The sequence below is a fragment of the Micropterus salmoides genome, unplaced genomic scaffold (assembly GCF_014851395.1).
Source record: "Micropterus salmoides isolate LMB-PRFRI ecotype aquatic unplaced genomic scaffold, ASM1485139v1 Ms_hic_scaffold_17, whole genome shotgun sequence".
NCBI classification, from domain to species: Eukaryota; Metazoa; Chordata; class Actinopteri; order Centrarchiformes; family Centrarchidae; genus Micropterus; species Micropterus salmoides.
In genome coordinates, this window is record NW_024040817.1 from 128,072 (window position 1) to 189,019 (window position 60,948).

The 60,948-nt window shown below is 42.3% G+C and overlaps 1 pseudogene and 4 gene segments (V, D, J or C); 1 reads left to right on the forward strand and 4 right to left on the reverse strand.

Moving 5' to 3' along the window:
• Positions 1-2,921: 2,921 nt before the first annotated feature.
• Positions 2,922-3,514, reverse strand: LOC119907475. The segment is given in 2 exon segments: positions 2,922-3,245; positions 3,462-3,514. Coding segments are annotated over 2 exon segments (363 nt in total).
• An 18,802-nt stretch (positions 3,515-22,316) lies between these two features.
• On the reverse strand, positions 22,317-22,806 carry LOC119908011 (annotated as a pseudogene).
• Positions 22,807-36,270: 13,464 nt separating this feature from the next.
• On the reverse strand, positions 36,271-36,777 carry LOC119906704. The segment is given in 2 exon segments: positions 36,271-36,618; positions 36,726-36,777. Coding segments are annotated over 2 exon segments (375 nt in total).
• Positions 36,778-39,087: 2,310 nt separating this feature from the next.
• Positions 39,088-42,410, forward strand: LOC119907615. The segment is given in 3 exon segments: positions 39,088-39,093; positions 41,072-41,123; positions 41,956-42,410. Coding segments are annotated over 3 exon segments (387 nt in total).
• Positions 42,411-55,393: 12,983 nt separating this feature from the next.
• On the reverse strand, positions 55,394-58,462 carry LOC119907617. The segment is given in 2 exon segments: positions 55,394-55,725; positions 58,410-58,462. Coding segments are annotated over 2 exon segments (384 nt in total).
• Positions 58,463-60,948: the final 2,486 nt, after the last annotated feature.

Genomic DNA, 60,948 nt, shown 5'->3' on the forward strand with positions numbered 1-60,948 from the left:
TTGGTTCTGGAATAGATGAAAAGGCTTGAATGCATTGGGAGAGAGAGCTTTACTCTCATTGTGATCGCATTCCCAGATAAGTTATTCTGTCTATTCGAATTGCAATTAGAGACAGACAGACTAACCTTGCGTGAGGCCATTGTGGGCGAACCGCTTTAGCAACACAATGGTCATCTCAGCATGCTGTGTGTGATGGACTTCAGAACGGAAACCGACCAGCCGCGTGGGAAATATAAAATTTTAAAAACAGACGTTTGCCAAATCACCAACAGAGAAATGTGTAGTCTTTGATGTAAAGCTGTGAAACCTGCACTGCTCACGGGTGCACTAATGCATTTACCACCACTGTGTTGCTCTGTTGGTTGGCCTTCATCACAATCTTTTTGAAAATGTGGGTGCGTACAGGTCACTCCAGCCTGTAGCAGTGAACTAAAAGAAAACATGTTTAATATTTCCAAGCGCTTCTTTTTTTAGTAAATATTATTTCACACATCAAATCAAATCAAACTTTGTGTTAACTATAGCTATAGACTCTCATTCAATTTGCACCTCAGACATGAGGTCACTACGGTGGCCTGTAGGTTTCAGGCCTAATACAAACACCACAACACAAATACAATTAAAGCTGCAAGCAGCGTTGGGCGGGCCCTCGCACGTGTAGCGCGTTGGTGTGTGAGGCGGCCGTGTTGCATATTCTGGATCTCTGCCGGTGCAGCTGTGAATTTGCTACGCGCTTCTGACGCTGCATGAAGGTGTTTTACGTCACTTCCTGTGTCCCCTTTGTGGCACTACATAGCACTTGGCGCTATGAATATAATTAATATTGGCGTGTGGATGTCTTCGGGGTGGAACATTTATCAAGCACGTAAAGTTTTGTTCAGATGTGAGCATGTACACTGAAGTTACAACAACTTCCTGTGTCATGGCGAAGAGTTGATCTTTGACGCCACGCCACGGACACGCCCATCGACGAAAACTATGAATAGGGGGTGCTGCAGCACCTCCGCACCCCTTTGTATAAGTATAAAGTCATCTCCATGGTAACCTGAGACTCCTTGCTTTTTGTTTATGATGCTAATCTGCACAGACAGCTGTTTAATTCACACAAATATCCCGCTGTATATTATTTGACCAGAACAGAAGTATTACTTATTTATCAAACGGGCAAGAAGTTCTTCTTCCACGTAGGCCTACATTTACTAATTTGGCAGACACTATTATGCGGGAAAAAGTCACCTGAAGAAGAAAGTTCTTTCTAAAATTTGAACCCAGACCTCTTGAATGTGGAACAACTACATAGTCGCTGTACTACTGTGTAGCCGTGTTCTGCAGACAGTAATCCACTGTTACTAAGCGTCTCTTTCGTTGTCAACTTCGGTTGTAGGTGGCGGTTGTATTCGTGTTGTGGCTTTTTGTATTCGTGTTGTGGCTTTTGTGTTCGTGTTGTGGCTTTTGTATTAGGCCTGAAACCTACAGGCCACCATAGGTCACAGTTTAATGTTTTAACCAGTGTATTCAGATTCCAACTTATGGGCCTGTTGTCAGTCAGCCAACTCCGGGCGGACTTGCATCCCCAAATCCATCCGTTTCCAAATCACTTTGCTTCGCCATGTGTATATGTCCCCCTTGGTACTGCTAAGATCAGAGAAGGAGAAAAAGAAACAAAACAACAGCGCAGCGCTCCTTGTCCAGATGTTGAAATAATTCTCTCTCTCTTTTTTCCCCTGTCCCTGTTCCATAAATAATTAAAAATTGTTGCATCCTGTCCATCAGAACTGTGTACTGTGCAGTGTAATGAGTCTATGTGTATGTATCCAAAGGTCTCTTAGTGTGTGTGTGTGTGTGTGTGTGTGTGTGACATGGGAGTCACTCATTCAGTGCTCTGATAACTGAAATAAGTGTTTAACAACTATGTCATCAAAATTCATTATTATGATACCTTATATGCAATACCTGCCGCTCTGTTGGGCTGTTTTCAACATATCATGTAGCAATATTATCCCCTGCTGGGGTTAAATTTACAGCTACTTTGGCAGTTTGCTAAACTCTTTGTGGTTATCATTCATCACCAATGTAGGCTGTTCAAGCTCATCAGCATTTACTAATAAATTAATATAGTATTACTTTGTTTTTTTACCTTCAATGTGCTTAAGATTTTATTTTTCTGTGAGAAATTGTGACTCACCCAGTGTGTGTGTGTCCCAGTTGTTTCCTGTCACTAGTGTCCGTCCCGCCCCCTCCAGCTCAGTCCATTTGGATCTGTTTTGTATCTGTCCAGACAATCTCTGTGTACCAATGTCCATTTTTGTCCACCGGTCTCCCCTACTGTCCGTTTTCTGTACCGTGGTTAGTACAGAGTTCTTCAGCCCCTTTTGATGGCTATTTTATCACTTTGTCCTCTTTGTATAAATCTTCAGCTTGCATGCCCTATCAAATTTCAAAATATATATCAAAAAAATATCCAATTTCCATCACACCTATTTCATCAGTGTTTTATTTGCATGAAGACAATATACTTAGTCCTGTCAATACATCTACCAAAGTTTAAACAAAAAATATTTTAGGCTTTATGATGAGAAGACTCATTAGCAAAAAAACAACAACACAGAATATATCAAATTAACAAAATATAAATGTGATTTCACATTTTACAAATCAACATGGAGGTGCATTGAATTTAAATAAAATACTCACCTAAAACAAAGGAAAACTTACAAAATGACATTTCTTATTATTGTAACCTCTCAGTGTGTTTCAGTAAAATGTAACTTTACAACTTTTAAATGCATGAGTTTCATTCTAATTAAAGTACATTTACATGCATTACATTACAGTGTGGTTATGTTTTTGAAATATCTAGTGTCATGGTTTCTGTGCAGCTGGTGATTCAGATCAGTTCCTCTCCAGCTGAGGGAGTTTTTGTACGACGTTGTATCACTGTGTGAATGGGAAGCTGTGACCACCCTGGTGACAGTAATAAACTCCTGCATCTTCAGTCTGGACTCCACTGATGGTCAAAGTGAAGTCAGTTCCAGACTGACTCCCACTGAAACGATCTGAAACTCCAGACTGACGGGTTGTAGCATAACGAATCAAAAGTTGAGGAGATTCTCCAGGTTTCTGAAGGTACCAGTGAAGGTAGTTACTCATACTTGAACTGGCTTTACATCTGAGAGAGACAGTCTGTCCTGGAACAACAGACTGAGCTCCAGGAGACTGAGTCAGGATGATTTCTCCTGATGAATCTGGAAAACATGAAAAAGAGGAGAAGGGTTATTGAGACAAATCCAGTTTCGAGAAAGATGATCAACATCCAAACAGAAGAGTCTCGTTTCTTTAACATGGAGAACAGATGGAAGAAGGTAAATGCTGCTTGTTTCAGTGTTTCTCCATCACAGCAGAACATCATTGTGGTGAACCTGGTTGCATCCTGAAGCAAAGTTTTCAGAAGAGAGTCTCACCCTGAACAAGGAGCCCCAGGGTGGCCAGCAGTAGAATCAGTGACATCATCATTGTGCTGCTGGCGTGTCAGTGGCTCTGAAAGGCCTGGACAGCCACTGATCAACACTGGCCTCTTAACGGCTGGGAGCAGAGAGGCAGGACACATATGCAAACACACAGAGTCAGTGAGCTGTAGCTGTCCTCAACATATCATGGTGTTTCCCCCTCAGTGCTGAGAGCGTTGATCTACATATTTACATATTTACATGTAGACGATACTGAAAACTTCCTCTACATGTAATATGGTAATATGGTGTTTTAGACCATGATTAGTGACATTAATATCAATGTAGGTTTGACATCTTTAGGTGTCTGTAATGTGGAGATTTCATCAAGTAAAGTAGTGTTGGGTGTTTGAGGGGATGCTGATGCCGACGATCTCAGAGAGCTTCCTCGAGAAACTCCAACCAGAAAACATGGAAGTCATCATCAGTTACATTACTGTTTTTATGACATGATCTTCCTCAGCAGATGGAGTTCACCCAGCTGTCATGGAATATTTTAACTTTGAAGCCGTTCACTAACAGGACCGCACCAAGTTAAAGGTGGTTCATGTGATCATGTTTACGAGGAGGGGTCAAGAGGGAAGGGATGAAAGGACTCGTGGGAAGGTGGATGGGAGAGGGTCGTATAGTGCTACTGAGAACCGAGACCGGGGTCGAGACTCAGGGTGGGGACTCGTCTCTGTAGAGGCTCGCTTGTGGAGCAGCTGATGGATCGTCCCCCCGTGGTTCCTAGAAGACTGAAGGAGCTAGATGAGGCCGTATGGAGCCTTTCTGAAGGGATGGGGGGGGGTTAGAGAACTGAGACAGTGAGAGAGAGTTTGGGTGATCTTATGTATGTGGGGGTGATTGGATTATCACACTTACTATCACACTTTCACACTGAACCTTCAGGTATGAATGCATCAAAAGAACAAAATGTCACTTAATTTTTTATCTTTAGTACTAAAACCTGTCTGTTGTCATGGTTTCTGAGCTCAGCAGATGAGAATTGTAATTTACCGAATGTTTACTGTGTGTTGGATGCTGCTTTTTTATTGTTGATCAAAAAGGCACAGACAAAAAAAAGTTTACAAAAACGTCACATCTGCTCTCTCTCCGTCTCTCTCTCTCTCTCTTTCTCTGGTTCTGTCTCTCTCTCCTTTTAAACATTTTAACATTAATTTGTTCTTGCTTGTTGTGTTATTGGTGGTTTTAGTAGTTCAAAACAATAGAAATCAAAAAAATTTACTTTTGGATTATGTTCATAAAATTGACAGGTTATGATTTCTTCTTTTTTGCCATGCATCTACTATTACCAGTCATTTGAATAAGATACGAAGACACAATAATAACAAGACTGTCTTGTTACTTCTTCATCCTTAAATGACTGGGGCAACACTAACCATAATAATAAAGCATTGTAATATAAAAACACCCATTTATCTTGTATTACAGGAGATTCCTCTTGATGAAGATCCACATGTTGTTTAGACTTAATTTGTACAAAGAAATGATGGTATGTTTTATTTCTCTGAAACACAAACAGTCAAAATTGAAATCTGAAGGAAGAGGCGTAGGACACCAGAGAGGAGGAAGAGCAGTATGGAGAGGAGTAAGAGGTGAAGGAAGAGGAACAGTAGGAGTTGGAGGAGGCGATGGGATAAGAGGAAGATAAGGAGCAAGAAGATTTCAGAAAGATTGAATGGTTTTGAGTGGAGAGCTTCATTTTGACCTGAAAATAGGATGTTTGGGGAATAGGGTGAGAAGTTGTGGATTTGTGTTTAGAGTTTCGAGAAAAAGAGGCATAATTTCAAATAATGTGTTTAAGCAATCGAGAAAACAATTCCACCTCAGGGATAAATAAATTGTTTTGAAAATGAAGATGGAAGATTGATTTTGGGATTTTATATAGTTGATCTATTTATATTTAAATTATACACTTGTATGTATAGTTCTATAGTGAAACTTTTTTTAAGTGACATTATTTTGTATATTGAAAAACAGTAATGTTTAGACCATCTTTGGTTATGAAAGTTTCACAATTGCTAAGACACATTTCTTGAAAACTTCAACCATATTCTCAAAACTTTAAACACAAAAAACAATCTTTAAACTACATTCACAAAACAAAATCAAACACTTGGCTCAAAACCATTTGATCTATGCTCAAAAGCCAACAATGCTTTCACAACATAAACACACACAGTAAAACACTACAGAGCATTCTTTAGACATTGAGAACACAGCGTCCAGGGCAAGTAGGTCCAGAAAATGTTTTTTGTTGCGTAGAGGAAATAAATTTTCCAATTTAAAAAGTATAGTAATCACAACTTAGTACAGTCAATATATAGTATACTCTAAGTACTACAGTACAGTACGCCCAAAGAAAAAAGAAAACTATAAATGAAAAGCACATTACACTTAAAAATGTCAGTACAGTAAGAGACTTCATCCACATCTCCATGCAACCTTGTCCCTCGCCAAGCAAAGGAGGAAAACCCTCTGAAGCGCTGGATGCAGCCTGACTGTAACAACAGTTTAAATGAGTTTCGGTCATAGACCTTCCACCATCAGGCAGAGAAACATTATTCTGTTGGACTGAAGTAAGGTCTGTAGGTTGAAGGTAATCATTTATGACTCACTGGTTGCTGGTTTACGTTGAACCACTTGCTTAGCGGGACACCACAGTGAAAGCTCACATCTTCCCATAGACAGGATGTACTGCCAGCTGATGATCCTGCTGCTGCTTTAGCGAGTGGGAATGTGTTTAGAGTTTTGCAAAAAGAGTGGATGAGATATGCAAACAAATAACTACCTGAACTTGTTTAAGGTTTTGCCTAAAGAGTGACTGATTCGACAAATGAGTATAGGCCACTGAGCATTGGTTTCAGAGAATGGGGTTTAGTATTCTGCATCTGTTTACGCAGCCCCACTAGGCCCACTTAGTCAAAAAAATGAATTCCAAATACCTCAAGATAGTGTCTTGTGGCCTCAAAATACTTACTCGTAGCCTCAAGATATTATCTCATGGCCTCAAGATATTACAGTTTTTCTCGATTGCTTAAACACATTTCTTGAAATTATGCCTCTTTTTCTCGAAACTCTAAACACAAATCCACAACTTCTCAACCAGTTCCCAGAACATCCTATTTTCAGGTCAAAATGAAGCTCTCCACTCAAAACCAAATCTTGCTGAAAAAACAAACTTTGCCCTCAGACATGACACACATCTCCTCCGGAACACACACTACAACACAGTTTTACACACTGGTGAGATAAATTCAAAACAATAGTACAAAAACTGGTTATAAGTAATGTTGCTTGTGGTTCTCCCCCTCAAAAACCTTTTCACATGATGAACACAAAATAAATAACAAATGTGAACATTTGCACACTTGCACACATTTTTTATTCCTTGTGCTGTACAATAAAACACACCAACCTACAAATGATTCTGCCCCAGCATCCTGTCTTTGGTCTGGGACAGGCCAGAGATTCTTGTTCTCCACCTCCTCCTCCTTACTCCTTCTCCCTCTAATTCCTCCACCTCCTTCTCCACCTCCTCCTGCTCTGCCTCCTCCACCTCCAAATCTTCCTCCTATCCCATCTCCTCTTCCAACTCCTACTGTTACTCTTCCTTCACCTCTTACTCCTCTCCATACTGCTCTTCCTCCTCCTCCTCCTCCTCCTCCTCTTCCTCCTCTCTGGTGTCCTCTACCTCTTCATTCAGATTTCTCTGGATCTGTTTGTGTTTCCACCTGGGTAGCTGTATTGTAATTGATCTTAACCTGTGCTGATTGAGTGAACAATATCGAATATCATTGCTTTCTAAATGATTTTCTCCACAAAACAGAGAGTGCACAGTGCACTGCTCCAGCAGTTACTATGTTGAGGCCATGAGACACTATTGTGAGGCAACGAAGTGATTAAATTTTTTTTGATCAATTGGGCCTAGGGGGGCGCCGTACTTCTTCTCTGAAAATGTCAAATGTAGCGTTTTTCACAACATGCTTGGATCCCGATCATTGCCTATATTTTTTATTGAAGTTGTTTTGATACATGTTCATTGGTGGTTTAAGCAACAGTAAAATGTTCAATCTATTTGATGAACAACAGCTGCAGCACTCAGTTCAGTTTCTGTTCAGTCTGACTGAGGGAGGTTTTTGTACGACGCTTTTTCACTGTGAGAACACAGACTGTCTGTTGATAGCATGACCACTATTACAGTAGTAAACTGCTGCATCTTCAGTCTGGACTCCACTGACGGTCAGAGTGAAGTCAGAGTTTGATCCACTGCCTGAAAAATGATCTGGAATCCCTGATGCTCGAGTGCTAGCAGTGTAAATGAGGAGTTTGGGAGTTTCTCCATCTCTCTGTTGGTACCAGGCTAAATAGTTCCCACTATAAACATTGTGACTGGTCCTACATCTGATGGAGACGGAGCCTCCCAGAGCAGAGCTCACTGCTCCAGGCTGAGTCACTGTGACCTGGCCTCTGGACTCTGAGGATACAGAGACAAAAACATAAAGCAGCGTCATGATTTCAGAGGGACGGATGTTCATATAGGAGAGGAGTTTGATTCTCTGGACTTTACCTGTGAAGCAGCAGCAGAGGAGAGTCCAGATGAGGACGCAGATCAAAGTCATGTTTTTGATGAGGAGGATTTCTGTGGCTTCTGTTGTCATGAAGGACAGCTGTCAGTCATCCAGTGTTCAACTCTCAGGACTATAAACTCTCCCAGAGCACTGGAGCATGGTGCTGCTGATGCAAAGTGGCTCTCTATGGAAATGCTCTGACTGACTCCAACAGGGACTTGGATTACTCTGATGATGCTGTTTATCAGTGGATCAATCAGTTTATCAGAGTATTCATCTGAAATGGTTTAAAATCTTTTTTACATGATTTTGGTTTCATGCTACAAGATATATTTTGTTTCAAAATATCTTCTGCCTAAATTGCCAAAGAACAAATATAGGAATTGAATTTAACATTAATATATCTAACTAAAACATCCATTCTGGAAATTTGTGTGACTGTCTTAATTTTACATTTCAGCTGATAAATATTACAATCAGAGACTATTTTTGGTGAGTTTGTTTGTGTCAAAGTCAGAGAGCCGTGTCTCTCTACAGTGAGAGGTTTTTGTACGGCGGCTCAATGAGTTTGTATCACTGTGGGAAACGTTCGGTGGAGGAACCAGACTGGATGTTGGAAGTAAGTCAACCATTTAACAAACTTTTATTAAGTTGTTGTTTTTTTCTTTTATATTCAGCATGCAAAAAAACCTTTTCAATGTCCATATTAATGTATAATGTTTAATCGAATATTTTGCACTAGGAAACAAGTTCCCTTCACCAAAAAAACTCAACTCATTGCAATGAATATATACATATTAGCAAAAGGGAAAATGATTTCTATCTTTAATGGTTAAGTTGTATCTTGAGAGGTTGTAGCTTTAGTTCTGCCTGAAAAAGTCTACAGTGAGGGTTTTTTGTAGTGCAGCTCAATGTGTTTTTCTCACTGTGGTTGACTTTTATTGATATTTTAAATTCAGCTTTTGAATGTTTGATGGAGATAAATATATTTAGTTTGTTTCAGTGATTGGGTTTTATTTCTCCTCATTTACCAGCAACTTTACTAAACATTTCTTTACACATTACTCACACTGAAATTCAAACAGCTTGAAGAGGAGAACAGATAAACAATAGCAATGATAACTTTAGTTATGATTAAATATAACCCCGCGACCCTGTACGCAGGATAAGCGGTTGATGATGGATGGATGATTGAATACAATTCACTTTCTCCACGTAATGATTGAAATCTGGATGAAGAACATTTGATTATTGTCAATTAGTTTGATATATTTCAGGTTATTCTGTATGATGATTCTCTGTGCTGATTTGCATGAGAGGCTTCTTAAAGGGAAGTGAAACAATGTGTGAGTGAGTGACTGGTGGAGCAGAAAAAAACATCTGACAGAAACTCCTTAAAGGAGAAAATCAGCTCTCACACAGTAAAGGTGTCCTCTAAGCTGATTGGTGTCTCCTAGGTGATGTCCGTCCCACCTGACGGTGCTGCCCCCCTCCAGTGAGGAGCTGCAGCAGGGGAAGGCCACGCTCATGTGCCTGGCCAACAAGGGCTTCCCTCAGACTGGAGTCTGGCCTGGAAGGTGGACGGCAGCAGCAGCAGCAGCAGCTGGGAGGAGAGCAGGAGCCCCGGGATGCTGGAGAAGGACGGCCGCTACAGCTGGAGCAGCACCCTGAGGCTCCCTGCAGACCAGTGGAGGAAGGTGGGCTCTGTGACCTGTGAGGCCACCCAGGGCTCCAGGCTCCGCTCTCAGAGACGCTGAGGAGAGACCAATGTTCCCAGTCCTGACCTCACTGGGACTCTGCTACTGGTTTTACTCTGCTCTCTGAACTCTGTAACTCTCTCTGTGTCTGTGTCTCTTTCTTTCCTTCAGTCATTCTCTAATCACATGTTTCATGGTTAAAGTTTGTTTACTGGATTTAATTTGGATTATTTCTACACAATAAAGACCAGTTCATCAAATTAGTTGTTTTCATTCATGTTATTGTGAAGGTAACAGATCAGGAGCGGAGTTGGCGGAATTTCAAATTACATTTAAATAATCTTTACATGGAAATAAATATTCTATTTTAAAAACTAAACAAATATATATTATTATTTATTACCTCTAACTTATCCACTTTTCAACTCATCTACAGTAGACATATATTTCATATACATACATATGGTGTTTCACCCTCAGTGCCGAGAACGCTGCCCTACATATTTACATATTTACATGGAGAGAACATTGAGAAGTCTGGTAGTAAACTGATCCAGTGATTTGTGACAGTTTGTTTTGTGAAGTTTGATCTTTTTTACACCCGATTCACTGCGACTCTGCTACTGGTTTTACTCTGCTACTGCTCTCAGTCTGTCTGGTTCTCAGTTTCTCTCATGAGATGTTTCAATATGGACCTCAGGTGGTTAACGTGCTTGTGTTGATCGTTGATTGATTTTTATCATGTAGACTGGATTATAACAGAAACTTCCTTTCTTTGACATATAAGTTAGCAACATTGGTGAGTTTCACAGTAACAAGTTTATTTTTACCATATTACTTTTTGATGGTTTTTGTTCTTTGCTATTACTAATGTCATCCTTGGATAACATACACATACCTAGAAATTATTAAAAGTATATTTTTAAAAAAGGAAGGTATTATCTGCATAAAGTCATTCATGAGTCTGATTTGATATATTGCACCAAATAATATTTAAATGAGACAGTATCACTTCGCCAAATGACAACGACCGTTTCTGTCTCTTGGTGTCAGCACAATTAACACATTGTGATTTTTCACTGCTTGTAGTTTACACCCATCCCATTTACCAAATCAGCTGTATCCCTGCACATTATAAACATATAACTGTTGTTGTTGTTGTTGTTTTAAATTAAAACATTTAATCCGAAGAGACTGGATTATTCTTAGAGTCAGATCACCAGGATTTTATACTTTTATGTGAACATTTACACAGAAATAATGCTCAGTGCCCTACTCTGTACTGAAACGTTCTCTGTTATATAGTAGTTTATCATGTATGAGCGGGGCTGGGAGGATTACTTTAAAATGTAATCCGGTACAATTACTAATTACTTGTTTAAAAATGTAATCAGTAACGTAATCCAAGTACCAAAAATAAAAGTAGTTACTTTTGCATTATTTCAATGCCAAATAGGCAAATGAAAACAAGAGATGTATCAATGATGTGTTTTCTGCTCAGTGTATTTTTAAAGAAACATAGAATAACAAAATTTCCTATTCCCAAAATCCATATTTAAATGTTTTTATATGATATGCTTTGCACTATGTCACCACTATGGCAGTATCTCGCCCATCAATGAAAAAAACATTGTTCCCCTTCGAGGGAACTCGAACTGCGTCGGTTACGACACTATGGGAACGCCTCTAGGCGAAGCAGGTCTGAACGTGAATGAAATCACTCCAATCCTATTGGCTTGTTGCTAGAACGGTAAGGTGTGACGGAATAACCGGAGGAGTATAAAGCACACCTGTACACACTCATCATTAGCTTTTTTTTATTCAGCAGGCGCTCTGTATGTTGTTTGAAGAAAGCTCCAGTCCTACAAGCAGTGTGTCTTACCAGAAGAAGAAGTCTACCAGCATGTCCGGCAACCAGATGTACAGAAGGTGTGTTTTTTCTTGCCCTCGGTACATCACGGATGGAGATTCTCATGAGATGTGTGTCTCATGTTTGGGGATGGAGCACGCCCGGGCAGCTCTCGAGGGGGCTGCCTGCGCCCGTTGCGAAGCCCTTTCCGTGCGGGTACTGAGGTACAGCATGGCTCTCTTTTCCGAGGATGGCCCGGATGTGTTTCCCCATGGTGCGGGCCCTGCGGCCGCCGAGGCGGCCCGGCGGCTTCACTCATGGGTTCACAGCGTGATCTGTCGGAGGATTTCGGGACGGCTGAGGCTTTTTCCCGACCTTCATCCGCTGGCTCCGACGCTTCCTTTCCTCGTTCGGGAGCCTGTTCTCGGCTTCTCCCGCTGCGGTTTGGATCCGGAGACGCTGCAGCAATCCGACTCCGAGGAGGCGGACGTGCTCAGCGCAGTGGACGATGACTTCCGGGTGTCGTCATCTAGCGACGCCCGACTATGACGTGCTGCTGGAGGTGGTGACTAGAGCCGTGGCTAAGCTCAACATCAACTGGCCACAGGAGGAGCAGACACCACAGGCTAGTGGTAGCTTGATGAAAGGTTTCTTAAGCACCACACGCCACCTCCACGCCGGTCTCTGCCATTCTTTCCTGATTTACATGATGAACTGAGTAATCATGGGGCAGACCCTTCTCTACATGGCTTTCCACACCCCGATCACTGAACTACAGTAATGTGATGGGGGTTAGGGACCGTGGTTATGGGAGGATGCCTCGGGTGGAGGATGAGCTTGCGAGCTATCTCTCCCCTCGACTTGCGTCCTCCCTGGAGAAGCCGGCGTTACCATCCAAACCATGTCGCACCACATCCACGCTCGTGGGGAAGGCGTACATGGCAGGTGCGAGCTTGCACACCATGGGAGTGCTTCAAGCCCGCCAAGCCGACCTGCTACAGGAGATGGTTCAGAGGGGGGGTCCCTCTAGGAAGATCTGGCGGAGCTTCGCAGAACCACGGAGCGTTAGACGCAGGGCGAAGCGTTCCGCCGGTACCTCCCTCGCCGGTCTGGATCCAAGGCAGCTGAGGCTGCCAGGCGTAGGTCCCTTCCCTCTACGAGCTCCTACGGAGAGGAGAGGAAGTAGAGTGTCGCTTCTCGGGGGCCCCCCGAGGAGCTGGGGCAGCGAGACGGCGCTCTCACCCTCAGCCATCTGAGAGACGCAATCTGAGGACCGTCATCCAGTCCCGACGGAGCTCAGGGAAGACCGGGGTTGGGGAGTTTTTCTCCCCTCCCGCACCCCCCCACCCCCCCCCCACCCCCCCGGAGGCCGACCGAGGTCCCCTCCGCCGTGGCAACAGGTGATGTTATCCCGCCGTTCACGTTCAGGACGCACCTGCCACCATCGAGTCCGCGCCGTACTGCCTGCCCCGAGGGTTGCAGGCGGACGGCATCCCGACTCACTCACCGTGGATCTTCGGCGGCTCTCCCCTGCCGTTCTGGGGCTTCAGGGGTCCACCAGAAGATCACACGAGACACCGACCACCAGCCCCGAGGGGCTGGTTCCGTTGGCAGACTTTGCAGAGGCTTGGCGGAGCCTGACGAACATTTCTCCGTGGGTCCTGCGCACTGCCATAGATGGGTATCGACTACAGTTCAAAACCCGCCCTCCAAATTCAACAGAAGAGAGGGGGTGGTTTGGACTGTGGTCCGCCCGGAGCAAGGTCCGGTGTTGGGACAGGAAGTTCGTACTCTGCTGAGGAAAGGGGCCGTGGAACGTGTCTCCCCCCCAGACAGAGACGCCGGTTCTACAGCCGGTACTTCATAGTCCCCAAGAAGGACGGAGGGCTGCGTGCCCTATTTTGGATCTGCGGGTTCTAACTGGTCTCTGAGGAGATTCAGGTTCAAGATGCTCATCATCCCCGCCATCGTTACGATAGATCTAAAGGACGCCTATTTCCAGGTCTCCATCCGTCCTTCTCACAGGAAGTTCCTGAGGTTTGCCTTCGGGGGTGTGGCTTACCAGTATCGGGTTCTTCCATTCGGCCTGGCACTTTCCCCTCGCACATTCACCAAGTGTATGGATGCAGCACTGGCCCCGCTGAGGCTCCGGGGCATCCGGATTTCAACTTCATCGACGACTGGCTCATCCTAGCCCAGTCTCGAGAGTTGGCGGTTCGGCATCGAGATGTCGTTCTGGCTCGTCTGCGGCGTTTAGGGCTGAGGCTCAACGCAAAGAAGAGCGTGCTGGCGCCCACCCAACGGGCTACGTTCCTAGGGGTTGCATGGATTCGACAACGATGCGGGCACAATTGTCTCCGGCACGTGTTGACACCATATTGGCTGCCGTGAAAGGGGTGAAGTTAGGCCACGCCATCACTATGAAACACTTTCAACGAGTGTTGGGTCTCCTGGCGGCTGCGTCCAGCGTAATACCATCTGGACTGCTGCACATGAGACCCCTGCAGTGGTGGCTAAGGAACAAGGGTTTTTCCCCGAGGGGAAATCCTCTCCGTCTGATTTGGGTTACGCGCAAGTGTCTTCGTTCCCTATCAGTTTGGAAGGAAACTTGGTTCCTGTCCCAGGGGCCCGTGCTGGGAGGGTCTTGTCGCCGGCTGGTTATTTCGACAGACGCCTCCCTCACGGGCTGGGGCGCGGTCATGGACGGCCGCTTTGCAAGGGGATCCTGGCAGGTGCATCAATCCGAGTGGCATATCAACTGTCTCGAGATATTGGCGGTGTTCCAGGCTCTAAGGAGTTTCCTGCCCGATCTCCAAGGCCACCACGTCCTGGTTCGTTCCCAGAGAACAACACAGCGGTGGTGGCCTATCTGAATCACCAGGGCGGTCTGCGCTCGCGCCCTCTGGACAGACTGGCGCGTCAGATCTCCTGTGGTCCCAGCAGAGGTTACTATCGCTCAGGGCGATGTATCTCCCGGGACGCAGAATCAGGGAGCAGACCTGCTGTTGAGGCAGGGGCTGAGGCCCGGGGAATGGAGACTTCACCCCGAAGTGGTGGAGCTCTTGTGCGAAGAGTTCGGCCCCATAGACGTGGATCTGTTTGCGTCTCAAGAGACTACGCACTGCCCGCTATGGTTTCTCTCGTTCCTCCAGCCCCGTTGGGTCTGGACGCCATGGTACATTCGTGGCCAAGGCTACGTCTGTACGCTTTTCCCCCAGTCGCTCTGCTCCCGGGGTTCTGGAGCGGGTCCGCCAGGACTATGTCGGCCTACTGCTCGTAGCCCCGTTCTGGCCAACCCGGGTGTGGTTCTCGGACATCATGTCGCTCCTGGACGGCCCGCCGTGGCGGGTCCCTCTGAGGAGAGACCTGCTGTCCCAGGCGCAGGGCCGGGTTCTTCACCCTTGCCCCGCCATATGGCGACTGTGGGTCTGGCCCCTGAGGGGGCACAGTACCTAGAGGCGGGTCTAACAGCCGGAGCAGTCGAGACCCTCCTGAGCTCCAGGGCCCCGTCCACACGGAGGATGTACGGCCTGAAGTGGAGTGTTTTCTCCACTTGGTGTAGGGAGCGGTCGGTGGACCCTGTTACCTGCCCGGTGGTTCAGGTACTTGAGTTCCTCCAGGACCGGTTCTCTGCTGGTCTTTCCCCTTCCACCCTCAAGGTGTACGTGGCAGCTATTTCATCTTTCCACACCCCTCTGAGGGAGGGGTCCTTGGGGAAACTTCCCTTGGTTGTACGTTTCCTCCGTGGTGCCCGGAGGATGAGACCTGCGACTCGGTCCAAGGTTCCCACTTGGGATCTGGCAGTGGTTCTTGGGGCGTTGGCTGAGGCCCCCTTCAGACCCCTGGAGTCAGCTGAGGCTAAGCACTTGACCCTCAAGATGGCCTTTCTCCTTGCTATCACCTCTCTGAGGAGGGTGGGGGATCTCCAAGCGCTTTCGGTTTCCCCGCAAAGCCTGGAGTTTGCCCCGGGGAATATTAGGGCTATCCTGCACCCTCGTTCAGGATACATCCCTAAAGTGCCTTCTTGTGCGGCAGGGTCCACAGTGCTGCAGGCATTTCATCCTCCACCTCATGTGACGGCGGAGGACGGGAGACTTCATCTGCTCTGCCCTGTCAGAGCACTGAGTATTTACACTCTGAGGTCCTCCCGTTGGAGGAAGGCTGACCAGCTGCTTGTTTTTTGGGTCTCCCAGGGCCGCTCCCTGCATCCAAACATACTATTAGCAACTGGATTGTTCAGACTATTTCCCTGGCCTATCAGGTGCGCGGTTTGCCTTCACCTGTGGCTGTGAGGGCTCATTCTACCAGAGGCATGGCGGCCTCTCGAGCCCTCCTTTCCGGGGCCTCTTGCAGGATGTTGTTTAGCGGCTGGCTGGGCCACTCCGCACACATTCATTCAGTTTTACAGTCTTGACCTTCCTTCGGCACCTGGCACTCGTGCGCTCTCCTCTTAGTCGTGCCACTTTATTGCACACAGGGGCAGGCGGGGTTTTCGGCACGGTTTAGTGGGTATCTCGTTCCCATAGTGTCGTAACCGACGCAGTTCGAGTTCCCTCGAAGGGGAACGTTTCGGGTTACGTATGTAACCCTGGTTCCCCGAGAAGGGGAACGAGACACTGCGTCGGCCCGCCGCACCTCTCTCCCCGCCTGAAGCGCCTGCTTCATAGTTAAGCTAATGATGAGTGTGTACAGGTGTGCTTTATACTCCTCCGGTTATTCCGTCACACCTTCTAGCAACAAGCCAATAGGATTGGAGTGATTTCATTCACGTTCAGACCTGCTTCGCCTAGAGGCGTTCCCATAGTGTCGTAACCGACGCAGTGTCTCGTTCCCCTTCTCGGGGAACCAGGGTTACATACGTAACCCGAGACGTTTTGTAGGTATTCTTGATGATATTTAAGTTTGTCATTTGGGAAAACATTTTACAATTTTGATTACTCACTCTGCACTTGTATTAATTTAGCATGAAAACAATATAAAGCTGTGTATATGCATAGTGTTTATGGGGCCGGGCCCCACTCATTACTGTACAAAAACACAGCTTTCTTATCTTATTTGATAGAGAAATATTAGAAATATGGAGAAATATTTTCTAGTTTTCTCTCTGATGTCCCCCGGCTGCTCTGCCTCAACTCTGTGTCTGAGTTTCCTGATGGACAGATAGCTTTACTTGTTGTTGAAGTTTAACAAGCTAACTAGCTGCTGTTATTAGCTCAGTTAGCTGTGCAACTACTAGTAAAATAAGTTTACTCTGCCCATACTGGGAGATCTGATCACCAGGGTAGTGTTAGTGTTTACCATAGACTGTAATGTTATAAAGGTGTTTAAGTTACACGGGTGCGGTGCCTGAATGGGAACCGTAACCGGGCGAGCGGGCAACAAAACCTCGCTCAGCAGCCTCCCAGTGAACACAGCGTGAACAGGACCGAACACAGCCTCAACGACCAACAGGGAATCCAGTAACTTATTGAGATGATTTACACATTTACTTTTTGTTAAACTGTTAACTGTAGCCTATCTGCCTGTATCTGGTTGGTTACTTCGGTCGGTTAGCCGTGCTGCTAGCGGCCATATAAGCTTACTCAGCCCCGGGTTGCCAAGAGCCAAACCCAGCAAGAAAACTACACTCGTACTGTATCCCCAGTGGTCAAATTGGCCTCTGTTGGTCTCGGAGGCTGTGCTCGGTTCTGGTCCAGCTGCGTGTTCACTCACTGGGAGCTGGAACCAGAATCTGCATGATGGGGCGGAGGCGTAAACACACATTCACCGCAACTGGCGACTGTAAACGCCAATCAATGTCTGCGACATGTCCCACCCTTGCTTTGGCTTTTTACCAGACTGTATATAAAAAATATATATATATATATATATATATAGCAATAGCAAATAGCACAGCGTTTTGATTTGTGGAAAGGAATCCCTATGAGTAATCCCCATCATTACAAAATGTACCTGTAATCTGATTACATCTTTATTTTCTGTACTGTAAGGAATATAGTTACATTTTTTTGTATCCTGATTACGTAACGCCGTTACATGTAATCCGTTACTCCCCAACCCTGTGTATGAGTTGACAGTCTTAAGGGGTTTTTTTCAAAGCAAATTATTAAGCATTTTTACCAAAATTAAGTTATTGATTATGTGGTAATGTTTATTAGTCTATGTGTTAGCTGATAGCTGAAGTAAAACAGTGTTAGTTCTGACTTATATTGTGCACAAACTGCATAAAATAAGTGTAAAGACAATAATACCCAAAAGACAATACTACAAAAACAATACAAGATAAAAGCAAGAAAACACTGAAAAGACAAAAATACACGTTTAAGATCAATATAAAATTAGTAAAATAGAATAAAATAAAAGGGAATAAAATAAAAAATAAAATAAAGTCAAATAAGATCGGGAAAAGCTCTCCTATAAAAGTATGTTTTAAGAAGGGACTTAAAAGAGTTCACTGACTCAGCCGACCTGATTTCCTCGAGCAGGCTGTTCCAGAACCTCGGGGCCCTGACAGCAAACGCTCTGTCCCCTTTAGTTTTCAGTCGAGACTCTGGCACAGACAACAGACCTCTGCCCGAGGATCTCAAGGTACGTGCTGGTGCGTATGGGACTAAAAGGTCAGAAATATAACAAGGCGAGAGGCCATGAAGAGCTTTAAAAGTGATCAATAGAATTTTAAAGTCAATTCTAAAACCTACTGGGAGCCAGTGTAATGAAGCTAAAACAGGGGTATTTAAATATATGTATTTTCATGCTGAAAGTGTTGCTGTCGTCTAACATGTTATAGTTTCTCTGCAGCTGTTGATTCAGATCAGTTCCTCTCCAGCTGAGGGAGGTTTTTGTACAACGTTGTATCACTGTGTGAACGGGAAGCCGTTACAGTGCTGAAATAATAATCTCCTGCATCTTTAGTCTGAACTCCTCTGATGGTCAGAGTGAAGTCAGTCCTAGATCCACTTCCAGTAAAACGATCTGAAACTCCAGACTGACGACTTGTAGAATAATAAATCAGGAGTTTGGGAAATTCTCCAGGTTTCTGAAGGTACCGGTCCACCTCATTGCTAACACTTGAACTGGCTTTACATCTGAGAGAGACAGTCTGTCCTGGAACAACAGACTGAGCTCCAGGAGACTGAGTCAGGATGATTCTCCTGATGAATCTGGAAAACATGAAAAAGAGGAGAAGGGTTATTGAGACAAATCCAGTTTCGAGAAAGATGATCAACATCCAAACAGAAGAGTCTCATTTCTTTAACATGGAGAACAGATGGAAGAAGGTAAATGCTGCTTGTTTCAGTGTTTCTCCATCACAGCAGAACATCATTGTGGTGAACCAAATTTGTTTGTATTTTTACTGTTTGTGTCACTGTTTATACAAAATATTGACTCTCTGCTGGTCTACGATCGCCAAACGCTGCTTGATCTCCGATTCTCTGTGGGAACAGTGATCAAATATGATCAGGGTGGACAGAAAACTTTTCTCCCTCCTTTGCAGTCAGAGATACCTGCTCACCTCCTGTACAATCTGCCGTCACTTCCCTGAGAAGTCACTCCAAGTGGCGGGGAAAACGCAGCGGACAGCTGGTGACGCTTAAAGCATATCTGGCGTTCTATCCTGGATCTGATCGGACTCCCCAAGGCTTCTTGGCAGAGTGCGGATCAATTTATTGTCGCAGTGTTTCCTGGCGAGTCCTGGAGCCTGCTGACACCTGACTGGTACCTGTTGTCAGCACGGATGTGGAGGCCCAGCTTCCTCAACAACCTCAACCTCGCAGAGGTGGCGTCAACCACAGATATCTTCGGCTGCTGACTCGAGTACCTCAGACGGCCAGTCCGGCAACACAGTCCGGCAACACAGCCGCTCCTATCAGAGCTGCCTTGGTCAATGTTAGATCGCTAGCGAATAAGACCTTCATCCTGAATGACTTCTTTACCTCTCATGATTTGGATTTCTTATTCGTGACTGAAACCTGGCTAAATGTTGGTGAGTCAAACTTTTACCGGCTGATTGCTCTTATTTTAACTTTTCGAGGACTACTGGTCGAGGAGGTGGACTTGCTTCTGTCTGACTGACACCCATGTGAAAGAATTGCTTCGAGTGGCAACAACGGAATACAAGCCAGATTTAAAGAGGATTGTTCAAGGCAAGGAATGCTGTAAGTCCCACTAAGCAACATGCATAGTAAAAGAAAAACGCTATTGTAAATTATTATATTTTGTTTGTGGACTTGGTTGTGTGGACTTGGTTGAGAGTTTGTGTGTGTGACACAGTGCACACACATGTCCATTGTTTAAAATGACTGGCCTGTGGTCTTAGTACTGTAGGAGTCAATTTCTGTCATTATCATGTTGGTGTGTGACATTTACAATAAATCTGGCTGAGCAGAGGTCTGTGTGTGTGTGTGTGAGAGAGGAAGGGTTGGGGAGGCTCTTAGTCTCTGACTGGTTGGCCACCCTGTATTAAAGCCTGGCCTCCCTCTCTCGACTACAACTGGTTCAAAATGCTGCCACTCGTCTCCTTACAGGAACACGTAAGCAGATCACATCACCCCTGTTCTTGCCTCTCTTCACTGGCTTCCAGTTAATTTAAGGATTGATTTTAAGATTCTATTGTTTGTTTTTAAAGCCCTTCAGGGACTAGCTCCAGTCTATATCACTGATCTGTTGAAGCCACATGCTCCTTCAAGGTCATAAAGGTCTGCAAACCAGTCTCTTCTTGCTGTCCCTAAAACACGGCTCAAGAGCAGGGGGATCGAGCTTTCAGCCCCAAGACTGTGGAATGAATTGCCTCTACATAAAGGACTGGCCCCAAGCCTTACAGTTTTAAAATCGCTACTTAAAACACATTTTTATTCCTTGGCTTTTAATCTGGCATGAGAACTGTATGTTGTATTTGTCTGGTGTTGTATTTTGTCTATTTATTGTTTCATGTCAATGTACAGTGCTTTGGTCAACCTGGTTGTTTTAAATGTGCTTTAGAAATAAAGTTTGATTGATTGATTGATCATCATTGTGCTGCCGGTGTCAGTGGCTCTGAAAGGCCTGGACAGCCACTGATCAACACTGGCCTATTAACGGCTGGGAGCAGAGAGGCAGGACACATATGCAAACACACAGAGTCTGTGAGCTGTAGCTGTCCTCAACATATCATGGTGTTTCCCCCTCAGTGCTGAGAGCGTTGATCTACATATTTACATATTTACATGTAGACGATATTGAAAACTCTGGTGGTAAAAGATCCATTGCTGTTTTGGTTTGTCTACCTAGTTTGGGAAAAGGTTTTTTTTCACAATGATTAGTGACATTAATATTCATCTTTAGGTGTCTTTAATGTTGAGATTTCATCATGTAAAGCAGTGTTGGGTGTTCATGATCATGCAATGTAATTGAAAGCTCAACAACAGTTCGTGGATGGATGTGCAAAGATTATTTAACTGTAGTGTACTGCAACAATTTTTATTTAACATCTAATTTGACTTGGAACATCGAAAAGGGAGTCTTCATCATTACCTCTTCTTGCATGGAGTCATATATAGCGTTGGAATCACGGGCAGGAAACCTATCGCGAGAAATGCATAATGCTGTACTGCAAGCTACCTCACTAATCTCAGTATGGATATCATGACAGAGATTGCAAAGAGACCAAAGAAGAAATTATTGGAGGAAGAAGGGATGAGAAGAAGAAAGTGTGACAGAGCACGAGACAGACAAGAGTAAATATCAGACTGGCTTTTTTTTTGTTGGCGTGAGCTAAGGAGCTAAAGCTCTCGCTGTAATTGATGTTACTTTGTTTGCTCTGTCCTATGTTGTCGCTGTTGCTTGATGTTCGGCTGTGTTAGCAAAGCTGTTGACATTAATGATGTAATGTAATCAGAGCAAATACATGAACAGGCGTCCGTATACAACAGTGTCATGTAAGTGAATAGTACTCCTAAAACTGGGAGCCAATTTTGATTATAAATCTGATGCTGATCTGTGTCTTCATATTTTGTTTTATTTGGAAAAAGTTGAAGTTACTGTGCGCGTGCCGTTTACTCACGGAGCGCTGTCTCATCAGACAGGTACTACGTTATGATATTAAGAATGTTTCTTAGACCGAAATCTTCCCCCCAATAGTAATCAGCATGCAGTGTGTAGCTATCCACTTTTTAATTTGATGGCTTGTCTTTCTTTTGTTTGTCTACTTCTTCCACACGCTGCATCCAGTCTGCTGAAGTCTCCCTCCACTGCTTATTTGGGTGGGTGATTTGCAGGCTGATCAACATCCCGCCCCTCCTGTGACCCATGGTTTGACTGTACGTCTACGTTCAGAGCCAGTGAAGGACAGACTTTTTAAAAACTGCTTTACATGCGATAAAATAATTGTCAGCGATAATTGATTGATGCATTAACGCTGATTGTGAGTCCTCAGTGAAGTGTATCAGGGATTATAATGTGATATAAATGTATAGAGAAGAGACGTGCTGGAAAATGTAATTTGACTAAATATATTTTTGATGATCAAGAGTTTCTTGATCATTAAAAAATTATCTTATTCTATTATTATGCATCACAAAAACAAAGCTAATTCATGTGTGTCTGTGTGTGTGTCCTCAGTGAAGTGTATCAGTCTCTGCAGTAGCTTCCAGCTGCAGCACTCAGTTCAGTTTCTGTTCAGTCTGACTGAGGGAGGTTTTTGTACGATGCTTTTTCACTGTGTGAACACATACTGACTGTTGATAACATGAAAACTCTGACAGTAGTAAACTGCTGCATCTTCAGTCTGGACTCCACTGATGGTCAGAGTGAAGTCAGAGTTGATCCACTGCCTGTAAAACGACCTGGAATCCCTGATGCTCGAGTGCTAGCATAGTAAATGAGGAGTTTAGGAGTTTCTCCATCTCTCTGTTGGTACCAGGCTAAATGGTGGTAGTTGCCTGCAAAATAAACATTCTGACTGGTCCTACATCTGATGGAGACGGAGCCTCCCAGAGCAGAGCTCACTGCTCCAGGCTGAGTCACTGTGACCTGGCCTCTGGACTCTGAGGATACAGAGACAAAAACATAAAGCAGCGTCATGGTTTTGTGGGCTTCATTTCAGAGGGACGGATGTTCATAGAGGAGAGGAGTTTGATTCTCTGGACTTTACCTGTGAAGCAGCAGCAGAGGAGAGTCCAGATGAGGACGCAGATCAAAGTCATGTTTTTGATGAGGAGGATTTCTGTGGCTTCTGTTGTCATGAAGGACAGCTGTCAGTCATCCAGTGTTCAACTCTCAGGACTATAAACTCTCCCAGAGCACTGGAGCATGGTGCTGCTGATGCAAAGTGGCTCTCTATGGAAATGCTCTGACTGACTCCAGCAGGGACTTGGATTACTCTGATGATTCTGTCTAGCAATGGATCAATACTCACATTTTGTGTCTGATATTTAAAATGTGATGTGTTCACAGGGACATGTTGTTTTTTGTTTTTTGTTTTATCAGTTTGTTTGAAAATGTCACGTTCTGCCGGTTGGCCATCCTTGGTGTTGCACTTTTGTGTTTAGTTAGTGTTATTTTGGTCTGTTGGGTTTTGGGGGTCTGTCTTGTCTTTCGTCTAGTGTTCAGTAACTCTTGTCATGTCTGTTACCCCAGTGATCCCTCTGCATGTCTGTCTCTGTTTTCCCCTGCGCTCGCTCTCTCTCTCTCTCTCTCTCTCTCTCTCTCTCTCTCTCCCTACCTGTGCCTCGTTAGCCTCATGTCTTTCACCTGTGTTGCTCCCGCCCTGCTCGTTAGTCCCTGTGTATATATACCTGGTGTTTCTGTCTTGTCTTTGCCTGGTCATTGTTCATGTTACCCCCCAGTCTGTTGTGTGTGTACTCTCTGCCTGTAACCAGCCTTTCTTGTCTTGTCTCCCTGTACTTTTGAATTTTGGATTTCTGTTGTTCAGCCACTCACCTGTAAGTGTGCTCGCTTTTGGTTATATTAAAACCCTTCGTTGAACTATACCTGCTCCGCTCTGTGTCCTGCGTTTGGGTCCTCCAACCGGCCTCCACACCACGATCGTGACAGAAAAAGTAGTTCAGTAGTTAACATTGTCATTTGAATATTTCATTGATTCTTAGGTACATGAAATGGAAAAACATACCATCTTCATGTAGGAGGTTTTTGCTTGAGACAGGAAATATTTAAGACAGTTAAAACAATAAAGCCTTACAGTCTTCACTATATGTGAAATATTTAAAGAATAAAGTAAATACATAAGAGGAAAACTGGGCCTATTACTACTTTTTATCTTTAGTCCTGAAAACCATCTGTTGTCATGGTTCAGCAGTGATGCCTATCGGTTGCCATGGTTACTGAGTTCAGAGAGGGAAATGAAACCAGTTTCATCCAATCTGAGGAAGATCGACACCCTAGCAGCCTCCTCTCCTGAGTCGAGTCGTCCCAGAACACTGAGGAAAATGACACTGAGGAATGAGCTGCATGACGTGCTGACGTATTGCGGTAAGCGTGTCGACTCATTTCCGTTTCCGGTGCTTGTGTGTTGGTACCGTGTTGTGCTGCTCTCGCTAAATAACAGTTACATTTGTTTGATTACAGCGGCCAACTGTTCGCTAAACACTTATTCTTTACAGTAATTTTGCCTAAGCACTCACAGTTCTTTCCATCTTTTAGTGACTGCTGTTCAATCTCATAGTTGTTCTAAAGTTTTGGTAACTGACGCTACAGTACTTTAGCTTAGCCGTTAGCGACTTTAGCTTAGCAGCTAGCGATGGCTTCTCCTTCTCCCTCTCTCTCTCCTACTTTCTCCTGCTCGGTGTGTCAGATGTTTAGTTACTCCTCTGCCTCCTTTAGCGGTAATGGTACATGTAATAAGTGTAGTTTATTTATAGACATGGAGGCGAGGCTCAGTGAGTTAGAAGTCCGGCTCCGCACCCTGGTAGATCAGTCTTTAGCTACTGTAGCTAGCCAGTCCCCGGTAGTCGGTGCGGAACGGCCTGAGTTAGCCTCTGGTAGCCGTCCTCCGGCATCCCCTGTGCAGCCAGGAAAGGGGGGCTGGGTGACTGTCCGAAGGAGGAATAGTAAGCATTCAAAGTCCACGGGGCATCATCAACCTGTTCACGTTTCTAACAGATTTTCCCCACTCAGCGACACACCCGCTGAGAAACCAACTCTGATCATTGGCAGCTCCATTTTGAGAAACGTGAATTTAGCGAAGCCAGCGGCCATAGTTAAGTGCATCCCTGGGGCCAGAGCGGGCGACATTGAGTCTTATTTGAAACTGCTGGCTAAGGATAAACGTAAATACAGTAAGATTGTTATTCACGTCGGCGGTAATGACTCCCGGTTACGCCAATCGGAGGTCACTAAGATTAATGTTGAGTCGGTGTGTACATATGCAAAAACAATGTCGGACACCGTAGTTTTCTCTGGACCCCTGCCAAATCTGACCAGTGATGACATGTATAGCCGCATGTCGTCATTCCGCCGCTGGTTGTCGAGGTGGTGTCCAGCAAACGATGTGGGCTTTGTTGATCATTGGCAGACTTTCTGGGGAAGACCTGGTCTGATCCGGAGAGACGGCATCCATCCCACTTGGGAAGGAGCAGCTCTCATTTCTAGAAATCTGGCCAAGTTTATTAGTGGACCAAATCCATGACAACCCAGAGTTGAGACCAGGAGGCAGAGTCGCAGTTTAACACACTTCTCTGCCCTTCTTTTTCAGCAGTTACCCACCCAAAACCCTACGCAGAGTCGCAGTCTAACACACTTCTCTGCTCCTCCATTTCAGGAGTTACTTAGTGAAAATCCTATAGTGACGGTGTCTGTCCCCCGACCATCGAAATTATTTAAAAAGGTAAACAGAAGAGGAGCTGTGCATAAAAACCTTATAAAAATTAAAACCACAAGAGCAATAGTGCAAACAAATAGGAGAGTTAAATGTGGACTCTTAAACATCAGATCTCTCTCTTCTAAAGGTGTACTAGTAAATGAACTAATATCAGATTATGATATCGATTTATTTGGTCTTACTGAAACCTGGCTGGGTGATGGAGAATATGTTAGCCTAAATGAATCCACCCCTCCCAGTCATATTAATACTCACATTCCTCGAGGCACAGGCCGAGGAGGTGGAGTTGCAGCTATCTTCGACTCTAGCCTATTAATCAGCTCTAAACCTAAACTAAACTATAACTCATTTGAAAGTCTTGTTCTTAGTCTTTCGCACCCAAGTTGGAAATCACTGCAACCAATTCTTTTTGTTATAGTGTACCGAACACCTGGCCCGTATTCTGAATTCTTATCTGAATTTGCAGAGTTTTTGTCAACTTTAGTCCTTAAAACGGACAAAGTTATTATTGTAGGGGATTTTAATATTCATGTAGATGTTGAGAATGACAGCTTCAGTACTGCGTTTATCTCTTTGTTAGATTCCATCGGCTTCTCTCAGAGTGTTCATGAACCGACTCACTGTTTTAACCACACCCTTGACCTTGTTTTGGTGTATGGTATTGAAATTGAACATTTAGTGGTGTTCCCACAGAATCCCTCTTTATCCGACCACTGTTTGATAACTTTTGAGTTTGTATTGCTGAACTACTCGCCATTGGGCAAAAATTTCTATACAAGATGTCTGTCTGATAGTGCTATAGCTAAATTTAAGGATGCGATTCCATCAGCTCTAAATACATTATCTAGTCACAAAGTAACGGAGGACTCCTATGCTAATTTCAGTCCCTCCCAAATCGATCATCTTGTTGATAGTGCTGCTGGCTCGCTGCGAATGACACTCGACTCTGTAGCCCCTCTAAAAAAGAAAATAATAAAACAAAGACGGTTAGCTCCATGGTATAATACTGAAACTCGCAAATTAAAGCAAATATCACGGAAACTTGAGAGGAATTGGCGTTCCACCAAAGTGGAAAATTCTCGTTTAATTTGGCAAGATAGTCTTAAAACTTATAGGAAGGCCCTCCGTAATGCCAGAGCAGCGTACTACTCGTCATTAATAGAGGAAAATAGGAACAACCCCAGGTTTCTTTTCAGCACTGTAGCCAGGCTGACAGAGAGTCACAGCTCTATTGAGCCAAGTATTCCCATAGCTCTCAGTAGTTACGACTTCATGAGCTTCTTTAATGATAAAATTCTAGCTATTAGAGACAAAATTCACCAAGACCTGCCCTCAACTGGCACCAACTTATCTCTAAACTCAGGAACCTTAGAAACAGCTGTAGAACCAGATACATGTTTAGACTGTTTTGCTTCCCTCAATCTTTACCAACTAACTTCAATAATTTCTTCATCTAAACCATCAACCTGCCTCTTAGACCCCATCCCGACTAGGCTGCTTAAAGATGTTTTACCCTTAGTCAGCACTTCTATACTAGATATGATCAATCTATCTTTATCAACAGGCTATGTACCACAGTACTTTAAAGTAGCTGTAATTAAACCTCTTCTGAAAAAGCCCAAACTTGATCCGGATGTTTTATCAAACTATAGACCTATATCTAACCTTCCATTTCTCTCTAAGGTTCTGGAGAAAGCAGTTGCTAAACAGCTGTGTGACTTTCTACAGAGCAATAGTTTATTTGAGGATTTTCAGTCAGGATTTAGAGCTCATCATAGCACAGAGACAGCACTGGTGAAAATTACTAATGACCTCCTTATTGCATCAGACAAAGGACTTGTCTCTGTACTGGTTTTATTAGATCTTAGTGCTGCATTTGATACCATTGACCATCAGATCCTATTGCAGAGACTGGAATATTTCATTGGCATTAAAGGAACCGCTCTAAGCTGGTTTAAGTCCTATTTATCAGATCGATTTCAGTTTGTACATGTTAACGATGAGTCCTCCATGCACGCCAAAGTTACTCATGGAGTTCCTCAAGGATCTGTCCTTGGACCAATCCTCTTCACTTTATATATGCTTCCTTTAGGCAATATTATCAGGAAACATTCCATAAGCTTTCATTGTTATGCAGATGATACTCAGTTATATCTATCGATCAAGCCAGATGAAACTCATCAGTTAGCTAAACTTCAAATGTGCCTTCAGGATGTTAAAACCTGGATGAGCTGTAATTTTCTTATGTTAAACTCAGATAAAACTGAAGTTATTGTTCTGGGGCCTAAGCACCTCCGTGACGCATTATCTAAAGATATAGTTTCCCTGGATGGCATCGCCTTGGCCTCCAGCACCACTGTGAGGAATCTTGGAGTTATCTTTGATCAGGACATGTCGTTTAAGTCCCACATTAAGCAAATTTCAAGGACCGCCTTTTTTCACCTACGTAATATTGCGAAAATCAGGAACATCCTGTCTAAAAATGATGCAGAAAAACTAGTCCATGCATTTGTTACTTCTAGGCTGGATTACTGCAATTCCTTATTATCAGGCTGCTCGAAAAAGTCCATTAAGACTCTTCAGCTGATCCAGAATGCTGCAGCACGTGTTCTGACAGGAACCAGGAAAAGAGATCACATTTCTCCTGTTTTAGCTTCTTTGCATTGGCTTCCAGTAAAATCCAGAATAGAATTTAAAATCATTCTTCTTACCTACAAAGCTCTTAATGGTCAGGCACCATCTTATCTTAAAGAGCTCATAGTACCTTACTACCCCACCAGAGCACTGCGCTCCCAGAATGCAGGGTTACTTGTGGTTCCTAGAGTCTCCAAAAGTAGACTAGGAGCCAGAGCGTTCAGCTATCAAGCTCCTCTCCTGTGGAACCAGGTTCCAGTTTGGGTTCAGGAGGCAGACACCATCTCCACATTTAAGAGTAGGCTTAAGACTTTCCTCTTTGATAAAGCTTATAGTTAGGGCTGGCTCAGGTAGTCCTGAACCATCCCTTAGTTATGCTGCTATAGGCCTAGACTGCCGGGGGATTTCCCATGATGCACTGAGCTCCTCTCTCCTCTACTTTCTCTCCCTCTGTATGCAACCTTATCCCATTATTGCATGTTACTAACACAACTTCTCCCCTTTCTGGTAGTCTTGTGCTTTCTCGTCCCTCTCCTCTCTCCCCTATCACTTCCTGCAGGTTTTCTGGCTCTGGAGCTGTGGAGTCTGGATCTGTGGCTGCGGGTCACCTGCTGCCCCCGTGTTCCTGCTCGACACCCTCTACTGCAACGACTATTGTTGCTAGTCTTATTGTTATTATAATCATTAACATTACGATGGTTACCATTAACACTATATAAATATCTGTACCATTTTTCATTTAGTTTATAGCAACATTACCTTCGCTGTCTGTACCTCTGTGTGTATATTGTGTAGGCTGCCTCCCTCCCCTCTCTCTCTCCTTACATCCCTCTCTCTCTCTCTCTCTCTCTTTCTCTCTCTCTCTCTCTTTCACTCTCTTCTCTCTCTCTCTCTCTCTCTCTCTCTCTCACCCCAACCGGTCGAGGCAGATGGCCGCCCACCCTGAGCCATGGTTCTGCTCGAGGTTTCTGCCTCTTAAAAGGAAGTTTTTCCTTGCCTCTGTCGCCTAGTGCTTGCTCTTGGTGGGAACTGTTGGGCTTCTGTAAATATCATCACAGAGTACGGTCTAGACCTGCTCTTTTATGAAAAGCGCTGTGAGATAACTGTTGTTGTGATTTGGCGCTATATAAATAAAATTGAATTGAATTGAATTGAATTGAGGAGAAGCTCTCTGTGTCTTAAAAACATAACAAAATTATAAACATCGATTCCATTGTGTTCAATAACTGCTGAGATACGTTCTGGTGAAATTTCATTATTTGAGTATGCTACTTAAATTTCTTACGTTATATGACACAAGCTATCTATCAAAACACAATTATCACAGACTCAGAACTACAACAAAGGTTATTTTTTGTCATATTCCCATGTGTAGTGTTCAGTTGTAATCCAGTGCTGCTCTCTTGTGGAATTGTCATTGTACTACACATGTTTTTCAAGTCACTTGAGGTATTTTTGTGTCTTTTTAATACAAGCAACAAAAACAGCATATTTATCGCACTGCAATGACAAATCAAGTTTGTAATGTGCAGCAACATGAAGGAGGTTAACCCTGGCTGCTAGCACAGCTGTAGGGTTAACCGTTCGACATGCACATAATCAATAACTTAAGTTTAGGCACACATTCTGTGGTGGTTGTGGTAAGGGTAAGTGGCTTCGGGGAGCTGTCAAGAGTAACATAGCTAGCTAGCTTGCTAGCCAGCTAGCTGGCAGTATCAAAGTAGTCCCAGAAATGCAGTTCCGGTCCTAAAATTGCGATCCTGAAACTGCAGCCTTCGGTTCTGCAGCTACATACTACTCCAAAAATGGTGAAAATAAGAGATTTTATTGGTGGGTTTGACTGACTGCTTCAACTCCGAGCAGCACTCAGTTGTCACGTGTACAGGCTAGATGGAGGTAAGTTGACGTTATGTTGCTCATTTCAATAGAAATTCTTTTAAATGTAGTTTGGCATAATTTAATGATTTTTTATATTTACCATTGGCCAGGCCACTGAGTCTATCGCTGTCTCTTTTTTGAAGTGACATGTATAATAGTTAGCTAACGTTAGGCGTCTTAGCATGAAGCTTGACTGGTAGTGCATCAGACATGACTAGCTAGGCTAAGGTTAGCTGCTCATGTTTAACGCATTGTACATGATATCTAGCAGAAATATTTTTCTGTGACTGTGGTAAATGGAGTTTATGGTCCCACAGCATAAACTAGACTTTAGACCGCTGATATTACATTGGAAATATAGACTGTTATCTAGATATTTTGAGGTGTTGCTGCCTTGTTATGTTTTCTCCTTTAGATGTGACATAGAAGCATTTATTATACTCATTTATTTTCCTCCCATAGTTGCACTCTAGATCATTGGTGACAAATATGTGCAGCATGAGAGCCAGAGAGCTGCAAAGAGCTTAGGAAGCATCTTCACCCTGCCGGATGTCTCTTGGTCTGACTGGCTTCTCCCTTTCTTTTCCCCTCCCTGCGAAGAAGTGCAGCACTGGATGTCCTCATCATCCACTGTGGCGGCAGCTGCACGGGGAGGTCAGCATTGTGAAGCTGGTCAACATGATGGAGGACCTGCACCGGCTTTACCTCCAGCACCCTGGCATGAAGATCCTGTTTTCATTTGTGACCCAAAGTGTTGGTGGAAGACTGGTGCCCATCAGTGAACAGTGTTATGGCTGTATTTGTTTGTAGCTTAAATGATGCCATGATTGAGAACCGTCGCATCTGACATGGCAGCCCTGGGCTATATTTGAAAAATCTAATTCATTTCACAACTAGCATAATTATGTTTTTAAGTAAAGTAGGTAATTGCCTTAAAGGCCACCTCCAAATGCAGTGAACTGCTTTCAGTTGGCAGTTTCACAGCTTTTGAATTTGGCTTTTAGGACCATTTTTTTTGCTCCTAAACATAGCTGACCGTCATGGCTAATATTGTTTATTTATGTTCAAAATGGTTATTAAAAAAGTAACAAGCCCACCTTTATCCCCCTTTCTCCCTACCACTCTATGGACTCCTAAGTGCTCTGGACCTATGCCGGACATACAGTAGCTGTTACCACTTGCACGGGCCCAGTCTATTTATTTGAATAAATGTGTTTACTACATGTCCACATTTGTGAACATTTTTAAAGAACACATGGTTTACATTGCAATAAATTGTATTTATAAATTTCCACTCCTTTTGTCTTTTATACTGACTGGAAATGTTAAATTTCACATTCTGATATACTGTAATTCTAGTTCAAACACACAAGAACATGTGCACATCCAACAAACCTGTGGGCATAGTGCTGAATGAAAGGGCTTAGAGTGAAAATTTAAGAATGACCTGCACACTGCGTAGTTATGAATCCCCCTAGGCAGTATCATTTATTGCAATGTTTCAAACTCTGAGGTCTTCTCAGGCAAATACACAGGTATTGTGAAACTTATACAGTGAGGTAAAAAAACAACCAGCTGATCAATAGCTGCCTTCTATCAGCAATGGCGCCACCAAGGGGGGGCCAGGGGGGGCCACGGCCACCCTAAGAAAATGGGTGGCCACCCCAGTGGCGCCCCCTGGCAAGGAGTATATGCATAAAATGCTATATACTGTTTATGTATATAACCCCTGGGTTTGAGTTAAAATGTGAATAGCAGCTTTCCTACAAGTGTTCTCATGTTAGGCTCGGTCACTTTAAGAGGGTAACCTCTGACCCTGAAGTGTGACTATGGCTGTGTCCGAAATCCCCACTCATTCACTACTCCCTACCCCCTATGTAGGGAGTTGTGTGTAGAGCACTATATAGTGAGCTCACTCGCATTATTAAAACACTTTCGGACACTACCCCGATCGTTATTTCAGCGCCATTAATTACGTCATTGCCGTTGGCCAATCAGTTTTTTCTATTAGCAGAATGCATGATGGTATATATGGCTTGGTTAGTGACCATCGGTTGTACACTACTTTTCAAAATGCATTCTGGGATACATTGAGTGGACTATATAGGGTATAATAACTCTCACTATAGAGTCCACCATAGTGAGTAGTGGGTGATTTCGGACACAGGGACAGGGATATATGTTTCTTATGATCGCAGGATCTCTGGATCTCTGGAATTTTCCAGAGATCTACTGGATCTCTACTTCTGACTCGCAAGGAAAATATTTTGTCTTCAAAGAGGACATATTAGCAATCAGAACTTTTCTGTGACAATAAAAAAGGCCTGTTTATTTTTAATTACATTGCAGTGCGATAAATATGCTCTCAAAAAATTTTTTTGTTTGCTTGCATTAAAAAGACAATAAACCTTATTACTTATACAAGCCTTTTCCTAACGTGTTATCCAAAATGATTTATCCAGAGCAGAAGGGGCATCAGTGGCAGGACAGATCTAAGTCTGATAAGAACTGTTCTCTATAATATTTTCATTTTTAGGCTCCCATGGCTCTGTGGATGGAAATGTTGGTCAGTCCACTACTTTGGTCCATATGATGGATTGTAGTGAAATTTTGTACAGAAACTTTGGTTGATGACCTTTCCTCCTCCGCCATCGGCAGGTCAATGTTTTCTTATTCTGTTAAATTCTCATTGCTTACACCATGTGGTCATTGAGAAAGCACTAACATTCAACATTGTTCACTCAATCAGCACAGATTGAGCTCAGTTGACCCTTCTACCACATCCCCCGACGATTGAGACAAAAGCCAACAATATGAACGACAACAACACTGTTCCTGTCAAGCTGGGTAGGCTGGGTTGTCCTCTATTCATTATTACATTAAAAAGCAGAACAGTAGGGCTTTATAACGTTACATTCAGTAGGAAGTTAGCTAGCGTTAGCTAACTAACATTAGGAACAATGCATTCTGGATTTATTTCAGGTTTTGGAAAGAGAGTAAATCGTACTTCTCCTTTCAACCTCTCTGGGTTGCGACTGTAATTATTACAAGGGCCCCAGCGTTTGACCATATCTTAGAAAAATACAGCCAAAAAAAAGCTAGAAAACAACTCCTTTTGCATTAGAGTCAATGGAGCGCAGCCATGAAAGTGTCGGACCTCAGTTAGAGAGAGTCCTATACTGTGCTGTGATTGGCCAGCTGCATATTCGGGCGTGGCTTAGCGAAGGGTCAATTAGCACACAGTTACCCAGGTGGAAACACAAGGAGGAGGAAGAAGATCAGTATGGAGAAGATGAAGAGATGAAGGAAGAGGAGGAACAGTAGGAGTAAGAGGAGGAGAAGGGATAGGAAGAAGAAGAGGAGGAGGAGGAGTTTCTGAGGGCTTGTGTGTCATGTCTGAGGTCAAAGTTTGTTTTTCTGCAAGATTGAATGGTTTTAAGTGGAGAGCTTTATTTTGACCTGAAAATAGGATGTTTGGGAAATTGGTTGAGAAGTTGTGGATTTGTGTTTAGAGTTTCGAGAAAAAGAGGCGTAATTTTAAGAAATGTATTTAAGCAATCGAGAAAAACTGTAATAGTGAGAGAAGACTTGTTTACTTTAGTATCACGTACCCACGTACAATCTTTCCCTAACCTTTTGGATGTTTCATTCAGGATGTGAATCCATATTTCTAGTGTCAAAGTGCTGTGCTTTGTTCACCAACCATCCACCCTGATCACCTGCCTGTGCCGTCCAGAAACATAGCCCTTTCTACACAGCTGAAACAATTAGACACCTATTTACAACCTGACAATCAATTAATTGTTTACGTCATTTTACAAGCAAAAAATGCCAAAGACAAGTCCTATAGAGTCACAGTTGTGAATATTTATCTCTTTTCTCTGTTTTTTATCTTTTGGTTTGGGACTGAAAAAGATATTCAACAAAGTCAACTCTGGTAAAATTGGATGAACATTTTTTATATTGTCTGAAGTTTCATTGACTAAACCATTAGTCTGAGACAAAAATCACTGAATGAATCGATAACAAAAATAACTTGTAAAAGAATGTGAACAAATCCAGGCAGTGATTTTGTTTCTCAATAGCCTGTTGAAAACAGATGCCATCAGTACCGGGGAAAACGGTGCTGTGGGAGAAATTACTGATTGAAGAAAAAAAAATTTCGCCTTTTTAAATAATGTTGTTGCTGTTGTTAATGTTGTAGCTTCGAGTCTAAGCGGGCGCCATCTGGATCACTGCGCAAATACCTGCGAACTGTCTGCCTGCACTCGACATTTCTGCAGAGAGGAAACATGGTGGTGCAGTGGTTAGCACTGTCACCTCACAGCAAGAAGTTCGTGGAGTCAAACCCTGGCCTTTCTGTGTGCAGTTTGCATGTTCTCCCTGTGTCTGCATGGGTTCTCTCTGGGTGCTCCAGCTTCCTCCCACTGTGCTGGTTTGGATAATTGGTGTCTCTGAAATTGTCCTAGTGTGAGTGGTTGTCTGTCTATGTGTGGCCCTGCGATGGACTGGTGACCTTTCCAGGGTCAGGGTCCAGGGCCCTGCTTTTGCTCAGTGTAAGCTGGGATTGGCTCCAGCCCCCACGACCCTGTACGGTGGTTGACGATGGATGGATGGAAATTTACATGTAAAGGATACTGAAAGGTTATTAGTCAACTAATCAAGTGATTTGTAACTGTTATGTTTTGTCTTTCTATTTTGGGAAACTTGTATTTTTGACAATGATAAGTGACATGAATATTTATGCATAGTGACTTTATTGGTTGTTTATAGTATAGATATTTCATCAGGTGAAGCAGTAATGAGTCATGAGTTGGTGCTAGGGCCAAGGATCTCTGATAAACTCCAGCCAGAAGTTTTTTTTTAGATATCATCATCAGTTACAGTTGGACAGATTGCCTCAAGTCCATTTTGTAATATCAGTGAGCAGTATTGTGAGGTTTATGCTGCACTTTGAGAACTTCTTGCCCTTGTTGACTCAGAAGTTGAGACTGAAAGTTGATGCTTGACAGTAAAAATCATTTCACCACAAGTTCCATTCAGTAGCTCTTCTGGAGCTTTGGATCAGTTACATGATCTTCTTCAGCAGATGGTGATAACGCAGAGGTCAGGGAATATTTGAACTTGAAGCCAAAACACAAAATCCCAGAAAATGATCAGAGGAATTAAAATTTGAAAATCTACATTTCAGTGTAAACATGCCGACTCCATCTGCTGAGAAACATCATGTGATGTAACTGAAAGATCCACAATAGTTTGTGGTTTATTTGTTTATTTGCTTTTACTTTCTTTCTATTCTTTGTACCATTTTGGGCTAGGGCAACATGCAATAGTACTGGCTTCTGGAATTATACTGTAGTTTAGTCAGATGGTGGTGATCTCTGTACATGTTTAGTGACCTCGGATTGACCCACTTTTAATGTGAAGTGTAACAATGTGTGAGTGAGTGACTGGTGGAGCAGAAAAACACCTGACAGAAACTTCTTAAAGGAGAAAATCAGCTCTCACACAGTAAAGGGGTCCTGCTGAGAGAGCAGTTTCCTACATATTCACATATTTACATGTAGAGGATTCTGAAAAGTCTAGTAGTTAACTGATCCAGTGATTTGTAACAGTTTGTTTTGTCTTCTTTGTTTGTAAAAAAAAGTAATATAAATGCAGGTTTCACATGTTTAGGTTTCTGTAATATGGAAATATGATCAAGTAAAATAGTGTTGGGTGTTTGAGGGGATGCTGAGGCCAACAATCTCAGAAAGTTTCCTCGAGAAACTCCAACCAGAAATTTCAGAAATGTGGGTGGAGCCAAAAAACATGGAAGTCATCATGAGTTACATTACTGTTTTTATGACATGATCTTCCTCAGCAGACGCAGTTCACCCAGCTGTCATAGAATATTTTCACTTTGAAGCCAACATGGACATGAAGTCCTAAAAATGCTCAGAGGAAGAGGAATTTGAAAATCTACGTTTCAATGAAGACTGGGTGACTTCATCTGCTGGTTGCGGTCTGTTTTCTTTTTTTGTTGTTTCCAAGGTTAAGAATAATCATTTACTCTCAGTATGTTGGTGGAGTTTTGATTTGCATTTTAGAGAAAATGTGTTATTCCATATTCTTTATATATAGTATTTACATTTTTTTAATTGAGCTTATTTTGCTACACGTTCATTGGTGGTTAAAGCAAAAGTAGAGAAATCTTCAACCTTATAGAAAACATTGTGTGTGTGTGTGTGTGTGTGTGTGTGTGTCCTCAGTGAAGTGTATCAGTCTCTGCAGTAGCTTCCAGCTGCAGCAGTCAGTTTAGTTTTGTTCAGTTTGACTGAGGGAGGTTTTTGTACGACGCTTTTTCACTGTGTGAACACAGCTTGACTGTTGATCCAATGATAACTCTGACAGTAGTAAACTGCTGCATCTTCAGTTTGGACTCCACTGATGGTCAGAGTGAAGTCTGAGTTTGATCCACTGCCTGTAAAACGATCTGGAATCCCTGATGCTCGAGTGCTAGCAGCGTAAATGAGGAGTTTAGGAGTTTCTCCAGCTCTCTGTTGGTACCAGGCTAAACGGTTAGAATTGTAAACATCCTGACTGGTCCTACATTTGATGGAGACGGAGCCTCCCAGAGCAGAGCTCACTGCTCCAGGCTGAGTCACTGTGACCTGGCCTCTGGACTCTGAGGATACAGAGACAAAAACATAAAGCAGCGTCATGGTTTTGTGGGCTTCATTTCAGAGGGACGGATGTTCATAGAGGAGAGGAGTTTGATTCTCTGGACTTTACCTGTGAAGCAGCAGCAGAGGAGAGTCCAGATGAGGACGCAGATCAAAGTCATGTTTTTGATGAGGAGGATTTCTGTGGCTTCTGTTGTCATGAAGGACAGCTGTCAGTCATCCAGTGTTCAACTCTCAGGACTATAAACTCTCCCAGAGCACTGGAGCATGGTGCTGCTGATGCAAAGTGGCTCTCTATGGAAATGCTCTGACTGACTTCAACAGGGACTTGTATGTGAAATATAGTCATCATAACAAACCAACTTATACCAGTACAAATTATTTTTAGCACTATTGTTACTGCTCTGTATAAAATTTGTAAGATGACTGCTTCTGTTTTTTCTAATGGAGTTATTGCACATTCCAATTCTAATGCTGTGTCAGTACCAGAACAGGTAACAGGTAGAGGTTACAAAGAACTGTCAGTCACCTGCTGTGCTGTGGAAACACCTTGATACTGATGTGTGAATTTTAATGCTTCATTTGCAACACTTGATTTGCTGTCAGTGAACCCAGACTGGATGTTAACTGTAAGTAAATTTGACTCTTTTAATAACCAAAGTTAATTTTATTTCATAACTGTAGACATTGCTGTATTTTAGCTGTTGCAATGATTCTTGAATGCGCTACATTATGTCCTCCAACAGATTAAAATCTTCTTCAGTTAAACCAGTTTTGTATCACAAGAATTAAATTTCAGCAGTTTCAAGATGTCATGTTTTCGGTCTGAAAAAAAAGTATTTTTCATATGTTTTAATTGATCTATGTGAAGATTATTGTAAAATGTATTTTTTCAACCTTACATGTTTGTCATTTGCTTATTAAAAGTTCAGTGTACAATATTTAGGAGGATCTTTTGACAGAAATGCAATATAATATCCATAACTATGTTTTCAGTAGTGTATAAAGAACTTACATGATGAACCGTTATGTTTTTATCACCTTAGAATGAGCCATTTCTATCTATCTACACAGAGGGTCCTCTTACGTGGAAGTTGCCATGTTTTTACAGTAGCCCAAACGGAGAAACTGCTCTACAGACTGTGTTTCGTCACTACATTGAATACATCTGAAAAACAAGCAGAAGAACAACAACAACAAGTAACGTTAGTAGTAGTAGTAGTAGTTTTAGCAGTAGTAGTAGTAGTAGTAGTAGTAGTATATGGTTTATTAGAAGAGAGTGAAATTTTGACAAATGGAGGACCACACATATTATTTAACCCAAGAGCCGACCTAACGTGTCGGCCACCGTAGCTTCTCTGCATGCTTGGAAAAGAAGGGCTGAGCGGTGACTGATGGTGCATTCATGTGGTGTTGAAATAATTGGATTTATTTTCCTTTTCCTTTATTGCAAAAAGAAGAATAAAGTGTAAATGGGACATAAAAAAGTATAGAAAACAGCGTACAAATATAAGAAGACACAAATAATAAAAACTTTGCCAGGGGTAGTCTGTATCATATATACATATTAAAAGAGGACCATGTGTTGAAAGTTTTCACAGCCTTTTTATTGTTGGATTTAGAAATTAAATTGCTCTGATAATGCTAATCTAACACATCTTTGTAGTAGCGTCCATGTTGATTCCACATTCCGACATAAAAGCGCATGAACACACCAGAAGTCGGAAGAACGACTTCACAACTCGGGAAATGGGACCATCCGAGGAGCACGTGAATGCACAGTGAGCCGTTGGTTGCAAACCGCCACCCTAACCACGAGATGCTACTAAAACTTACACACTGAACCTTTAAACATGAATGCATCACAGAAACAAAATGTCATTTTAACTTCTTTAAATTTGTAGTGAAACCTGTTTGTTGCCATGGTTCAGCAGTGATGCCTGCCTTATGCCAAGGTTACTGATCTCAGCAGATGAGAAAAGAAACCCTTCTTTTACATATGTCTCAAAATCTGGCAATCTTTAACTCTCATTTGTAATTTATTGAATATTTAGTGCGTGTTGTTATGCTCTTTATTGTTGATCAATAAGGCAGAGACCAAAAAGTTTTATCCAAATTCATGAAAACTTCACATCTGCTCTCTCTCTCTCTCTGGTTCTGTCTTTTTCCCTTTACACGTTTTAACATTAAGTGTTCTTGCCTGTTGTATAATTAGTGGTTTTAATAGTTCAACACATATATTGATTTTCTTTTTTTGCCATACATCTAATAATAGGACCAGCCATTTGAATAAGGTATGAAGACACAATAATAGCAAGACTGTCTTTTTTAATGTCACTTGTTCATACTTTAATAACTGGGGTACCACTAACTATAAAGCATGTTAATATAAAACCACCGTTTATCTCGTATCACAGGAGATTCCTCTTAATGAAGATTCATATGTTGTTTAGACTAATTCATAGCCAGAAATGATGGTAAGTTTTATTTCTCTGAATAAATGTAAGAATGTCAGGAATCTTATTTTTAGCAACAGAAATACAGAGCAGGATATAATCAGCATAAAGTGATACAACATGACTGTGAGATTTTAACCCCAGGAATGTTTTAAATAACAGGCCCAATGAAAGTGATGACAACTCAGTCTGTGTAAGTAAATAAAGACCTATTCATCTCATCAGTGGGTTCAATTACGGGAATAACTACTGTCTTTGTTTTTAATAATCACATTCCATTAGAGACCGGGTTTACCACAGGGTCAGATAACTAGTATTTTATAAGATCAGGGGATAATAAAAAAAGGCATTAAGGGCCATGTACAGAACACATCTGATAGTTTTGTCAGTACAACCAGACAGTGTTTATCTGTTATCCTAAAGCAGGTAGGAGGTGGTGTGAAAGGAAGCCATTTTAACAGAAGCAGTAAGTCTGTGCTACATGTTGTCCTTACATCTGCCCTCTCTGTCCTGCTCTGCCATCTTTGGTTATGAAGGTTTCTGGTGCTGATGTGTTCATATTTTATTTAACTGGAAATAGCTGAAAAAGCTGAGATCCAGTGAGAGGCTGAGGTCAAAGGTGATGACCGATACCTTTCTCATTAACTGTCCCAGTTTGGCTCTTTTTTATTAATTGGCAAACCAGACAAGACAATGGGATTATAATGAGATATGGATGAATGGTGAGAAGCTGTGATGGAGAAATTTAATTTAAAGATATTTTTACTCATTGAACTTGTAGTGATACAAGTTCATAGGTGGTTAGTTCAAACATGTTGAAATGTTCAATCTATTTGATGAAAGTGTGTGTGTGTGTGTGTGTGTGTGTGTGTGTGTGTGTGTGTGTCCTCAGTGAAGTGTATCAGTCTCTGCAGTAGCTTCCAGCTGCAGCAGTCAGTTCAGTTTCTGTTCAGTCTGACTGAGGGAGGTTTTTGTACGACGCTTTTTCACTGTGTGAACAACCACTGACTGTTGATGTAATGTGCACTCTGACAGTAGTAAACTGCTGCATCTTCAGTCTGGACTCCACTGATGGTCAGAGTGAAGTCAGAGTTTGATCCACTGCCTGTAAAACGATCTGGAATCCCTGATGCTCGAGTGCTAGCAGAGTAAATGAGAGTTTAGGACTTTCTCCATCTCTCTGTTGGTACCAGGCTAAATGGTTAGAGCTATAAACATTCTGACTGGTCCTACATTGATGGAGACGGAGCCTCCCAGAGCAGAGCTCACTGCTCCAGGCTGAGTCACTGTGACCTGGCCTCTGGACTCTGAGGATACAGAGACAAAAACATAAAGCAGCGTCATGGTTTCAGAGGGACGGATGTTCATAGAGGAGAGGAGTTTGATTCTCTGGACTTTACCTGTGAAGCAGCAGCAGAGGAGAGTCCAGATGAGGACGCAGATCAAAGTCATGTTTTTGATGAGGAGGATTTCTGTGGCTTCTGTTGTCATGAAGGACAGCTGTCAGTCATCCAGTGTTCAACTCTCAGGACTATAAACTCTCCCAGAGCACTGGAGCATGGTGCTGCTGATGCAAAGTGGCTCTCTATGGAAATGCTCTGACTGACTCCAGCAGGGACTTGGATTACTCTGATGATGCTGTTTATCAAGGATCAATACTCATATTATTTCTGATATTTGAAATGTGATAACAATCTTGAAGTATTCATTCTTAAATGGTTTAAAATCTTTTTACATGATTTTGGTTTCATGCTACAAGACATATTTGTTTCAAAATATCTTCTGCCTAAATTGCCAAAGAACAAATATAGAAATTGAATTTAACATTAATATATCTAACTAAAACATCCATTCTGGAAATTTGTGTGACTGTCTTAATTTTACATTTCAGCTGATAAAATATTACAATCAGAGACTATTTTTGGTGAGTTTGTTTGTGTCAAAGTCAGAGAGCCGTGTCTCTCTACAGTGAGAGGTTTTTGTACGGCGGCTCAATGAGTTTGTATCACTGTGGGAAACGTTCGGTGGAGGAACCAGACTGGATGTTGGAAGTAAGTCAACCATTTAACAAACTTTTATTAAGTTGTTGTTTTTTCTTTTATATTCAGCATGCAAAAAAACCTTTTGAATGTCCATATTAATGTATAATGTTTAATCGAATATTTTGCACTAGGAAACAAAGTTCCCTTCACCAAAAAAAACCTCAACTCATTGCAATGAATATATTACATATTAGCAAAAGGGAAAATGATTTCCATCTTTAATGGTTAAGTTGTATCTTGAGAGGTTGTAGCTTTAGTTCTGCCTGAAAAAGTCTACAGTGAGGGTTTTTTGTAGTGCAGCTCAATGTGTTTTTTCACTGTGGTTGACTTTTATTGATATTTTAAATTCAGCTTTTGAATATTTGATGGAGATAAATATATTTAGTTTGTTTCAGTGATTGGGTTTTATTTCTCCTCATTTACCAGAAACTTTACTAAACATTTCTTTACACATACTCACACTGAAATTCAAACAGCTTGAAGTGGAGAACAGATAAACAATAACAATGATAACTTTAGTTATGATTAAATATAACCCCGCGACCCTGTACGCAGGATAAGCGGTTGATGATGGATGGATGATTGAATACAATTCACTTTCTCCACGTAATGATTGAAATCTGGATGAAGAACATTTGATTATTGTCAATTAGTTTGATATATTTCAGGTCGTTCTGTATGATGATTCTCTCTGTGCTGATTTGCATGAGAGGCTTCTTAAAGGGAAGTGAAACAATGTGTGAGTGAGTGACTGGTGGAGCAGAAAAAACATCTGACAGAAACCAGAAAAATCAGCTCTCACACAGTAAAGGTGTCCTCTAAGCTGATTGGTGTCTCCTAGGTGATGTCCGTCCCACCCTGACGGTGCTGCCCCCCTCCAGTGAGGAGCTGCAGCAGGGGAAGGCCACGCTCATGTGCCTGGCCAACAAGGGCTTCCCCTCAGACTGGAGTCTGGCCTGGAAGGTGGACGGCAGCAGCAGCAGCAGCAGCTGGGAGGAGAGCAGGAGCCCCGGGGTGCTGGAGAAGGACGGCCGCTACAGCTGGAGCAGCACCCTGAGGCTCCCTGCAGACCAGTGGAGGAAGGTGGGCTCTGTGACCTGTGAGGCCACCCAGGGCTCCCAGGCTCTGGTCTCAGAGACACTGAGGAGAGACCAGTGTTCCCAGTCCTGACCTGACTCACTGGGACTCTGCTACTGGTTTTACTCTGCTCTCTGAACTCTGTAACTCTCTCTGTGTCTGTGTCTCTTTCTTTCCTTAAGTCATTCTCTAATCACATGTTTCATGGTTAAAGTTTGTTTTGATTTAATTTGGATTATTTCAACACAATAAAGACCAGTTCATTCAAATTTGTTGTTTTCATTTCTGTTATAGTGACTGTACTCTGTTACTCTGTCATCAGATCATATTAACAATATTCAACTTTAAGTAGTGAAGCTTCATTGATGTAATAATGCTCATGCTGTTAACACTGTAAGAAATAAAAAAAGTTATTTCAAATTAAATAATATTTCATGATAGTTTTATTTTTTACCAACAAAGATGCATTTTCCTTCATTTTATCAGTGCAGGATTATATCTGAGGTAATTTCTTCTTCTCCTTGAGTCTCACCTTACAGAGTCTCTGTTTAGCAGAGACACTGTAAAGTTTCTCTTTATAGCTGCATTAAGAGAACTTTCTAAATGCAGGTATAAACAAGGTGTGAATAAAGAATGAAAGCAGGTGTTTCAAGGATTAAAAATAAATTTAAAGTACTTTCAACATGAGATGGTTCTTATCTCAGATTTTCATTTCATTCATTTCATTTTCATTTTATGTCAGTGTTGCATATACCACACAGTGACACATTGGTCTATTCTGATGGAGCATGCAGGGTGAAACAGTAAACACAAATATCAAATTTCCATCACATACTCCTCCCTTGTGAGCATTCTTTGATCACTCAAGAATATACAGCATTACAAAAAGATCATCAGGTCATAGAAAGGCATCATGATGTAATCTACACCAGTTTAACCAAGACAACGAATCTGGGTCCTTCCTTTCATCACAGTTCTGCTGCTGCAACAATGGCATGTTCACTTGTTCATGGAGTGTGATCATTTGAATAGACACACATTTATCAATAGCTCTTACAGTCAAACCTCTGGCACATGGAATAATGCAACATCCACAGAGAGGTAACAGCGCTACAGCAATCATTAGGCCTGCTAGTATGGGCATCACTAAGGCTTTTTATTTAGCAAATACAGAATCAGACCAGTCAAACATATTAGTGTCCACTTCAGAGTTCTCTGCAAGTTCTTCTCGTAGCGAACGCATTCCTTCCAGCACTGGGGTCACCGAACCATCTGGAGCTGTATTGTTGGGCACAAACGTACAAGAGGAGTTATTAAAATTATCCAAGCATCCCAGCCTCTTTGGGTGCTTCTCTTGCCTCTAACACTGCTATGTGATGTCAATGCCTGTGTGTAGTTCACTGTGGTGTTCTGTTGTGGTGGCTTTTGTGCATCATGCTTGTGATCTAAGCAACAGAGGCACTGTTAATGCTATTGCAATGGCAGCAAACATCTGTGTTGTTCCTCGTAGGCCCACACATGTCTGGGTGTCTGACTGGGTCCCATGGATGTCTCCTTCCAGAGACAAACATGCTACTCACTCTTAAATCAGCAGTGGTGAGACCAGGAGTTTTCCCACTAGCTCCCTTGTGTTGATGTTTGCTGTCTAACAGCCTTGAGTCCGAGACAAAGGGTGCCTAAGCGTTCCCAATCCCTCCTTCACTCACAACACAAGGTCAGGGAAAACAGTGGTTCAGTTGCTGATTGTGCACGCTTGTTGATCTGTTACTGTTCTGGTGCAGGCACCTTCCTGCAGTGGCTGGTATGTATCCATGTAGCTCTTTCAGCCTCCACAACCACCACAAAACCTCCTGGCGGGAGACTGCATCGGCTTTGTTGCTGGAAAAAGAAAAACTTTATCTATTTTGGAAACATATCAACTATCATCAACAGTACTTTTTTGCCTTTGCTTGGGTTTAGATAAAAACCTCCCTCATAAGGTGGTTAAACGGTTCATCTGGTGGTGGATGTGCTGCTAATGAAACCTGTAATCCCCTCCCTGTGTTGTGTCTTAGGCAGATTGAGCATGTTTGACAAAAGTTGTGAGGGTGTGTTGTGAAACCTTTCATGAACCAGTGTCTTGCTTCACCACAATATTTCATTAGTGATACAGTTACAGTTTTGCAACACCAGCACTCTGTAGTTTTCTAGTAAGGCTAAACTAAAAAGGAAGAAGAAGAATTGGTTAGTGTTAGATATTAGGCTCTGGCCGCTGCTCCTGTTTAGGAGAGGGAAAACTTTCAACAATGACAACATGACAGTAATTCTTTCACATTTAGCATCACATTTTATCATCAGCACAGCAGCAGCACACAAAGAAACATCCAGCATAACATAAAAGCAACAGACACAGCAAGCAACATGACAATAAGCACCGGGCATCTGGTCTGCTTCCAAGATGTAGTGTCAAAACAGGTCATGTGATCGTCCTTTGGTCAGCAGCCTAAGTAAAAACGTAGGTCATGTGTTATTAGTACCTGAGTACAGGCAGACTATAGAGAGCCATTTCAGTCAGTGAGGCTCTGTCAGCTCAGCTTTGTCAGTTCAAGTTAGTCAAGAGCACTGTTAGTTTACCATGAATCATGGAGAGAGATTTATCTCTCTGTTCATCTTTTTTAGTAATAGGATCTCTTGTCCATAAAATCATCATCACCTCTTTATGGTGATTGGTTTGGAATAGATGAAAAGGCTTGAATGCATTGGGAGAGAGAGCTTTGCTCTCATTGTGATCGCATTCCCAGATAAGTTATTCTGTCTATTCGAATTGCAATTAGAGACAGACAGACTAACCTTGTGTGTGGCCATTGTGGGCGAACCGCTTTAGCAACACAATGGTCATCTCAGCATGCTGTGTGTGATGGACTGCAGAACGGAAACCGACCAGCCGCGTGGGAAATAAGATTTTAAAAACAGACGTTTGCCAAATCACCAACAGAGAAATGTGTAGTCTTTGATGTAAAGCTGTGAAACCTGCACTGCTCACTGGTGCACTAATGCATTTACCACCACTCTGTTGCTCTGTTGGTTGGCCTTCAGCACAATCTTTTTGAAAATGTGGGTGCGTACAGGTCACTCCAGCCTGTAGCAGTGAACTAAAAGAAAACATGTTTAATATTTCCAAGCGCTTCTTTTTTTATTAAATATTATTTCACACATAAATCAAATCAACCTTTGTGTTAACTATAGCTATACACTCTCATTCAATTTGCACCTCACACATGAGGTCACTACGGTGGCCTGTAGGTTTCAGGCCTAATACAAAAGCCACAACACAAATACAATTAAAGCTGCAAGCAGCGTTGGGCGGGCCCTCGCACGTGTAGCACGTTGGTGTGTGAGGCGGCCGTGTTGCATATTCTGGATCTCTGCCGGTGCAGCTGTGAATTTGCTACGCGCTTCCGACGCTGAATGAAGGTGTTTTACGTCACTTCCTGTGTCCCCTTTGTGGCACTACATAGCACTTGGCGCTATGAATATAAATTAATATTGGCGTGTGGATGTCTTCGGGGTGGAACAGTTATCAAGCACGTAAAGTTTTGTTCAGATGTGAGCATGTACACTGAAGTTACAACAACTTCCTGTGTCATGGCGAAGAGTTGATTTTGACGCCACGCCACGGACACGCCCATCGACGAAAACTCACAGATAGCACAACTTTCCCTGCCGCCGCTCGACTGCAGTAATGTTTACGTTTATCTTGTGGGGAGCCCCTCACCTAACACAGCTCAGGCTGGTCTCTTCCTCCATTTGTGCATCAGAAAGTACAACTACCATCCAGCATTTTGGCAATGCAAAAGTAAAAAACTCATAGTAACAGTGGATCACTTGCTTCCTGGCAGTGGAAAATAACGTCTTTTTTGTCCTCCAAGGGAGCGTTTTTCATGGAATGTGACGTCACGTGAAAACTATGAATAGGGGGCGCTGCAGCACCTCCGCACCCCTTTGTATAAGTATAAAGTCATCTCCATGGTAACCTGAGACTCCTTGCTTTTTGTTTATGATGCTAATATGCACAGACAGCTGTTTAATTCACACAAATATCCCGCTGTACTTATTTATCAAACGGGTAAGAAGTTCTTCTTCCACGTAGGCCTACATTTACTAATTTGGCATTATGCGGGAAAAAGTCACAGGAAGAAGAAAGTTCTTTCTAAAATTTGAACCTGGACCTCTTGAATGTGGAACAGCTACATTGTCGCTGTACTACTGTGTAGCTGTGTTCTGCAGACAGTAATCCACTGTTACTAAGCGTCTCTTTCGTTGTCAACTTGTTGTATGTGGCGGTTGTATTCGTGTTGTGGCTTTTGTGTTCGTGTTGTGGCTTTTGTGTTCGTGTTGTGGCTTTTATGTTCGTGTTGTGGCTTTTTGTTCGTGTTGTGGCTTTTGTGTTCGTGTTGTGGCTTTTTGTGTTCGTGTTGTGGCTTTTGTATTAGGCCTGAAACCTACAGGCCACCATAGTTCAAGTTTAATGTTTTAACCAGTGTACTCAGATTCCAACTTATGGGCCTGTTGTCAGCCAACTCCGGGCGGACTTGCATCCCAAATCCATCCGTTTCCAAATCACTTTGCTTCGCCATGTGTATATGTCCCCCTTGGTACTGCTAAGATCAGAGAAGAAAAAGAAACAAAACAACAGCGCAGCGCTCCTTGTCCAGATGTTGAAATAATTCTCTCTCTTTTTTTTTTCACTGTCCCTGTTCCATAAATAATTAAAAATTGTTGCATCCTGTCCATCAGAACTGTGTACTGTGCAGTGTAATGAGTCTATGTGCATGTATCCAAAGGTCTCTTAGTGTGTGTGTGTGTGTGTGTGTGTGTGTGTGTGTGTGACATGGGGGTCACTCATTCAGTGCTCTGATAACTGAAATAAGTGTTTAACAACTATGTCATCAAAATTCATTATTATGATACCTTATATGCAATACCTGCCTGTTTTCAACATATCATGTAGCAATATTATCCCCTGCTGGGGTTAAATTTACTAACAGCTACTTTGGCAGTTTGCTAAACTCTTTGTGGTTATCATTCATCACCAATGTAGGCTGTTCAAGCTCATCAGCATTTACTAATAAATTAATATAGTATTACTTTGTTTTTTTACCTTCAATTTGCTTAAGTTTTATTTTTCTGTGAGAAATTGTGACTCACCCAGTGTGTGTGTGTCCCAGTTGTTTCCTGTCCCCTCCAGCTCAGTCCATTTGGATCTGTTTTGTATCTGTCCAGGCAATCTCTGTGTACCAATGTCCATTTTTGTCCACCGGTCTCCCCTACTGTCCATTTTCTCGTTAATACAGAGTTCTTCAGCCCCTTTTGATGGCTATTTTATCACTTTGTCCTCTTTGTATAAATCTTCAGCTTGCATGCCCTATCAAATTTCAAAATATATATCAAAAAAATATCAAATTTCCATCACACCTATTTCATCAGTGTTTTATTTGCATGAAGACAATTACTCAGTCCTGTCAATACATCTACCAAAGTTTAAACAAAAAATATTTTAGGCTTTATGATGAGAAGACTCATTAGCAAAAAAACAACAACACAGAATATATCAAATTAACAAAATATGAAAGTGATTTCACATTTTACAAATCCACATGGAGATGCATTGAATTTAAATAAAATACTCACCTAAAACAAAGGAAAACTTACGAAATGACATTTCTTATTATTGTAACCTCTCAGTGTGTTTCAGTAAAATGTAACTTTACAACTTTTAACTGCACGAGTTTCATTCTAATTAAAGTACATTTACATACATTACATTACAGTGTGGTTATGTTTTTGAAATATCTAGTGTTATGGTTTCTGTGCAGCTGGTGATTCAGATCAGTTCCTCTCCAGCTGAGGGAAGTTTTTGTACGACGTTGTATCACTGTATGAATGGGAAGCTGTGACCACCCTGGTGACAGTAATAAACTCCTGCGTCTTCGGCCTGGACTCCACTGATGGTCAAAGTGAAGTCAGTTCCAGACTGACTCCCACTGAAATGATCTGAAATGTTGCTACTGATACTTGAACTGGCTTTACATCTGATAGAGAGACAGTCTGTCCTGGAACAACAGACTGAGATCCAGGAGACTGAGTCAGGATGATTTCTCCTGATGAACCTGGAAAACATGAAAAAGAGAAGGGTTATTGAGACAAATCCAGTTTGGAGAAAGATGATCAACATCCAAACAGAAGAGTCTAATTTCTTTAACATGGAGAACAGATGGAAGAAGGTAAATGCTGCTTGTTTCAGTGTTTCTCCATCACAGCAGAACATCATTGTGGTGAACCTGGTTGCATCCTGAAGCAAAGTTTTCAGAAGAGAGTCTCACCCTGAACAAGGAGCCCCAGGGTGGCCAGCAGTAGAATCAGTGACATCATCATTGTGCTGCCGGCGTGTCAGTGGCTCTGAAAGGCCTGGACAGCCACTGATCAACACTGGCCTCTTAACGGCTGGGAGCAGAGAGGCAGGACACATATGCAAACACACAGAGTCAGTGAGCTGTAGCTGTCCTCAACATATCATGGTGTTTCCCCCTCAGTGCTGAGAGCGTTGATCTACATATTTACATATTTACATGTAGAGGATACTGAAAACTTCCTCTACATGTAATATGGTAATATGGTGTTTTAGACAATGATTAGTGACATTAATATCAATGTAGGTTTGACATCTTTAGGTGTCTGTAATATGGAAAGTTCTTTAAGTAAAGTAGTGTTGGGTGTTTGAGGGGATTCTGAGGCCGACGATCTCAGAGAGCTTCCTCAAGAAACTCCAACCAGAAAACATGGAAGTCATCATCAGTAACATTACTGTTTTTATGACATGATCTTTCTTCAGCAGATGGAGTTCACCCAGCTGTCATGGAATATTTTAACTTTGAAGCCGTTCACTAACAGGACCGCACCAAGTTAGAGGTGGTTTATGTGATCATGTTTACGAGGAGGGGTCAAGAGGGAAGGGATGAAAGGGGTCGAGGGAAGGTGGATGGGAGAGGGTCGTATAGTGCTACTGAGAACCGAGACCGGGGTCGAGACTCAGGGTGGGGACTCGTCTCTGTAGAGGCTCGCTTGTGGAGCAGCTAATGGGAGAGAGAGTTTGGGCAATCTTATGTATGTGGTGGTGATTGGATTAGCAGGTGTGTGTGATGGGACACTGATGTGGTTTAATCAGTGAGGGGGAAGAGGGAGGCGTGGTCCTGTTCCTGGACCTCAGTTTACATAACGCCATAAGTGGACATCCATCCATCATCAACCTTATCCTGCGTACAGGGTCGCGGGGCTGGAGCCAGTCCCAGCTGACATTGGGCGAAAGGCAGGGTACAACCTGGACAGGCCGCCAGTCCTTTGCAGGGCCAAAGTGTACATGAAGTCCTAAAAATGCAGGAATTTGAAAATCTACATTTCCATCAAAATTACTCCATCTGCTAAGAAAGATCATGAGATGTGATTGAAAGCTCCACAACAGTTAGTGGATGGATGTTGTGGTGAGGGTTTTTTTTTGCCATTTCCAAGGTTAAGAATAAACATTTAGTCTCAGTGTATTTGTGGAGTTTTGATTTGCATGTTGGAGAAAATGTTTTATTCGACATTCTTTAGTATATGCGGATATAGTTATATCAAGGAGGTTACTTCTTTCTTTTGAATTTTTATGATTGAAGTTTATATATTTAAAATACTATTTTGTGCTTTCAGGGATGTACTGGTTTTGTTTGGACAGTCTCTGATCCTGAATGTTTCTTATGTCGATCTGTGTCTTCATATTTTCAATTAAATGTATATATTTGAAATTGCTTTAATCCCGTATGAGTCTGAGGTCAAAGGTCATGAACAAGACTTTTCTTATCTGCTTTCCCAGGCTGGCTACTCTGGATTATTTGGCAAATCAGAAAAGAAAGTGGGATCATAAAAAGACATGAATGGATCGTGAGAAGCTGTGATGGACAAAGTAATTTGATTTCATATTTTTTACAATTGAGCTTATTTTGCTACATGTTCATTTGTGGTTAAAGCAAAAGTTGTGAAATCTTCAGCCTCATAGATGACGTGGTGTTTGTGTGTGTGTGTGTGTGTGTGTGTGTGTGTGTGTGTGTGTGTGTGTGTCCTCAGTGAAGTGTATCAGTCTCTGCAGTAGCTTCCAGCTGCAGCAGTCACTTCAATTTCTGTTCAGTCTGACTGAGGGAGGTTTTTGTACGACGCTTTTTCACTGTGATAACATGAAAACTCTGACAGTAGTAAACTGCTGCATCTTCAGTCTGGACTCCACTGATGGTCAGAGTGAAGTCAGAGTTTGATCCACTGCCTGTAAAACGATCTGGAATCCCTGATGCTCGAGTGCTAGCCTGGTAAATGAGGAGTTTAGGAGTTTCTCCAGCTCTCTGTTGGTACCAGTGTAAATAGCTCCACCAAAACATCCTGACTGGTCCTACATTTGATGGAGATGGAGCCTCCCAGAGCAGAGCTCACTGCTCCAGGCTGAGTCACTGTGACCTGGCCTCTGGACTCTGAGGATACAGAGACAAAAACATAAAGCAGCGTCATGGTTTTGTGGGCTTCATTTCAGAGGGACGGATGTTCATAGAGGAGAGGAGTTTGATTCTCTGGACTTTACCTGTGAAGCAGCAGCAGAGGAGAGTCCAGATGAGGACACAGATCAAAGTCATGTTTTTGATGAGGAGGATTTCTGTGGCTTCTGTTGTCATGAAGGACAGCTGTCAGTCATCCAGTGTTCAACTCTCAGGACTATAAACTCTCCCAGAGCACTGGAGCATGGTGCTGCTGATGCAAAGTGGCTCTCTATGGAAATGCTCTGACTGACTCCAGCAGGGACTTGGATTACTCTGATGATGCTGTTTATCAATGGATCAATACTCACATATTGTGTCTGATATTTGAAATGTGATAACAATTCTTGAAGTCTTCTATGTTGTTAAAGTAAAGACTTTGTTGTTGCAATAAAACTTTTATTACATTTTATACGTTATTATCAATTTCTTGTAGGAAACTGAATTACTCTGTATGAAGAAAATACTTTATCAAAGTTTTAATATTCTGGCCAATTTCTTTTGATTCAGTTTTTAATGTGCACTATTTCATCCAGTCTAATGATTTTAAAGCCCTGGGGCTTTTTTGTTTTATCAGTTTGTTTGAAAAAGTAGTTCAATAGTTAACATTGTTCATTTGAACGTTTCATTGTTGATTCTTACTTACATAAAATGGACAAACATAGCATCTTTATTGGAGGTGTTTGGCTTAAGACAAGAAATATTTAAGACAGTTAAAACAAGAAATTAATTCAATTATTTAATTTAAGAACAAAGAATATACATGAGGAAAACTGTGCCTGTTACTACTTTTTATCTTTAGTCCTGAAAACCTTCTGTTGTCATGATTCAGCAGTGATGCCTATCGGTTGCCATGGTTACTGAGTTCAGAGAGGGAAGTGAAACCAGTTTCATCCAATCTGAGGAAGACCGACACACTAGCAGCCTCCTCTCCTGCGACCAACAGGATGGAGTTTAGTTTACCCCGTATAAACGTTATTATCTCTCTCTTTGCAGTGTGTCGAGTCGTCCCAGAACACTGAGGAGAAGCTCTCTGTGTCTTACAACACTAAAAAAAATATATAAATATCGATTCTGTTGTGTTCAATAACTGCTGAGATATGCTGCAGTGAAATTTCATTATTTGAGTATGCTACTTAAATTTCTTACGTTATATGACACAAGCTATCTATCAAAACACAATTATCACAGACTCAGAACTACAACAAAGGTTATTTTTGTCATATTCCCATGTGTAGTGTTCAGTTGTAATCCAGTGCTGCTTTCTTGTGGAATTGTCATTGTACTACACATGTTTTCAAGTAACTTGAGGTATTTTGTGTCTTTTTATACAAGCAATGTTTTGAGAGCATATTTATCGCACTGCAATGATCAAAATAAACAGGACTTTTTTGTGTCACAAAAAAGTTTTAATTGCTTATATGTCCTCTTTGATTTCAAGTCAAAATTTTCCTTGCAAGTCAGAAAGTTTTGGAGGTTGTAACGTTTTTCAAGTGAGAAAGTTTTGTAATTTGAAAAGTTTTGCAATTCAAAAATGCAATATTATGTAGCTGCAGTACCGGAGGCTGCAGTTTCAGGACCCCCGCAATCCTGGGACCGCAGTTCTAGGACTGTAGTTCTTTCGTGACAATGCCATCTAGTGCCACTGTGAGGAATCTTGGAGTTATCTTTGATCAGGACATGTCGTTTAAGTCTCACATTAAGCAAATTTCAAGGACCGCCTTTTTTTCACCTACGTAATATTGCGAAAATCAGGAACATCCTGTCTAAAAATGATGCAGAAAAACTAGTCCATGCATTTGTTACTTCTAGGCTGGATTACTGCAATTCCTTATTATCAGGCTGCTCGAAAAAGTCCATTAAGACTCTTCAGCTGATCCAGAATGCTGCAGCTCGTGTTCTGACAGGAACCAGGAAAAGAGATCACATTTCTCCTGTTTTAGCTTCTTTGCATTGGCTTCCAGTAAAATCCAGAATAGAATTTAAAATCATTCTTCTTACCTACAAAGCTCTTAATGGTCAGGCATCATCTTATCTTAAAGAGCTCATAGTACCTTACTACCCCACCAGAGCACTGCGCTCTGAACCATCCCTTAGTTATGCTGCTATAGGCCTAGACTGCCGGGGGATTTCCCATGATGCACTGAGCTCCTCTCTCCTCTACTTTCTCTCCCTCTGTATGCAGCCTCACCCCATTATTGCATGTTACTAACACAACTTCTCCCCTTTCTGGTAGTCTTGTGCTTTCTCACCCCTCTCCTCTCTCCTCCTATCACTTCCTGCAGGTTTTCTGGCTCTGGAGCTGTGGAGTCTGGATCTGTGGTTGCGGGTTACCTGCTGCCCCCGTGTTCCTGCTCGACACCCTCTGCTGCAACGACTATTGTTGCTAGTCTTATTGTTATTATTGTTATTATAATCATTTACATTACGATTGTTACCGTTAACACTACCATAAATAACTGTACCATTTTTCATTTAGTCTATAGCAACATCACCTTTACTGTCTGTACCTCTGTGTGTATATTGTGTAGGCTGCCTCCCTCCTCTCTCTCTCTCCTTCTCTCCCTCTCCCTCTCTCTCTCTCTCTCCTTCACCCCAACCGGTCGAGGCAGATGGCCGCCCATCCTGAGCCATGGTTCTGCTCGAGGTTTCTTAAAAGGAAGTTTTTCCTTGCCTCTGTCTCCTAGTGCTGCTCTTGGTGGGAACTGTTGGGCTTCTGTAAATATCATCACAGAGTACGGTCTAGACCTGCTCTTTTATGAAAAGCGCTGTGAGATAACTGTTGTTGTGATTTGGCGCTATATAAATAAAATTGAATTGAATTGAATTGAATAGTGGAGTGGTGGTGGTAATGCACAGCAATGTGAAGGAGGTTAACCCTGGCTACTAGCACAGCTGTAGGGTTAACCGGTCGACATGCACATAATCAATAACCTAAATTTAGGCACACACTCATGGTTGTGGTAGGGTAATTGGCTTCGGGGGGGTGTCAAGAATAACATAGCTAGCTAGCTAGCCAGCCAGCTAGCTGGCAATATCAAAGTAAACAACGGTCCTAGATATGCAGTTCCGGTCCTAGGATTGCGGTTCTGAAACCGCAGCCTCTGGTACTGATTCTATTGGTGGGTTTGACTGACCAATCATGGGTTTGCATTGACCGCTTCAACTCCGAGCAGCACTCAGTTGTAACGTGTACAGGCTAGATGGAGGTAAGTTGACGTTATGTTGCTCATTTCAATAGAAATTATTTTAAATGTAGTATGACATAATTTAATGATTTTTTATATTTACCATTGGCCAGGCCACTGAGTCTATCGCTGTCTCCTTTTTTAAAATGACATGTATAATAGTTAGCTAACATTAGCAGTCTTAGCATGAAGCTTGACTGGTAGTGCATCAGACATGACTAGCTAGGTAAATTTTAGCTGCTCATGTTTAACGCATTGTACATGATATCCAGCAGAACTATTTTTCTGTGACTGTGGTAATTGAAGTTTATGGTCCCACAGCATAAACTAGACTTTAGACGGCTGATATTACATTGGAAATATAGACTGTTATCTAGATATTTTGAGGTGTTGCTGCCTTGTTATGTTTTCTCTTTAGATGTGACATAGAAGCATTTATTATACTCGTTTATTTTCCTCCCATAGTTGCACTCTAGATCATTGGTGACAGCTATGTGCAGCATGAGAGCCAGAGAGCTGCAGAGAGTTTAGGAAGCATCTTCACCCTGCCGGATGTCTCTTGGTCTGACTGGCTTCTCCCTTTCTTTTCTCCTCCCTGCGAAGTGCAGCACTGGATGTCCTCATCATCCACTGTGGCGGCAGCTGCACGGGGGAGGTCAGCATTGTGAAGCTGGTCAACATGATGGAGGACCTGCACCGGCTTTACCTCCAGCACCCTGGCATGAAGATCCTGTTTTCATTTGTGACCCAAAGTGTTGGTGGAAGGCTGGTGCCCATCAGTGAACAGTGTTATGGCTGTATTTGTTTGTAGCTTAAATGATGCCATGATTGAGAACCGTCGCATCTGACATGGCAGCCCTGGGCTATATTTGAAAAATCTAATTCATTTCACAACTAGCATAATTATGTTTTTAAGTAAAGTAGGTAATTGCCTTAAAGGCCACCTCCAAATGCAGTGAACTGCTTTCAGTTGGCAGTTTCACAGCTTTTGAATTTGGCTTTTAGGACCATTTTTTTTGCTCCTAAACATAGCTGACCGTCATGGCTAATATTGTTTATTTATGTTCAAAATGGTTATTAAAAAGTAACACGCCCACCTTTATCCCCCTTTCTCCCTACCACTCTATGGACTCCTAAGTGCTCTGAACCTATGCCGGACATACAGTAGCTGTTACCACTTGCACGGGCCCAGTCTATTTATTTGAATAAATGTGTTTACTACATGTCCACATTTGTGAACATTTAAAAAAAAACATGGTTTACATTGCAATAAATTGTATTTATAAATTTCCACTCCTTTTGTCTTTTATACTGACTGGAAATGTTAAATTTCACATTCTGATATACTGTAATTCTAGTTCAAACACACAAGAACATTTCTGTTCAGTTTGACTGAGGGAGGTTTTTGTATGACGCTTTTTCACTGTGTGAACACATCCTTACTGTTGATCCAATGATAACTCTGACAGTAGTAAACTGCTGCATCTTCAGTCTGGACTCCACTGATGGTCAGAGTGAAGTCAGAGTTTGATCCACTGCCTGTAAAACGATCTGGAATCCCTGATGCTCGATTGCTAGCATAGTAAATGAGGAGTTTAGGAGTTTCTCCATCTCTCTGTTGGTACCAGGCTAAATAGTGGTTTGGGCTGCTATAGTAAACATTCTGACTGGTCGTACATTTGATGGAGACGGAGCCTCCCAGAGCAGAGCTCACTGCCCCAGGCTGAGTCACTGTGACCTGGCCTCTGGACTCTGAGGATACAGAGACAAGAACATAAAGCAGCGTCATGGTTTTGTGGGCTTCATTTCAGAGGGACGGATGTTCATAGAGGAGAGGAGTTTGATTCTCTGGACTTTACCTGTGAAGCAGCAGCAGAGGAGAGTCCAGATGAGGACGCAGATCAAAGTCATGTTTTTGATGAGGAGGATTTCTGTGGCTTCTGTTGTCATGAAGGACAGCTGTCAGTCATCCAGTGTTCAACTCTCAGGACTATAAACTCTCCCAGAGCACTGGAGCATGGTGCTGCTGATGCAAAGTGGCTCTCTATGGAAATGCTCTGACTAACTCCAGTCAGTTATACTATATTTTAATATGGTACAGTAAAAATACTATGATCATAACAACCCAACTTCTGCCAGTACAAATCATCTTTTCATTACCATTATTATTGCTCTGTATAGCAATTTAAGAGACAGTAAATGCTTTTCTTTATTCTAACAGAGTTAATGCACATCTCTGCCATCTAATGTTGTGTCACTACGAGAACAGATAACAGGTAGGGGTTACACAGAACTATCAATCGTCTGCTGTGCTGTAGAGACACATTTATACAGATGTGCAACCGCAGCTTTAAAATTTTTTATCTCCTTCATATCACATTTATTTTCCTTTCACAGGTTGATATTCATTTTTTGCTCTTCTGTTTGTTCCATAATGTTTCATTCCACACTTGATTTGCTGTCACCAATTGAGTTATTCTTAAATGTTTTTATGGTAACACATGTGGCATTGAAACAAATTTTAAAAGTTGAATGAATATTCTATGAAAAATTCCAAGGGATATTTAAAGACCGCTGTTTCATTCCATGCTACACACGTTGATTTTGTACAGTATGACGTTTCTGGACAACAAAGTCCAAAAACACAGTTGCTGAATGTAAAATTTACTACAGTTTCCTCCATTATAAAGTTGCAGCTGTGGTTTGCTACAGTAATAAGGATTGTACATTCTTCTTGTGTTAGCTCCTGTCTCCAGAGACAATAGAGCCAATGTTGTATTCCCCAACATAGTTCTGTGACTGACAACAGTAAGTGGAGAGAGTTTGTGCTGAGATTGTATTTCTGATTCAAAGGTCAAGAACTTTAAATGTCTGAATTTTTTGTTGCATGTAAAAAATGTTTTGTATTCAGTTATAGTTATGTGTAGATGTAGTCAGATGACGTACGTAATTCATGATTTTTTTCATAATTCCAATTGATATTTGGCTGTTCTTTACACAACTGTCACGTCCCCGGCTTGTCTAGGGGCGTGGGACTAACAAAGAGAAATAAACCGGGTGGAAAAAACCATGGGTGACCCAAAACACGTCAAGTTAATGTATTTATTTCAAATTAGTAACAAAAAAAGGTGTTTAACAACTTAAAGCGATCTTTCATCCTATCAGAGATGATATGGGGTTTGTTATGTAAAGTAAATTAATTAACAGATATTCAGCGAAAAATATGTAACACAATACACGGTCTCTACGGCTCCCAAAGTGCTGGTGAGGCACATGTGGAGATCGCCGCTCCTCTCACTACACCGGCTTCCAGTTGGTCGTGAACACCGGGCCGACGGCTGCCACCGCAGTGTCACCAGACATACAGCGCGAGAAGGAGTTAAGATCACGTCCCACTACGGACCACACAATAAACCACGCAGTAAGTCATACAGTCTAACACGAGCAGCCAAGGAAGAGTGAGAGTCAGAGCACTTCACTGGCTCAGCTTGAAACCCACTGATGGCCGCTGACCAGCTCCAGCTGCGGGATTTACGCAGCGCCAGGCTCAGGGCCCAGGTACAGACCTGCAGAAAAGAGACAGAGACACCCACAGCAACACAAGCACAACCCACAGACCTCACGGGTCGTAACAACATTTTTATATTTGAAATAATATTTTGTGAGTTGAGGGAGTTTTGTTTGGACCATTTTTTACCATGAAGGTGTCTGATGCTGATCTGTCTTAATTTTTCCTTTAAACTGGAGCCAGAATGAGATAGAGGTCAAAGGTCATGGCCAAACACAATAGCTGTTAAAGGAACAATGGTGACATTTTCAGTCCACTTAATGAAATTTTGTATGTGTTGAGTATGTGCGTGTATGTGTGTGTGTGTGTGTGTGTGTGTGTGTGTGTGTCCTCAGTGAAGTGTATCAGTCTCTGCAGTAGCTTCCAGCTGCAGCAGTCAGTTCAGTTTCTGTTCAGTCTGACTGAGGGAGGTTTTTGTACGACACTTTTTCACTGTGTGAACACATACTGACTGTTGATCCAATGATAACTCAGACAGTAGTAAACTGCTGCATCTTCAGTCTGGACTCCACTGATGGTCAGAGTGAAGTCAGAGTTTGATCCCCTGCCTGTAAAACGACCTGGAATCCCTGATGCTCTAGTGCTAGCCTCGTAAATGAGTCGTTTAGGAGTTTCTCCATCTCTCTGTTGGTACCAGGCTAAAATGTGGTAGTTGCTCGAAACATGAACATTCTGACTGGTCCTACATCTGATGGAGACGGAGCCTCCCAGAGCAGAGCTCACTGCTCCAGGCTGAGTCACTGTGACCTGGCCTCTGGACTCTGAGGATACAGAGACAAAAACATAAAGCAGCGTCATGGTTTTGTGGGCTTCATTTCAGAGGGACGGATGTTCATAGAGGAGAGGAGTTTGATTCTCTGGACTTTACCTGTGAAGCAGCAGCAGAGGAGAGTCCAGATGAGGACGCAGATCAAAGTCATGTTTTTGATGAGGAGGATTTCTGTGGCTTCTGTTGTCATGAAGGACAGCTGTCAGTCATCCAGTGTTCAACTCTCAGGACTATAAACTCTCCCAGAGCACTGGAGCATGGTGCTGCTGATGCAAAGTGGCTCTCTATGGAAATGCTCTGACTGACTCCAGCAGGGACTTGGATTACTCTGATGATTCTGTCTAGCAATGGATCAATACTCACATTTTGTGTCTGATATTTAAAATGTGATGTGTTCACAGGGACATTTTGTTTTTTGTGTTATCAGTTTGTTTGAAAATGTCACGTTCTGCCGGTTGGCCATCCTTGGTGTTGCACTTTTGTGTTTAGTTAGTGTTATTTTGGTCTGTTGGGTTTTGGGGGTCTGTCTTGTCTTTCGTCTAGTGTTCGGTAACCCTTGTCATGTCTGTTACCCCAGTGATCCCTCTGCATGTCTGTCTCTGTTTTCCCCTGCGCTCTCTCTCTCTCTCTCTCTCTCTCTCTCTCTCTCTCTCTCTCTCTCTCTACCTGTGCCTCGTTAGCCTCATGTCTTTCACCTGTGTTGCTCCCGCCCTGCTCGTTAGTCCCTGTGTATATATACCTGGTGTTTCTGTCTTGTCTTTGCCTGGTCATTGTTCATGTTACCCTCCAGTCTCTTGTGCATGAACTCTCTGCCTGCCTGTAACCAGCCTTGCTTGTCTTGTCTCCCTGTACTTTTGAATTTTGGATTTCTGTTATTCAGCCACTCACCTGTAAGTGTGCTCGCTTTTGGTTATATTAAAACCCTTCGTTGAACTATACCTGCTCCGCTCTGTGTCCTGCGTTTGGGTCCTCCAACCTGCCTCCACACCACGATCGTGACAGAAAAAGTAGTTCAGTAGTTAACATTGTCATTTGAATATTTCATTGTTGATTCTTAGGTACATGAAATGGAAAACATACCATCTTCATGTAGGAGGGTTTTGCTTGAGACAGGAATCCCCAGTTAAAACAATAAAAGCCTTACAGTTTTCACTATATGTGAAATATTTAATTAAAGAATAAAGAAAATACATAAGAGGAAAACTGTGCCTGTTACTACTTTTTATCTTTAGTCCTGAAAACCATCTGTTGTCATGGTTCAGCAGTGATGCCTATCGGTTGCCATGGTTACTGAGTTCAGAGAGGGAAGTGAAACCAGTTTCATCCAATCTGAGGGAGATCGACACCCTAGCAGCCTCCTCTCCTGAGTCGAGTCGTCCTAGAACACTGAGGAGAAGCTCTCTGTGTCTTAAAACAATAACAAAAAAATTATAAACATCGATTCCATTGTGTTCAATAACTGCTGAGATACATTCTGGTGAAATTTCATTATTTTAGTATGCTACTTAAATTTCTTACGTTATATGACACAAGCTATCTATCAAAACACAATTATCACAGACTCAGAACTACAACAAAGTGTATTTTTTGACATATTCCCATGTGTAGTGTTCAGTTGTAATCCAGTGCTGCTCTCTTGTGGAATTGTCATTGTACTACACATGATTTTCAAGTTACTTGAGGTATTTTTGTGTCTTTTTAATGCAAGCAACAAAAAGAGCATATTTATCGCACTGCAATGACAAATCAAGTTTGTAATGTGCAGCAACACAAAGGAGCTGACTGCTAGCACAGCTGTAGGGTTAACCGGTCGACATGCACATAATCAATAACCTAAGTTTAAGCACACACTCTGTGATGGTTGTGGTAAGGGTACAGAGCGTTTGCTGTCAGGGCCCCGAGGCTCTGGAACAGCCTGCCCGAGGAAATCAGTCGGCTGAGTCAGTGAACTCTTTAAGTCCCTTCTTAAAACATACTTTTATAGGAGAGCTTTTCCCGATCTTATTTGACTTTATTTTATCCCTTTTATTTTATTGTATTTTACTAATTTTATATTAAATTTTCATGCTCTTATCTTTTTTTTTGTATTATTCTTTACACTTGTTAAAGCACTTTGTAACTTGTTTTTGAAAAGTGCTCTACAAATAAGGATTATTATTATTATTAAGGGTAAGTGGCTTCGGGGAGCTGTCAAGAGTAACATAGCTAGCTCGCTAGCCAGCCAGCTAGCTGGCAGTATAAAAGTAGTCCTAGAAATGCAATTCCGGTCCTAAAGTTGCGATCCTGAAACTGCAGCCTTCGGTTCTGCAGCTACATACTACTCCAAAAATGGTGAAAATAAGAGATTCTATTGGTGGGTTTGACCAATCATGGGTTTGCATTGACTGCTTCAACTCCGAGCAGCACTCAGTTGTAACGTGTACAGGCTAGATGGAGGTAAGTTGACGTTATGTTGCTCATTTTAATAGAAATTCTTTTAAATGTAGTATGGCATAATTTAATGATTTTTTATATTTACCATTGGCCAGGCCACTGAGTCTATCGCTGTCTCTTTTTTTAAAATGACATGTATAATAGTTAGCTAACGTTAGGCGTCTTAGCATGAAGCTTGACTGGTAGTGCATCAGACATGACTAGC